The sequence below is a fragment of the Chroicocephalus ridibundus genome, chromosome 2 (assembly GCF_963924245.1).
Source record: "Chroicocephalus ridibundus chromosome 2, bChrRid1.1, whole genome shotgun sequence".
NCBI classification, from domain to species: Eukaryota; Metazoa; Chordata; class Aves; order Charadriiformes; family Laridae; genus Chroicocephalus; species Chroicocephalus ridibundus.
The window spans coordinates 130,425,845-130,497,933 of record NC_086285.1 but is presented as its reverse complement, the minus strand read 5'-3'; positions in this window follow the sequence as shown (position 1 = coordinate 130,497,933).

Below are 72,089 nucleotides of genomic sequence, written 5' to 3'. Positions count from 1 at the left end.
GGCTCTGCCCCTCATACAAAAATTCGTCAAAATGTTTATTCAATTTCAGGCTCATTTGTTTAATCTTTTAGACAACAATAGGAATATAGAAAGCTGATCAACAGGACTTTTGTTTTGACCAAACTCTAACAATATAGATTTTATTTTTTTTTTTTAATCTGGAAGAAGGTTTATTTCTGGTCTGCTCTGACAGAAGGGTGATAGGTTTCTATCTCTTAGTCTAATTAATACCTTTAATCTTTTTTAATGGTTAAACAGCCTCCCTTTGGTTGCAAGGCAGAGAAGAGATAAAGGCACATAAGGCTGGAGGTTAATCCCTGTATTTTATTTCTTAATTTCTGCTATAGGGATTCCCTTTCCATCATTTCTGTTTACTTTTAAGCACTCTTCAGATGCTGGGAGAAAGAGACAACAAGAAGTTTGATTAGGGCTATCACTCAAGATTAGGCAGACATTAAACTTTTTGGAATTTAATAAGAAATAATTGCTAGCTGAACAAATGGACTAATCTGGTTCTACATCCATTTTTTTATTATAATGTCTGAGAAAGAAACAAAAACTAGTACTTTTATGTGGATGGTTTTGTTCAGCTAGTGCTCTCTGCCTTGCGTTATTCCAGAACAGATTGGATGTGAAACGTAGTAACACAAACAATTACAGATAAAAAATAATAGGTGGCTGTATTAAGAAAATACTGTATGCACTTTCACTGATTTCTACCAGTGTCCTAGCTCATTTCTTCATGGACAAAATCTAATGCCAATGTTATGTTAACTTAAGTATGAAATTAAAAAGGCACAGAACATTAATGGCATTTCATTTAATATGCTCTCACCTTAGAAGTATGAGGTGAGACTTTCATTTAAGTAAATTCTGAGGTGGTTTAAAGGACATTCTGAGAAAAAAACCCTCATGTATGTAGAATCATGGGAATCTTTACTACTGATAGTGGTGTGGGTCAGGTTTTTGCCTTGTTGCTTCTGGAAAAAAAAAAAAAAAAAAAAGCCAGCCAAGATATTATGTCTTGATAGCCTACAAAAGTATGTTGGAGATGGATACGTTGTACTTTAAAGGTTGTAAGTACTATTACAGAAAGGGTTTGGTGATAAAAATCACCTTTTCTTGACTTTTCCATTTAGAATTTTAATGTGTTTAACTGAACTGTAGATGTGGGAGTATTCTGCAAATAAGATTAGAAGCTCTGATGTAACCCTTCCAAAGAGATTATAAGATTTAGGATTCGGGCTCAGACATGTACGTGTCCTCAAAAGAGACTTTAAAAAAGTTGGATTTGTTATTTTTATTTTCCTTTGTATACAAAGAATTACTGTCTTCTTCATTAAGCGATGCTTGTATGCAAGAGAAGCTTGAATAAGTGCCTTTCCATTTGCCATTGAACTGATATGGACTGTGTTCTGAAGAGGAATTCTTTAAGTAAACGCACAAATCCAAAGACCACCAGCTAGAGATATAAAAATGAGACAAGAGCAGATAGTACTTGTAGTTTTTATATGAGCTTTTTTTACTTTGGGAAGTTAAAACAGCTTTATAAAGAGTCGTGCTTCTTTGAGCTCAACATACTTGCTCAGTGCCAGCTTACAACAAAAGCAGTAAGTGCCAATATTGCCACGGTCTCTGCAATATTAGTTTTCTGCACTGTGGGATGCAGCCGAGCTCAGCCACGCTCTTGCCTGCTGGGTCCCATGTACCCCCTGTACACCCAGCAGCCGCACGTCACGCAGCCCTGGGGCTTGCAGCGGGCGAGTCCTCCCCTTCACCGCCTCCCCTTCTCCTCCCAGCAAAGACCCCTTCGGGTGATACGACGGTTTCCAGCGGCAATGCTTTGGGAGGCTGACATGACATTGCTCCCGTCTGGGTAGAAGCCATGCAGAATGGTCGGCAGATTAAGAGAGTTGACTGGGAAAGAGGGAATTTTGGGTTCCCCTTGTGAATTGCTATGCGCTGCGTAGATGAAGTAGGCAAACGAATATAAGCGTGTTGTTGTTAGGACATAGGCAAAACAAGGTTTGAAAAGAAAAGTGATGTCTTTTGGTTGACATTTTGGAAAATAATATGCAAGTTCTGAGACACTCAAGTCCTTCTTCATGTCACATGTACAAAATATCTCTGAATGGTTTATATTATGGAGATTAATAAACTAAACACGTGGTTTAAACGTTAGGATTTTAGCAGAATGTCCCATAATACATGCAATACTTCTACAAGTGGTTTATGAAGTTGCTATACTTTGGGCCCCTCAGCTGCTTAAAATTTAAGTACATGCATAATTGCTTTCCTGAAACGGATGCAAAGTGCTCAAATCTGGCACGAACAAACCCTCAATTGTCAATTATTCTTGTTCATCTGATTCACCGTGACTTAAAAAATGGAAAGAGTTATAATTAGTGGTGCCAAAAATTTTGCACTTCCTTTTTTGTTTGTTGATAGGATTACTGCTAGATGGAGGAAAATAGTAGAGTGACTGAAAACGTTCAGGTTTTACCTCTGTTTCATACTATTGATTTTCTTTTTAAATTATTCAAGCTGAACAGCAGTTAAGCCAATGGATAGTATTTCATTCCCATCCGCTCCATTTTTTGGAAGAATTAGCATTTTAGCAGAAAAGAGCTACAGGCCCAAACAGCCCAAGGGTCTCCAGTGTTAAGGGAGACCATGTAGTTCTGGTTAGCCCAGATTTGTGGACCAAGGAATTCTTGAATTCCTGATATAAAACCATGACATAGTAGCTGTGCTAATGCCACAGACTCTGGGATCTCTGGGACCATCAAGTCTGAGAGGATCCTAGGCTGAAAGGGACCTTGGGGGCCAGGTCTTCCCAACAGACACATCCATGGGCTGTAGAAATCAGGAGGACGTGGTTTGGAACCATGTTTGGATCTCAGGTAGCTTTGTCGATGTTGCCTGCCAAAGTGCAATCCTTCAGAAGGTCTGAAATTCCATTAACATGAAATGGATTTTTTGGGTTTTCTAATGTGCTCTTCTTTGTAAAAGCCCATGACACATTTTGTGATGAGGAAGGTGAAAAAGCCTGAGTCAAGAAACTTGTTAATTTGTAAGGCATGATTGTATTTTCCCCTGTGCTCAGTCCACTTCTGTTTGTTGTCATGTCTTATACCTCAGCAATACAATCCCTATAGCAGGGAATGTTGCAATGAGGCACCTACTACAAGAAACAATTTATTATTGGGGCAGCTAGGTACTACAGTAATACAAATAATTAGCATTAAGTGGCCTTTAATGAGGGATTTAAAAGAGAAGAGCGTATTGCCTTTATAGACTAGTTCATTAGACATGAATATATGTTAAAAAGTCCATTTTAATTTAGTGCTTCATAAATAAGAGTTGTCATAGAGGAAAGAGGCAATGACTCTTTTCTCATTTTGGCCTCACCTCACTATCAGGAAGATATTGGCAAATACAGAGAGCAGCAGCAGAAGAGTCATGCGATGATTTTTAAACCTACCGTGTACTCAGAATTGCCTTCCTATATATTTTTTTTTAAGAATGGTTTGTTGATGTTTCAAATCCGTACCTGGACTCTGACTCTCTAGGCAGAATCATGGTTATGAGTTCTTACTTGATTTCTGCAACTGACCCTTTGAAGGAAAAGTTTCTCTTTTTCACCTCCACAATCTTAATAGAAATAAATTAAAAATTCAAAAGGGGACTGGAGAAAGTCTCAGTTACGGTGATAGGTTGGAAGACCTAAAAATGTATAATTTAACTGCAAGATGATACTGGTCTACAATATTCAGAGGGTCAGCCCTTCACAAGAAATTATTTAGTGCATTAGAATTAGGTGTAATGGCTTAAAATATAGTCTGAATATATGTAAAACTTCCTGTCTGGTAAGTCTATTAGTCTTTGGAATAGTCACAAGAGAAGTGTTGAAAACCAAAGACTTGATAATTAAATATTACACTGGAAAATGTTATAGGAATTGGTTCTGCCTTGATTTGGGAATAAACCAGGTTACCTAATAAGACTTCTGTATCTGTAGAATACCTGTTCACAGGTAATTTTCTTTTACAATAAAGGAAATATACTTTCTCCAGGCAGTTTTGAAACAATTGCTGTCTCTCCTTTGGAGATACTCTTGGGACTAAAGGCATCTTACGTGTTACCACAATATTAACATTAGTATTTGTTATTCTTTGTAAGTTATCTGTCAAATGTACAAAAAGACCAAATAAGTATCATCTGCAATTACTTTATTAGGGAAGTGAATTCACGGCCAATTCTGACCTAAATTTGTAAGCTAAAAGTCTAATGTGTTAATTAGGTATGAGGAGAAGAAAGGACCACAATAGAAATTTTTTTGTGTTGACTGGAACAAACATGAAGTATCTCGATGAAAGGAAGGCAGCTAGAGCAAAATTTCCATTCATAAACATGCATCCACTATTTTGCTATCTTCTTTATCTACAGGGTATTTTAAAAATGAATTAGATACTGAAGCAATTAAAGCAAATGCAGCATTTTCTGAACTACTCATTGAGTAAACCCAGTCTTAAACAGATAATTGTCAATAACACAATAAACATTTATAGCCTGTATATGCCCCTTATGAAAAGTGTTTTCCTGTTGGTATGTTGGCTTTCTAGGGAAAGTGTGCTTTGCGCAAATCCTATTGTATAAATTGTCCTTAACTGCAGATGCTTTATGCATAACCCCCCCAGTTTTATCCAGAAGGGCCTTTTAAGTTCTGAAGAAGCACCATTTTTTGATTTTACTCGTATAAACTAATTTCTGTTTTCCCCACAGCTCAGATTCTGCTTGAAAGCTAGAAACATTGTGATCCTCCTTCATTTTTGGAAGTATTTATTCTGAAAAGGAGCATACTGTAAGATAGCTCTGAGTGACACTGTTGTGCTCCCCCTGAGCCAAATTCTCCCAGATAAATATGATTGTCAATTTTGTTATTGTGAGACTCAAGGTTCTGACTGCATCTACTTGTTTGTTACAGAATGTGAACAACAATGTACAGGGATGAAGCTTTATTAAAGGAAGAATTTAAAGTAGACACGGTTTGACAAATGTAGAAAATGTACCTGCTTTTTTAGGAATACTGCCTCAGGGATTTTCTGGCTTTTCTTTCAGCTAATAGCATCAATAATATTTTAGAAAAGACAAGACCTTTACTCAAAGTCACCAGGCCACATCATCATTTTCCACCATTGTTTTCATCTCAGCTTCCTTTCCGAAGAAAACTTCTTTCATTATGGTATCCACCTGTGTGCGTAAGGAAGGCTACAAGGCGAGCTGTAGTTATGAAACATAACAGAGAAAGAAGCGACTATTTTTGGTCAATACCAGAAGTTTTGCTGTCCATCTTTTTTGCCACATCCCCTCCAAACCATTTCTCCAATGTACATACTCTTCAAAATGTCTCATATAGAGAGATGCTCTTTCTTGAAAAGCTAATCCCTTACATCTTCAGAGTGCCAGCATAATTTCTTAAATACCAGATGTGTATTTATCCAACATTCTGAACACGAAAAAATCCCTCAATATATAAATTCTGAACTAATGTAGAGATCTTATAGCCATAAACAACTCATTAGTATTATTAAACAGACTTTCTACACCTAAATTCTTTCTTACTCACCTTATCCCACATATGCCCTGCACAGAGCACTGCCACAAAGGCCAAGGTGTTGGAGGTTTGATGGCTCATGGTCAGGAAGATACTTTGTCTTAGTTCACAGACATCCAGACACTGTCACTATGAGCATTTCAGATCTGATCAGACATGCCAGCAAAATCGGCAGAATGGTCATCTCTTACACGATCATAGCCTGAACCGCTATGGGCACTGTAGACCACGGGTGACATGGTGCAGGTGACATGGACGGAGTGGTTCAGCCCAGGATGGAGGTGTGACATTTCTGAGTGTCTGTCAGAGCATCACAGAGAGGGAACTGCAATAACCCATGTGCGAGACGCTAAAGCACGGCCACGTACAGTAAAGTCCACACTGAAAGGAAAAAAAATGGCCATTATAATTGTCTAAGTATAATTCACACACTGAAGCTTATCAGAAGGCATTTGTGTGTCAGTGATGGGACTACCTCTGCAAAATGTATGTATTTACTTTGCAAATTAACAAGAGAATATGTAATTTATTTCTTTTGCTACTTCTTCATTAAGCCACAGTGTTGAACTGAATTATATTTGCTATAAAGCTCGTTCAGTAATTTATTTCCGAATGTAAGGAATGCATCTCTGTTTCATACTCTAAATGGATTAAGCCTGTTACGACAACGACAGTTGATCAGGAATGCTGTCTGAAAGTCCTAATTTAAAATGGAACTGAATGTACTGTAACTTTAAAAGGTTTGTTACCCTTTTAAAAAAAAAGAAAGTGTCTCTTTAAAATTGATAAGCTCCTTTACCCAGAGCTTATGTGAATATACAAAATGGGAAAAGATGAAGGCTCTGGCTTTATTTACATGTCACTATAGCAGAAAGACAAACTCTAAATCACCGTCAGCCCAGCCACAAAGTGTTCTCATTAGCTTTACCAGGGAGCCAGACCTCTTTACATGTTGGAGAGAAATCACATCAGGAGGGACCGGCTTCTCTCCTGTACTGGAGAGAATCAGAAGCGGAGGTTTTCCCTAACTGCTGACAGCTGTGGCTGTGCCTGTCAAACATCTGTCTGGAGCAGCCTCCTATGGCTGGGTGAAGGTGTCAGCTTCATAAGGTGGTGGGCCTCCCGAGGCCCCCCAAAATTAAAAGGAGACTCTGTGATAGGTTCTCTCTCTCAGCAAGCACACATGCTGCCCCAAGCAGGGCGAGAGCAGCTGCCAGCTGCTCTGGCTACAGGAGCTCATCCTTGTGTAAATACATTCAATATAGGTAGAGCTCGTTTCCCAAATGCATTGTTGGTGAAGTAGCCGTGACGAATTTGGAAACATTACGATTTTCTTGTTCAAAATTGGAAGAGGAAGGCAGTGAATACTTGAGCTTTGTATGTAGGGTGGAAACTGGAAACTGAAACTGGGTGGGGGACTGGGATGGGGCAAACTCCCCCTGCCTCTGCTGGGGCCACATGTGCAACCAGAGGAAATGCACTCCTGCGTCCTCTTCTTCGGTCAAGCCTTCTGGTTTTGGGCCATGCTCTTGGGAAAAGAAAAAAAAAAAAAACAACCCACCAATAACAGTAATGTATTTCCATGAAAACTTCAAGATTTTCAGGTTGTGCTATCTACAGTATTTGACTGAGAATCGTTGGGGTTGTTGCTTAATTTCATCAACAATACCTCTGAACTGATTATTAGTATGTTTCCACTTTTAGCTAATAATTTCCAGTTCTGGAACAAGCCATTTTTCAAAAGTCTAGTATTGTTCAGGAACTACTTTGCAAAAATGAAGCACTTCAAGAACTCACAATTTTCCACTTTTCCCAGGAGTGCTGATAAATGCCTTCTTTTCCTGTGAGAAAGTATTTCTTTCTGAAAAACTTCAACCTAGTTTTTAATTCCCAGCATTGTTATTGAATTGCCATATAGCCTTGGGCAAGTTACTGAACATTTTCTGTATCTTGGTTTATCTATTTAGCGGAGTGCTTACACAGCACAGTGCACACATACTAACACTTCAGAAAAAAGTCAGCCCAGCCAGTGCCATACCTCTCCTCAAGTAAATACTTTTAGGGAGGAGCAGCAGAACTGCTGATTACCATCCTTCTGCTTGAAGAAATGGAGGGTGAGATGTGCTTTCTGTTTCTCCTCAATCAGTATAATGCACTCCTCAGGAGTGTATTCTGGAACAAAAGGGAGAGAAACAAGGGAAAATTGAGAGATGGGCCCCCTCTAATTGGATACTTAATTCCCTTGCACCTCCAGTGGAAGTTGCCTCCTTGTCACAAGTCTCCTACCTCTAGGTGGATGACCACTTTCTGGAGCCATTGTCTAATGCCTGTGGGTATACTCCGAAATGGTAATTGAGTGCAAATCAAGAGGGATCCTTGGTGAACCAAGAAAGCAGGCTGGAATAAAAGAACTCGAAGCTAGGCAGGCAGGTAAGAGAGTTTTAAGAAAATGCATCTTTGGAGGGAACTCTGAGCAAAGAGAGAGGAAGCAATGTCACCTACTCCTTGAGGCAGCAACTGCAGGAGATGCACAGCCACAGATGTTTCCTAAGAAGCCATGTGTCTGGGGGATCGGGAGAATAAAAGGAGGAAAGCGGTGACTTTGGGAAAGATCCCTGAGTTGGACCCAGCTCCACCCTGAAAGGACAGGGCGCTTGTAGCAGCTGGTTGCTTACGACAGCGTTGGCTACCTGACTGCCAGCCTTGCTGTGGTCCGAGTCTTCATCAAATCACAGCACAGTGCATAATCAGTTTTGACTTGCAGGAAGTAAAAGAAGAAATCTCAATGAGATCTGCAAATCAAACAAGACACATAATTAACTTCGGCCCTGCTTATTCACACCGAACATCCCTACTGTCTCTTCTCTCCCTGTTAGGCCAAATTGTAATATTTGCCACTGTCCAAAGTAAGGCTTGAGGTGGTATAGCGCAGTATTTATATTGTACTGTGAAAAAATGTCCAACCATATGTTATTTCTACATTCTCTTTACAGTGTCCTTTGGATGGACAGTACAGGGAAAATTACTGTGGTTCGGTTATGAAGTCCCACATGAACGAAATTCAACAGTGTTTACATTAGTCTTCCTAACATCTGCGAGGGAATATATAGCATTGCACATTTTTTCCCATTTATTCTCTGGTCCTAGGCTAGGTGGTTGTGTCATTCTCTCTTAAATGGCCTGCAGTACCGGTTCCTAATACTAGAACGAGCCGCTCTAGGTGGTGGCTACCCACATGCATACCAAGCAGCAAGTGCTAACTGGGACAGGCCCACAGTGAGCGCCGCTGCCTCGCAAGGAGGGCTGGGAAGGGAAGGCTCAGAGGAAGAGCTTAGGGGTGATTTCTGACACAAAAGAATGTGTAACCAAAGTTCATCTCTCATTTCAAAATTTAAATTCAATATGAAGACGCAGTAGCATCTGCTGTACCGCCTGGCTCTACATGTTGAGGAGCCTTTGATGAAAACAACATCCATTCTTTGTTGGAACTATAAACAAAAATCTGCCAACTTGTTTCAGACAGGAATGCTTTACTGATTATGAATTAATTAAAAAAAATATTGTTATTCTGTTGTGCCATGGGAAAATAAATTCCTTTTCTGGCCACAGAATAGTTTGCATGTTTTAAATAACTAGGTATGCATTTTGTTTAGTTTAAACTTTTTAATTTTGTTTAAAATCATACAGTCGTCAAGGCTGAAAATAAAATGCTTCCTTTCATTTCTAATAATGTTTTGGGGATTGCATTCATGACAGATCTGTTTGAAACCTACAGCCAACTTTGACATAAGAATACAGGTATGGATAAATCCTCTGGATAGTTATGCACTTTTACCTCCTTTTTCCTAGTAGCCCTATGACAAGAATAAAGCCAGCTTTGAAAATACAAGTGTGACATACTGCATTTGAGATACAAAGTAACCGTGTCTAATGATAGGAAGTAATGGCTTTATCTTTAAGCTGTAACTTAACGTATTTCTCTTTATGTACTATTCATTTTAGAACTAGCTGCTTCCAGAATGTATTAAATATTTAATATGACAATGCCCAGATGATATTTATATGTTAAAGATTTAGATCTACTAATCCAAGTCCACATAAAGCTGTTATGCAGAGCTGCAGTTTTCTAATTTATGTACATACATGAACACCTATATGTACAAACAGGCAACTGTTCTTTATATGGAGAGATAGCTCTCAGTTGTGCAAACCAGTAAAATATCCCACACTACTGTTATAAAAAAAGGAATTTAATAGTCAACTATTCTAAGGAAAAAAGCTCTCTAATACAAGAATTCATGCTTTTATTAGAACTGAACTGAGTCCGCTGAAATGAAATAGTAAGGCTGCGAGAACTTAATCTAAATAGTGGGATAAAAATTGGATGTACTTACTTTTTTTTAAATTCCTTCTCCAGCCTTTGGTCAGGTACACGCTCATCAAAGAAAAAGATTAATAAAAACAGTGTAACATCACAAAGACTGCCCATAAAGAAGATAGCTGTCTCAATCTTGCTTTATCTAAGAAATTTTTAGTTTAGTTTTAGAAGCATTTCGTCAAGAAGATTTAAAACTGTTGTGGACCTTCCAACACGGACCACAACTTTGGAGATACAGATTTATATTTAGAATGTCAAGGGCATTCAAAATGTGCCCAATTAACCGTAGACTGCAAGGACAGCCTCCATGGTACATTTTTTTGCCGTACTTTGTGCCCCCAGTTCTTCTGCGCCACCAGCCCAGGAGGAAGCAGCTTCAGGTGGGGACAACCTGTGGGGAGAAGAGTCAAGGGGCAACATGTGTCTGGAGCCTGAGGCTTCTTGCTAGTCCAGGCTGGGAGAAGGTTGGGGGAACTGTGAGTACAAACACCATCGTGCTCTATTAAAGCTCCTCTTGTTCACGAGTGGTATATTTAAACTGCAAGATCTCAGAGCACTTTCGAGTTTGAGTCCAAATCCTGCATCCAAATACATGTTAGAACAAGATTCAGGAATGAAGAGGTCATCTTGCTGTCTTCCCCCAGATCGTGGTTTCCATGGGAAAGTAACACAGACACAAGGACCAGAAAGAAGCCAATGTCATGTTTCTGAGTAGGGTCCTGAATATGGACCAGGACCAGTCAATGGATCGTACCCAGGAGTTGTGCAGAGGAGTGCACCTGCCCTAGGAAGATGCATCCAAACTTACTCTCGGAATATCTAAGAAGAAAAACCTACTATTAGGAGCAGGGGCTTATACAACATTTTCTAGCAAGGCTGTCTTTGGGAATAGGCAAGTGGGCGGCAAAATGTCTCTGCTGCCAGACTCCTGGACAGACGGGTTCACTTCTGTTCCTCCTTCTTCTATCTTGCCCTGATAATTGATCCACCTTATCCACATTTGCATAAAACTTTGGTTTAGTTCTGTTTCATTTTTATTAGTTGAAGAGGAAAAATGTGTTTATATACAGGAAGAGAAAAGCCATTAACAAAAGTGTAATTTAAGGGGAGGTGAGTGAGAAATGTGGAAACTGAGGGTTGTGTTAAGAATATTGGGGTGTTTGTATTTCAGCTCTCACTAATGACTTCTCTTAGTCACTTCTCAGCCTCAGACAATAGGGAGAGCGCCGAACTGGCTCATTTTGGGTAAAGCTCCTTCTCCCTCTGCACTTCAGCTTCTTCACAGGTAAAATGAGGGAACTGAGATTCTTGAAGCACTCTTTAAAATGTGCTGGTGCAAGGAATAAGCAAGCTATTAGTACCGGAAAGTTGGCTAAAGGTTTCCCGTTGTTCATCATCACTCATCACTCATCTCCTCATCCCTCTTTCATCAAGTAGCACTCATCATTCTCACATGACAGCAGTCAGCCTCTTTTGCTGTTTATCTTTCCATCTACATGCATTTAAAAAGTAGTAAATACTGAAATTAAATCCAGTATATTAAAAGAGCTGATGCACGTTGCATACCTAATGGGGGCTCAGTTGCAGCGCCTAGCAGAAGAGGAAAGGTGATGAGACAGGCAGTACTGTCATCATTTTAACTGGAGGAGGGTTCCGTGGGACTACAGCAGCGGCCACTGTGTAAGCAGGCTGGTTGTGACCAGGCAAAAGGTATGGAGGAGCACTCACTGGAAGTGAATGTGCATGCTGAGTACAATAAATCACTTCGTCCCATAGTGGACAGAAATGTATACTGCTACAAGTCCAGCGCTATACAGACATTTAACAGTCGAACGCTATGCAGATGTATGAGACCAGAATCAGTCCTTAGCGAAAGGATAGGAAATTCCACTGAAATCAGGAGGTTGCCATGAGGTGAAGGTGGGATTTGTCCTGGAGGTTAAAGGGTTATATGTGTTTTTAAATGTTATTGTTGTTCCCTCTTGTATGGCTATGCTTCAGCAAGGAAAAGCAGAAGAGGGGCAGAAAGAAACTAGGTCACAACTTTCCTAAACATTACAAGCTATTCCAAATCATCTAACCATGCAGTGGTCCTCAGGGATTATCTAGAGGTTAGTCACTTAGCAGACTAATTAAAAATGTCTGTATGTGCACATGTACATGTATACAGAAATGTTTCTTCTAAGAATGTAAGGCCTCTGTGGGTTGCCTTTTACTGTATTTTCCACCAAGACACTAGGCCAATGCTTTCCAATACAGGTGACAAAATATATTTAGCATTACCTCTTCCATCCAGAAGAGACTCCCGTCCTTACATGGGTGATGCTCATCAGTACCCATGTTTGTGTTTATGTTTGATTTACAAGATTTCAATGTTAACCTATATTTAAGACACATAGCACGAACCACCACCTCCGTACTTCATCTGACTCACTCAACATGCTGAAAGGTCCAGTTCCAGAAAGTTGCTTTAACAACTGCATTAAGAGAATTAAAATATCAGAAATAAAAATAGAAAAACATTCAGTTTCTTATGAGAGGGAAGGCAGCAAAGGTGTGTGTCACACAGCATGACAACAAGACTGAGTTCAGAGTTGGGTTATTTTATTAATTTTATATTCATCTCATGCAAAAGGTATTTAAATATAATGTATCAGATGGTAGTTATTTTGTGACAAGGAGTACTGACAATGCTAGAAGCCAAAGGAAGAACCAGAAAAAAAGAAACCCAGATTCTTCTTTGTATAGTTAGAACAAAGGATTTAGTACTGGTCTCCAAAAAGGGTATTTTTTCAGGTGCCTAAGCCCATCATTCAGTGCACATCCACAAAACTGCCGCTCAAACCTCACCTTTGTTTTTGCCGGTACTTCTGTGCCAAGCAACCTCCATGTTGCCACAGAGAGTGAACTGCTTAGAGCACTTGGCCCTGTGGTCTGAGTCAGTTTTCTCAGATTTACTCTTAATGTGCTGAATTGTGCTTGAGAGGTGTGAAGGTCAAACTGAGTCTGCATCAAAGGTGCAGAAGGCTGGAAATGTTGTGGCTGTGTCTATGTTCCCCATGTCAAAAGACCATCACTGGGAAAGAATTCAGGAACATGACGGATCCATGTGCAAGACCTTGATCTCAAAGAAGTAGAAGGGGAATCCCAAGCCCACATTTTCTTCTGTTGAAATTTGCTGTAACTTGCTGGGTCTTGATGTTTCACTGAAAGCCTTTTTCTCTCTAGCTTTTTGGCAATGGAAAAACCGGGATAAAATAGCTATCTTCAGAAGAGCACGCGCTGCAACAGACTGTGTGCAGAGAGGACGAATTACCCACGAGCAGAGGTAGGCGCCTCAGCTTCCCTCCGTATGATATCTTTTAGTTCTTGCCACCCCCAGTATGGTCTCACTGCAGTGGTTTCCCCAAGGTGTTTAACTTTCCCTCTGCTCTAAATGGGAGCAGAAGCTCCTACTTTGGGGCTGAAGACTTCAGGGGACGAGTGAATATTTTTGAGAATCTGAGGGGTTTTTTTTGCTGACGATTTTGTGTCTCAGGATGTGTCAAAATCTCACTGTGAGGCCCTAAATCATTCAGACAATTTTAAGAATGTTACCTAGAATCACTACAAATGGCTTTGGTTTGACAACGTGTCTGAGGTAAGCAACTGTGCGCATTTGAATAGCCCCACTGAATTCAACAGGACTGTTGACATGCGCCGGGTTAACGTGACTGTGCCTGCTGACCCAGACCTAAGCAAAGATATTCTACCAAGGTTTTCTCTTCTCCTTAAAACAATGGCTGTGCTACAGAATAGCATTCGGACATTTCCATTTCACTTTTGTAAAAGCCCATTGTTGCTTTGTTGTTTCTCAGTCAACAAAGCTTCCTCTGTTATTGTCCACAGCTGGCATGTTTTTTACTATCTTATTTTTCCCTTGCTGTTTATAATTCATTGATATTATATAAATTTGTGAGGTAATTCAATTTAAAAAATAACTAGAATTAAATTGCGGTGTAGTTCTGGGATATTACCATGGTTGTTGACTCAGCAAAAGACTGGATTCCCCAGTGCCATTCTAAAACTTGTGTTAGGAGAGCATTTACGGCTATATATAGGTATTTTTCTGAAACCATATGAAATATGAAAACACACAAAGTAGTACATAAATAGAAATTAGAAAAATATGTGAAATAAGGACTAATCTGTAGATACTCATCTTGCCATACTGTACCATCTTGCTGATAATATTATGATTTCATAGTAGATATGAGAAGAAACAGCTATTTGTTATACCAGAGTATATTTTTTAATACACGGAATACAAGTTGTAAAATAGTTTGCACTAATGGGATCCAGCTATATACTGTGTTTGTCCTAGTAATTAGGAAGAGCTATAGTATATAGCTCTGTTTAAACCTATTTTACCTAAAGAATGACGGAATTGGTTGCTCTGTCTTATACTGTAGCATTATTTTGTTTTATGCTTTAGGGATGGGCACATAAGGTGCCACAGACCAAAGGCAGAACTGGCCTCTGGTGACACTACAGATATGAAACTGAATATCCTCAGCTTGCACAGTAGAGTATTTCTAATGTTTATATTTCTGAATGGGTTTATTGAAAACATAAATAAAAGAAAGGTGAGTCTCACCTTCAATTTCTTCAGGATGGATAGGGCAGAGTGCAGACATGTTTAATTTTATGAAGTGAAATAGGAAGCCAGGGGTTCGTGTCTGTTTATTTCAGGTGACTGGTTAATTTCTAAAAGCAGTTTTCATAAGTTGTAATGAAAGAAACAATTATTATAATTACCACTGAAGGAATTTTGTTTTGTTTCTCGTTATAGAATATCAGTTAGAAGTGTTACTATTGAAAACATGGAGACTATTTCAGGATAGGCTTCAATTTCAGAATTTTGATTTAGAAAACTCATGTTCATAGAATATCCTAAGTTGGAAGGGACCCATGAGGATCATGGTACACATTTATATCCTGTCTGCTGAGGGAGGGAATGCGGCTGAGTGTCTTGTGTGTGATAAGTGTTTTGGAAAGAGCTACACTCAAAGAACATTTCTGAACAAGGTGAAATTTTTAGCCATTCTTGTCATGCAAGGTGGGGTGCCTGTCCTCACAGCTCAGCTTCTGTGAAAGTTTTGTTGCTGGTAAGCATGAGCCTCTTGCACCGATTAGCTGTTGTTGCAGAAAGTGCCCATCATGAGAGATGACAATAATGGGAAGAGGATTCTGAGTAGCAGGGCAGAAGCCTCAGTCCTAACTCTACATGGCAAAGAGCATGGTTAGTTCATTGGGTAGACAAGTACATAAAGTTCTAGATGGAGCTTCTTTTTACTTAACAGTTTGATTCATAGATGTAATGAGGTACAATAATCAAAACTAGGATTCAAAACACAAAAGCAAAACTTGGTTGGAGACTCACAAGTGGATGTTGCAGTTCTATTTCTGTCTTGGTCCTGCAAACATCCTGCAGCAAAATCTGCTCAGGATCTGCTCAGGAAAGATCCTGATCTACCAACTAACTTAGAAGGGCAAAAGGTATCTTTCATCAAGGGAAAGGCTGTAAAGGAAGAAAGTTATTAAAATAAATGTCTCACTTCTTTCCATTGCCTCATACTCATGCCAAAGTTCAGGTTTAGCCTATTGTTCAGGTGGAATATGGATGATACTCGGAGGAAGCCACAGATGTCTGTGTTACAAGAAGTCCCTCTGAGCAGCCCTGACAGCTTAGTCCTGGATTCCTCTCCCAGTGGATGTTGAAGAACATGACCAAGGAGACTGAGTCTTACAGGACTGTATGGGCTTTGGCAAAGAAGACAGCATGCAAACACAAAATACTAATCTTCTACATTTGTCCTGTGATGAAGTTCATCTCAGAGATGAGAAAATGGATGTTTGTGGAGAAGCATGGCACCTGGTGCCGCAGGGAGGTGTAGCTTGGGCGTGGATACAGAGCTCCTGCCTTAGGAGCAGAAAGAGCACCGTGCTGAAACCTGCCAAAGGCACTGAGGGCCGGGGCAGCTGACAGAGAGATTTGATGAATAAGGTGTTTTGCAGTTAAGAACATTAGCAGACCATGAGGTACTTGAATGGTCTGACAATGAAGGCTGCCTAAACACTCCAGCTAAATAGACAGACACAAACTGATATTTTGTGGGGTCTGGTGGAAATTATATCATAGCCTGTCTATGAAATTCAAGAATGTAGGATTTTGTTGCAAATCAGGTCTAGTTTAATTTAATGAACTAGTATTAACAAGCTTCACGTTCTGCATCTTTCACTGACTCTCAGCTGTGTAGTATTCATTAAAAAGTATACATGCAAATTTTAGCAACATAAACAGAATTTAAAATAAGGAATAACACAAAAAACACTTAAGAAAGCATTCTGGTTTTCCTTCAGGATGAGTCATCTGTTTGCTATATCCTATTCTCTTGTTTGCCCTTTAAAATGCTGCCACTGCATCGATTAGAAAGAAAACACCACAACTTCACCACTCCAACAAGGGCACTGGGAAGAACTTTCCGAAGAACTTTCCTAGCATTATCCCATAAAACAGACTTTGGCAAGTGGATCAAATCCTGCCTCTACTGGGGTCAGAAGGAGCTTTGCCTGAAGGGCAAGGCTGCCCTCTCTGTCTGAAGCCACATCTTTTCTCATACATCAAGAACGCTTCATGGTAAAACAGAAAAGCAGATGCCATCCCCTTTCACTGCTTCTCCAGGCAAAGTGTAAACCTCGGTGCACTCAACAGTAAATTCCTTTAAACATTTACGTGAGCTGAAATTGCTTCATCCGTTGACCTTTGCTCAACGTGCAGCACTTCTTCCAACCACAGTTGCACATATCAGATGGACAGCACAGGTGGAGTGCCTGTGTTGTACACCTGAGTTTTGTCTTTTTTTCTGGATGGTGCTCTGCTTCCCCTTTCTTCCCTTATTACCTGGTCAGTTGAGTCTCATCCGTTGTCTCTTCCATGGCCTCCGATAGCTGTTACGGTAATGGATGTCCTTTCTGATGAAAGAATGGTAGTGGTGTTGCATTTGCCTTCTTTTTTGTTGCATTAACAATTTAAGAGTTTACGTACCAGTCCCCACAGCAGTTTGTTATCTACCCTAATCACAAACTGTTGCCCTCTCTGGATAGCGATAAAAACAACTGAGGGAAAAACGCCTTCTGTATTCCAAGTCCTAAAGAAGCCAGATTTGTGGAGGATTTAACAGTGAAAACAATGCTTGGGGAAGATGCCACAGTTGCAGCTCTGGAGGCACTAACCCTCTGATGGCATGCAGGAAAACCACGACCAACAATCTGAAAGCACAATTAGCCTGTTGGCAAGCAGCCATAAATGAACTTGTAGTCCTGACCTTTAGGACCAGAAGGTCTACAGTCCTCTGTGTTTTGGGCCCTAGTCCAAACGAGCTCTGACCCCTTCCTGGACAGAGGGGAGTCAGCAACATTTTGCTGAGACCAAAAGCAGAGTGTTTGAATACATGTCTGGAAGTGCAACATGAAATTTAACTTAATGAGTGGAGGAAGGGGAGGATGGGGATGGGAAAAAGAGCCAGATGTACCGAGTTTATAGACAGATAAAGCGATCCATTGGCCTTGCTTTTTCTCAATTAAAAATATTGTCTGTTTTAAATCTTTCATTTTGTGATTTATTCAGAAAAAAATGACTTAATTATTGCATTTCATTAAATGGTAGATTGTATATAGTTTTATTTTACCAAATGAGAATTGGAGGAAAGTAGAAATTTAAGCTTAAAAACCATTCTTGTTGTTTAGGTGTATAATTCTTTCTCCTGCTTTGCATGCCTGGAACTAATGTGGCATTAAGTATATTCTAATTTTAAAGAATTTAATACATGCATAATCTGCTTTACAAGCAGAGATTAGATTTTTTTCATATTAAAATAAATTGGGACAACTGAGAAGCATAACTTAAGGCATATTCATTTGAAGAAAATAGGCAAAATCTTTCATTTTTTTAGCATTCTTTTCAAAGCATTGATATACTATACTTTAAAGAGTATTGTGTGAAGCTTTCATTGAAAAGGACTCTCATGTTCTGTGACTTGAAAAGAAAAATTAAGGCAATACAATTGAACCTATGGGTAAGCTTTTATTTATTATATGCGTTAGTGGCTTCAATATTTTAAAACACAGAAACAGGTGCTTATATACAGTTCAGAACACCTGCCATTGTAGAATTTTTTGCTAAAAACACGAACGCCCAGCTTTGGGAGATTTTCAGAAATATTCAGCAACTTAAGATGCCTTCATTTTGGGTTTGGGGTTGCAGCTGGATCTGGCTCCCAGCCAGGGGTAGAGCTCTTTTACCTCTGAAAATCAGTTTCCTTAGAAAATTGTACCAAGCTCAGCATCCAAAAAATGGAGGGTGGAAGGGGTGGTGACGTGTCACAAGGCATTTTTAAAAATACTCCACAGCCTCCACTGTCCCCAACACATCCTTTTGTTCTCTCTCTCGGTAACAGAAGTTAGTATTAAAGCTTATGGTCAGAAAATAATATTTCAGACATCAGAATTGACCTGTTCTTTAGTTGCAGAACATGGATAAATCCTACCAGATTCCAGAGAGGTATGACATTTCAAGCTTGAAATAGGAGAGTAGCACCAGGGCATACACTGGGACTTCTTTTTAAACCTCACAAAATTATTGTCAAAATAAAAAACGTGCTCCTTTCTATGAATGATTTTAAAATATTTGGCCTTCAGTGTTTGAGATAGTCTCCGGTTACTACTAAAAGGACTTTCAATCAGCGTGTGAGCCGTTTACAGTGTGTACCATTTTATTTGCACCATATCTCTTTTATCAAATTAACACATAAAAAGCTGTCATAACAATTCCAGAAACTTTTCACCTAAGTGACCTTCTGTAGAGTAGATCTTGGCCAAGGAATAATATTACAGGCCTAATCCTGTTTCCACTGATGTCCTTTACAGACTTGCAAGTAAATACACTTGTTTCTGTCTCTCACAAGTCATAAACAAGAACCTGACCCTACTCTCCCTCACACGCATGCACACAAACGCACCTAAAGACACACCTACATAAAGATTACAAGTGTTTATGTCACAAACAGGGCACTACCTGTCCTCCTAATTTTCTTGCCTACGAAAAGGCTACGAAGTTCATACAAGATTTGTTACGGAAACAACCTCGGCTGCATTTCCTTCCTCGCTGTTTAAGTGCTTTGGTGGCACGCACTTGTACCACCTTGTTTGGGCCTAATATGGGAGAATTTTGGATGCAAAGCAGGTTTCATATCATTTCTTCTTATGATTCCTGATCCCGCTCCACCTTTTTTCCTACCTTTTCACAAAGAAAAGTTTTTTCCTTTTTGTCTCTCTATTTAGAAATTCACGTTGCCAGGCAGGCAGTGCCCTAGATGTGTCTCTCCCTAGTTCGGGCACAACAGGACCTCTGGTGTGATGGCAAGACGCGGTAGCAGGCTGGAGGAGGTGGCGGCGGCTCCTGATCTGTGCGCCCAGCGCTGCAGGGTGACTGGTGACCCTCCGTCCTTCCAGGGGAGCCCCAACCTGCCCCCCCCAAGGCAACAGCGAGGCACCCACCAGACGTTCCCACTGAACTCAAAAGGCAAAGCTTGGGAGTCATTGCCGAGCAGCATCTCTAATAGGGCTCTGCAAGACGTCTTCAGGTAGTTTTCTGTCCTACATGCTGCAGTGTGGTGTACCATGCCAGATCATCACAGTCCAATAAGTTATAAAATATTTTCAAAATGACACGGTGGTGCTTCTATGATAATGACAAACGGGGGAAGTTAGCAGTGTTGAGCAGTCTCCAGGCCATTACTTGCAGGAATTTACTTTTGCTGCACTCAAGGAGGCCATGGAAGTGAAATGAGAGCCAGAAGGAAGCAGAGTTGGTTCTTTAGTACCAGAGCCAGGCTAAATACTTGCTACACAACTCTTCTATATTTGAAGGGTGCTTCAATTCCTACAGTGCATTTATTTTGCCAAATAGTTCAGGAATCACAATTATTTTCCTCTCCACACTGGACCAGTATTTCACTGGGAAAGTACCATTTTCCAAATGTGAGTGTCTCTCTTCGGTGCAGTGATTGGCTTCAAAACTTCTGGCTTTCTGCATGCTTTTCATGTAAGAAGTGCCACATATAATGTATCAAACACCATAATTTGAATGCTTAGAAGAAAATTATCACAGATTATTTTATTTTTGGTCTCGGAACATACACTTAAAAAAGAGGTTGCTGCCACAGGTTACCCTCTGGATCTCGTCTGCCAAGGCGTACAGTAGGTGCTTGTCTACACCACAGAAAAACGGTGCCTGTATCGCCTGCAAGCCTCCCCCTGGGTGTTTTGCTTTGTTCTGGAGAGCATCAGCAATGGTGCGCACCCCTGGCAGCACGGTTTTTTTGGAAGGGGGTAACGTCCTGGCTACATCTGCTGGGGTCTGGGGTCGCTGGTGCAGCCCGTGCGGCCGTGTGTGCAGCACTGCCAGTCTGTCACTCAGACCCGTACCCAACACAGCCATACTTGCCATCCCAGCCTGAGGTAGGAGCAATAGAAAAAGTGCATATACCAAGTCAATATGTTTATAAATATGTTTAGAAAGAGATGTTTTTCTGACCAGAGGTGGGCATAAACCAAGTATAAAGGAAAAAATGGGCTCATGTAAGCTTTCCTGGTCATAACCCTTCTAAAATAGGTATTTATTCCTAATTATACTTTTAATTACACTTAAGCAGAGAAGCACTTTCTCTCCCTTAAATAAAAAAGGGCAATTTGATAGAGAAGTCCAGAGGTGGTATATCCTTTTGATAAAGACTGTTCTGTGTAAATCAGGTGAGAAATTTAGGACATAGATTATTGGATTAGCTTCCATAGGGAAAGCTAACCCTGCTGGTATCTCAGACACATTCTTCATTCCTCCATAAAGCAGTTACCTTTAAAACAAGTTAGTGGAAGTTTATACATAAGTATAGTATCCATATTCCAATTCAATTATATGAGTCATCTCCACAGGTTAAACAGAAGATGCAGGTATTCCAGTCTGTTTTGTAATTCAGATCATTTGTATGCATTGGGTAATGTGATTTATAACCACATTTGCACTTCGAAATAAAAAAGGGACTCAGAAAGGAGATACTAACACCTCTTTAAATATATTGCTTTATTTTTCATGCTGAAACCACTTGACCTGTGCAATACCAGGTTCTTTACCTATACAAATAAATTTAAGGCTTAATCCTTAATAACACATACTGCAAACATTCAAGAGTGGCTGAAGTTATCAAATTAGTATTAGGGGAGGAGAAAAGAATAACCTACTTCAGCAACAACAGCAAAAACAAACTACCTGCTTTAATTTAAAGTATTCTTAGGGAAGGAGGCATTTTATTAAGTGGAAAAAATCAGGAAAAAAAGCTTTTTGAAATAGACCAATACATTGCTTTGAACTATATTTATAAAATATTTAGCTGTCTGCTAGAATCGAAAAAATATAATATTTTTATTAGACATACTTATAAATCATTGTCAAAACATTTACTGAAGCTTGTGGTAAACATTATTTATAGTAACACTGAGCAGACAATTGTTGCTATATTCATTTTTTCCATTAATAGTAAAATGGCTGTTTCCACCAAAATCTTATTTAAATCAGAAATTTATATATTTTCTAGACATATGTATATTGTTCCAAATCCAGAGAGTTGTCCTGTATTTGGTTTTGGGCTTTTTAAAATGGACTTTTTTCTGTCTAGAATTTACTTGTTTGGGGATGCAGCTTTGAAAACACAGCAACACGTTAAGGCTGCTACACGACTGTATGTTGGCAGTCTAGCACCACATTCTGTATTCTTTTAATTAGATTAGCAGATTATTGTCATAGCCGATTAGAATTTAAAATAACTTTATAAAGTAAAATTTAGCCATCACATGATTTGAGGTGCTGGGCAAGAAGTAAAATTTCTGGAGTTTGAATCCATGCAATTACTTCTGAAAAAAGCTTTAAAACACATCCATGCATGTGTGCTTTCTGAACATACATAGATTTTTTCATAATACAACATGGTTATTTCCTTTTAAATATTAAATTTTTATTCTATCACTGGAACTATTTCTTTGAAACTTAACTTTTAAATTAAATAAAAAAATGTTCATAAAAGAAAGCATTGTGTCCACGCCTAGTAAAGATAATGGATTTTTCCAAAATGAGTCCCCTAAATAATGTATTTCAATAATGTTGATACAGCAGTAAGCTATGCAAATATGTATAATAAAAATTATACACATAATGAATACTAGATGAAAAATATGTTTTTGATACGCTTGGTGTATATGAGGTACTTGAGTATAGGACATTACAATGTCTGAGGAGTTTATGAAAGTTTTTCAGATTACTGCTGTGGTTTGATTGCAAATCTGAGAGATGCTAAATCCCTACTGTGAATTGCGCTGAAAATAAATAAAACATAAAACACATAAAAGCTGTTTATAAACAAAAGTACTTTTATTGACAAAAAATCCCCCAAATCTTTTCATTCAGTAATCTGTTTTACATCCCTCTTAGTGAAATATTCTATATAATAAAAATTATTATTTGTGACCAACAGAAACCCCATTCTGTAGCTAAAAATTGAACAATTTTATACGTGATATTTTAGCTTCCAAAAAAATATTTATGAAATATCATAGAGATCAAGTGTTTGTTTTTGAATAACTATGACCTGTTTTGAATACCTGACCTGTTTATTTTTAAACTAACTGCAATGTCTGCTTCATGCTAACGTCCTAATCATTGCTGACCTACATATTTGCTGCACATGCTTCACACTTGCTTTATGAAATAGTTTAAGTTCTAACTCTGTAAAGAGAAAGCAGTATTTTGAATACTAGGGAATGCTTAGGGAAAAAAATCCTGACTTTAGCAGGATTTATAAAGCTATGGATAATTATTTTCAAAACAGTGATTAATAAGTGTCCATTTTCATGTCATCAATGGTAATAGATGCAATCTCAGTCAGGCACCCCGCCATTCTGTTTAATACAAGTGTATCCTAGTGTAAAAAGGAGCTTGTCATACTTATCTCTAATGGTGAATGATTTCTTTCCCTCTTCCTGAAGACACTTTGCACCCAATATTCTCAAATCCTATCGTGCTAGGGGCTGACAAATAAGCTAACAACAAGGTAGGGAGCAGGCTACATTTACGTGTAGGTGTATGTCCTCTAGAAGATATGCAGGAGATAACGGGATCTTTTTTGCTTGTAAATCAGAGAAAATACACATATGAAGAGGTCTGCTTATAGGAACAGACGCACAATTTTTACATTTCAGCAAAAATATCACAATCTGGGAGTGCAATACACTGCAAAGAATCATTGCATTTCAGAAAGTGTGAGGAAAATTAAGCATTGTTTTCTTGTCGTTACTGCGGGAATTCATCAAAATGCAAAAGCAGAAGGGATCTGTCATTATACCAGTGACCAGCGTTGCAATTAATACCTGTAACTTCTGCTGGCTTTCACATATTTCTGTACTTTCTATGTTTAATTCTATTTTCAAGCATTTGTACTGCATGAAGCAGACGACCATTTGTCCTGATTCATGGCTTAGGAGGAGCAGCTGATTAATCCCATGTCAACAGTCTTGACCCTATGCAGAAAATAGAATCATAGAGGGCCTGCTTAATAATATATCAAGGGTATAGTTGCTTATTTTCTCTGGTTTGTAAAATCTATAAATCACCCGTAAATGCAGAGTAAGTTAGGACAGTGTAGTTCAGTAATTATCACTTCTATCCCTTTTTCCTTCTTACACAATAAATGTGGTTTTTTTCTTTCAAACATTTTGGTGGAAAGCGGCCGGCATGTTACCATCGTGTTTTTCTGTATGCTCTCAGCATAGAAAAAGAGCCATATGTATTTATTGGTTGCTTTAGGTCCTTCTTTTCATAAACGGCGAGATCTGTACAACATAGCAGTCCCATAAAGCAAAGACACTTCAATTCCTTCCGCAGAAAGCTTAAACCTCACGGCTCAGTGCTGTACGTGCTGACTCTTGTGAGTAGGCTTTACTTTTCCGAGAAGACCTATTAGCTTCAGTCAGGCCCCTTATCCTAATGAGAGCTTGCAGAATTGGGTCCTTCCAGCAAGGTACACAAAGAATATTTTTAGATTTTTTCAGGGTGTAAGGTTTCCCCGATATCCTTTTAGTTTAACATTGGAAAGGATTCCCATTCTGCCACAAATGTGTATAAAAAAATTGTTCTTCCACTAATGCTTTTCCTTAAGTATGAACATGCGGTATCTGGTTCATATTAGTCTGTCTGAAGTTGCTGGGTAAACCAGAGGAAATAAAACATACATTAACAGCCATTTAAAATGTGGTCATAGGCAAGAGAGAATGGAATGTACACATTTTCATTTTTAGTAGCGAAGCATAGTGACTCGCCCAAGCCAGTTTGGAAATACTTATGAAATTTTAAATTTTAAGGTGTGCAAGTCTATATGGCAGCTCCAGAAAAAAAAATGTGCCCTTCACTATTGTAAGGCATACACCGCTAGCTAAAAAAAAAAAAAACCACAAAAAAACCCCCACCAACAAAAAATGTACATAACTAACCTAACTAAATAAAGCCAAAATCTGTGGAAATCTTCTCATGTAAACTGCATAATAGCACTTCAAATGGCCCCTTTCTGTCATCCACTGTAACCATCACATTCCCATTTCTGCTGCAGTCAGGTGAACTGTCAAAGAGCTATTACGGTTGGCTGCATAGAATTCTGAGGAAAGACAAATCTGTGCAATTTTCTCCTTGGACAATAAATGGTTCTTTTGGTGCCTTTAGGTTTTCCTAAACAATTTTTGGTAAAGGAAAAAATGAGGCTTTAATTTTTTTCCATATTTTCTACATGTATGCGATAATGCAAGGGGCTTTATTTGGGCTGAAACCTTTACTATGAATGTGTAGCTCTTTGATGGATGCACATTAGCATTCCAGTATGTGGGTAAGATTTATATATTTTTTCCTTTTCTGATACGTAATGTAGCTTCAAGTAGATGCTTAAGACGGTATAATGGCATGTTATATTTTAGCGTGGGGTTTTGCACTATTAAAAGAATGGGTACACACCGAGTGGAACAACGAAATGTATATAGAAATGCAAAAATCATCCAATCTATTATTAAAAACTAATAACAACCCTAAAATATTAAATGCATTTAGTCTTTCATGTCTGTTTAAAATACTGCATGCTCAGAAGTGAATACATTATTGTGATGTGTAATACCGCATCTTCTGATAAGCCTTATCTCATAAATAAAAAAGACGTATAAATGACGTGCTTTCTTCGGAGGCAAGTATTTTGTCCATTCTGGTGAGGTATGTTGTATAAGCAAAATGAGAGTTTGATTATGTCTTTCATATAGTTAATAAACACGTGGTTGCCAGAAACCACAACGAGGTTTCTTGCTGGTTGTTTTCGTCTTCTATAAAAAATTAAGGTGTTTCAGAACTGACCTTTGCTCTGTTGAGTCATTTCCCTTTTTTCAGTTCAATTTGCCTTACTGATCAGCAGCATAAGCCGGAATTTTTATGTCCTTAGGAAAAAGGCAAATGACAACTCGTTCCTTTAAATTTTTAAGTTGGATTTTTTTGTTTCTTATGTACATGGCTTTGGGAAAATTTGGGACTTTTAAAATTAAAAAAAAGCAGTCCTGAATTGTAATTATAACTCTATCGCTTCACCACTGAATTTCCTCATAGCAATTGCCTGTTTTGCAGCTATTCTAAGTAGCAATTGTTCAATAAGACAGTCTTTATATTTAATTCAGAGCTATATTAGAGTAGAAATTGAGCTGCTTTCACTGTTTTTACTCTTTTAGAAAATAAGATTTTGATTTGGTCCCTCTTTCTGGAAATAGCTTTGTTTACTTTATTCCACATATGTATAACTGCACCTCCCTACGCAATATTAAGGATGTAGCCCCACAAACAAGTTTAGCACACAGAGGGAATGGTCCCTGCCCCGAAGTGTCTACATTTATGATAGAAACTTCCATTTTGAGGCACTGTCATAGCATTCCTGAAAAATAAACCAACGTGATGCAGATTAGGGGGAGAGAACCCAGCCCTTAGTCGCAGAGCTTGCTTCTGCTGTTTCCAATAGACGGTGTTACAGGAGAAGCGTCTTTCTGTGCATTTGCTAATCTGATGATTCTTCCTGCTTTTATTTCCCCCACGCAGGATGTAGCATCTGTAAAGATACTCGATTTTTTATTTTTTTTTTTTACAGATAGTACAGTTTGGAAAATGCTGTTTGCAAGCTTATTTGCTTCTGCGTGGTGTTCATAAGCAGAATATCATTCATTTCTGCATATCTGCTAGACTGGACAAATCAAGGTGACAATCCATGGTTAACTCTGTCAGGCCCTTTGTCCTGCTGCTTCTGTGGATTGAAATACAATGGAAACAAAGTGGAATATATAACCGTCCAGCTGCCTTGTTGTGACAGCGCGGTCCCGTATTACAGTGTCTCAGCCCCTGCTTGCCTATCGATAGCCAGCCCATGAGATGACAATGCAAATCGTGTGAATTCTCTCCTGCAAAATAATAAAAAAAAAAAAATCATGTCAAGAGGGGGGAAAAATTAATAATCAGACTTGCCGTGAAAAATAGATACTTATAAAAGGCTCTGGTTTTGGTACAGTTGCTACATTCAGATGTAGGGCCTGTTTTTTTAACCATGGCGTGCTTCTAAGGGATGCAGGTAGGCTCGTGCGTTTAAATCTATCACATGGCGTCTGCTTACAGGGTTCTGCATTGATGTTACTTTTAAGGCAGTTTATATTTCATTTAAGCATGCAATTAATCATCTTTACAGTGTTGATGTGACTGGCATCAGCAGTGTTATTTAATTAAATTTGAAATTATTGTACAGTAAATACAGGCTTCCAACTAGCCAGTCCAAATTAAATGCTGAGGTCTATTTCTTACCCATGGTGTTTCCAATTTAAATGTTCATCCAAAAGGTTACACTTCATGGGTTGAAATCATTTTTATGTTCTAACTGTTGCTAAACCCAAAGATCAACTGTACATGAGTCCTGTGCATCTATTAGCTATAGGAATGTGTACACATTATCTATATTTCTCATATTCCATTTCATATTAGTGATTTTATGACTGATGCTCCTTCAGCACCATTTTTTCTCCCAATACGTTGTCTCTTCTGTCACGTCAGCCCTGAGCTGCCTTTGCAAAAAAAAAAAAAAAAAAAGTCTTTCCTCCATTTTGTTTCAGCCTGGTAATCAAGCAATTAGCCCACAAAATGGAGGTACTCCGCTCCTCTTCTCATCCTGCATCTTACTTCGGGTGGGCTTTACCTGCGTGCAAGCAGCAGGCAGAGCACTTTGCTGCCGAGCCTGTGAAATCGGCCCCTGAAGAGCATTCCCACGATGGCCCGTAAGTGGCCACCGCTTAGGGGGACTCTGGGAGGAGGGAGACCTTCCCGGTGGGATCACCGGAGAATTACGTACGGCACGTGCGCTACCTGCAAATTCTGCGCCGGCTACGTGAGAAAGCGTGGGGCTGCGCTCCTTCTCCAGCTGTACTCACTCCCTAATTTTATAACAACCTGAAAACATGAGATGAGCCAAACTTTAAGCGGTAGGAACACTGTTGCCTTTCACCTCATCTTTTCTTTCGAAAAGGAAAGAAAAGAAAAAGAAGAAACCAAACCAAACCAAACCAAACCAACAACATTTGTTTTATGTTACAGCTTTCCACAGACAATTCACAACATGTCTAGCAAGGAATCAGACCAGAAATACCGTCTCACTCCTATCATATATATAATACAGCTTTTGAATACTGGAAAATCTGTCATCCGTTAAGTGCAGCTCAGGTCTTCTGTGTGAAAAGCACAAGCCTTTTTTTTTTTTTTTTTTTTTAATGCAGTGCTGCCTTGTCTGCACTTTTTTGAAATTGCATATTTATCAGGTTATGAATTATTTATGAGTGGGGAAGGGAGGGGGAGGGCTGGAAGGGGAAGGAAGAGTGAGAAAACATATGCTTGGGCAGAGGAATACCTTAAATGAATCCACCACCAAGTCTTTTGAAGGATTACTTGTAATTACTTTTTTTTTTTCCTTCTTTTTGTTTCGTTTCTCTTGTGTTTCTCTTGGTCATCTGCTGTTTCTATTGTGTTGTCGGTTGGGTTTATTTGGCTTTTAGGGAGCACGAAGGGATTGGGGGTAGCGCTTGCTACGAGTTGGAAGATTTTGCGCGGAAATGAATTGAGCATTTCTTTGACTTCTGAAGTACAGGGTGTTTAATAAATATTAATCCTTCAACTGTCAGACTGAATTATTGTCAAAAAGAGGCTGACAGATTGAGGATTAATGACATGTTTCATAAATTAGAAATGAACTATCAGCAGAATGTCCAAAGTAGGGATCAAGAACGGACCTGATTTGTACCTTAGACCAGTTGAACATCCCATCCATGTCAGACCTGAGCTCCGACTCACGCAGAAAACAAAAACAACCCTCCCTCCCTCTTGCAAACACAACTTCTGCTCTTCATGCACCAGGATCTGACATGTAGAGCCTTTCTTCTTTAGGATCTGCGTGTACCGAAATAGCAAGCTTGTCTCAGACACCAGATAATTTGATTAGACAGAGTCAGATCCGTTATTCTTTTTTTACAGTTTTGTTAGAGGAAAATTGGGGGAGGTGGAGTAATTTCTGTTCAAACATCTCGACCTTGTATTTCCCCACTATGAAAAACACGACGTCACAGAAAGCTGAAGACGTGGCATTATAATGGTAAATTGTAAAAATGGTAGCTGCCGCTTCAAAAACACACAGAATTTCCAATATAAATTATGTATTAAAGGAAATATGTTTGCATAAAACAAGTAGCAGTAATTTAATATAAGGTGACAGGAATTTTAGGAGAGGCTAATGTGTGTCAAAAAATATTGTGTATAGTCTTTAATCAAACTCATGATCCTCAGTTGAATGATTGCTTGTAAAGCTGATTTTAGTGTATTTTCTAATTCATTAAAAGCAAATCTCTCTCTCTCTTTCCCCCTCTTTTTTCCTTTTGTGATTATTAGGGGAAAATTAAGTTTAATTTGTGTAAGATCAGATCTTTTTGGGGTGGCTGAATAAAACAAGCAGTCATTTGGGGTGCCATTCTTTCTCTCGGCACAGACGTACACAATATGAAACTGGGCTACCAGAGTGTATAAAAATGTTTAGCTTAATCACTCCCTAATGACAGCGACTTATGTCCTTAGTGCAGTCGATTTGTTTCCTGGGTTTTAAAAGTAGATTATTTCCATGGTGCAGGCTTAGTGTAAGCTGTTGAGAAACCACAAGCACTGCACTTCAGCCTGAGTTTGGGACGTTCGCCAAGGGTAATCTGATTAAAAGGGCATTTTTTACAACATTGTGGTGCTTTGAAAATTCTGTGCAGCCAGATAGAGTAGGGCCAAAAAAAAATTGCTTTTTCAAAGCTAACAGTTTTGCCTGAGCAGAATTAAAAGCGTGATAAGCAGCATCACTGGAATGATTCTCTTCGACAGTCTTGCAACTGGATAAACAAAGCATCCTTAGTAACACATCTGTTACAGAGCCACAAGCAAATTCATGATCTATTTAATGCAAGGTTTTTGCTTGTTTGTTCTGCCTTTAATCACATTTGCTTGCTGCATAGGTGTGAGGTTCTAAGGCCTTGCTTTATCTGTAAGAACGAAAATGTTTCCCTTTTTCTACAGTAGCTTTTCTCTTCCATGACGTGACATTTATGAATGTTCTGCTGTGAAAGTGGTTATTTGTGATGTGCTCTAAGAACCAATGTTGGGTACCATATTCCTGAGAAGTTTAGCAGCTGTATGTTGTTAAAAGATAATTATCCTATCTCGAATCTTGGATTTCTTATAAGAGATAGAATGTAATACTAATTAAATATGTCATGTTTGCACACATCAGAACATACTCAAAAGAACTGTTCTTGGATCATTTGCCTTATTGAACTGCTTTCGTATTCTTCTGCGGCACCTAAATAAGGAAGAAAAGATAAGAGATTTCTCTCCCCTTCTTCACAGCCCGGTATTTCTCTGAATGGCAAGTTCATGCTGGTCTCCACACATGCTGATAGTACAGGACTGCTTACAGCAAGACATTTGTATACACAATATACTTCAAAGTCACTGGGTTCAGTGAGACTATACGGCAGATCAGACTGGCACTAGGTTCCAGTATGACAGGCAAAATGAAATTTGTTTTCTACAAAACAGGCTATTTTAGTTTGCTTAATAAATATTGAATGACAAGACATGGTTTCTTATCTTCTACTACATCACATGGCTCTCTGGAAAGGGAAAAAATTGTATAATGAATTAAACTGAATTAAATTTTCCAACTCTTTGTCTTAATTGTAGCTGCTGACTTGTAAGCAAAGCAAGAGTGCAATGCATCATAAACTACATTTTTTCCCAAAGAGGCCTCAGTGATAAAATTACAATGATATTTCCTTCAAAATGGGGATTTATATTTTGTTTATCTTTTCCCACATAGGTCAGAACATCTGTATCTTCCTCTGTGCATGTGGCAAAGCATGTTTTCCCTGTCTCCAGGAGTACCTTGTCATTTTTTTGCCTATCAGCGTTTTAAAAGTGACAGCCTGATGACTACACGAGCCTTTTAGATGGATCACTCACAGCATTAGTTGCAATGCGAGCTATAGGCAACACTGCGTTTACTCTAACTTTGTTTTACCCGTCGATATATACATCCCACATTCACTCATCCGTACATTCAATACCTACATGTATGAACACATGTAATTATACAAAAGCCATCGCTTTCAGCGGCGATTCTCGTGACGTTCAGCGTTTCTTGCTGTGCCCCTCTCAAACGTACGCGCCTGTATGTTTGCGAGGTGAAAACCCACGGAAACTGATTTTCAGTCTGGTGGATGCGGAGCCACGGAGCAATTCCGCGGCAGCGTTTCCAGCGTGAGGCTGCACGTCCCCGAGCCCTGGTGGGCTGAGAATGGCTTTGTCAGGGCAGCTGGGCTCGGCAGCCTTTGATGCAGCGCTAAGTTCAGTTTAGAGTATTTACTGATACGTGTCTTCAGCAACTGTCAAAACTGCTTGGAGCTATGAGATCCAGGCTTTTCCAATCCCAGTGACCAGCCAGCCTCCTGAGGCACGCAAAACTGCTGCAGGGTAGCTCTAGCCCACAAATTCACTTTGTGCGACCATAAAAAAAGGCGGTGGGGGTGGGGGTGGGGGTGGGGAGGGTGGGTCTGGGGGGGAAGGCAATTTTACTGGGACAAAGACTGAATGAAGGTGTCTTTGTGTCACACTTTATTTGCTGTGTTGCTACCACTGTTCCTTAGGTATGGAAACAGAGCGCAGGCAGAATTAATTGAGAAACATCTGTTTACTATCACTGTTTACCCTGGATAGGTCAGCACAGCCCTGCTTTCTGGCATGCTGCATGTTGCCAAGCGTTTATTTTTTTTCATCTTCAAATTCAACATATACCTTTATTTAAAATTGTCCTTTTAAGACTGAATTTTGTGCCTCTTAAAATGAGATATTCATTCCAGAAAGATGACCTGCTGTTCTCAGGGAGAGAAGGGGAAACGGTTAGAAAAGAAGAAGATTTCTTGATAATCAAGGACACCTGTGATTCTGTGTTGCTTGCGAGAGCACAAAGACCTATAGATCTGCTCTTTCTTCCACAGTAAAATGGCTGTGATCCATAAGAAGCTCCAATCCTTCCTTTTTCTCATACCAAAGAGAAAAAGGGAAAGAAAGAAAATTATGCGCCATCAGATCAGCTGCTCTCTGTTTCTTCTTTAAAAAGCTGAGGATGTTGCTATTTAACATAAAACCTTGTGACCTTACTACCGCGGCTGCTTTGAAACACCAAGCTATTTAATGATGCAAATTGCAAACAGAGGGAAAACATCAGAAGAACCTGTCTGGAAATTAGTGTGTTTGACTGAAAATTAGCTAGCTTAATCGAACTCGCAGGAAGTGGATTTTCTATTCAGAAAGCTGGCTTAGAGCTTTTGTCCATCGGGGTTATTCTCAAAGTGTACGGGACCTTCGGGAGTGCAAGAATTAAGGCTCCCTGTAACACCCACAGTATTGTGCTTGTGTCTGATTTGCTCATATTTTAGACTAAAATCCTTCAACATGAGAATCACGTGTTATGCAATAATAAGCCTTAGTTCAGACAGACCAAGTGGCTGCTGGGGGTTCAGGTCCCTACTCTCTTAAACTAACAAAATGATGATGTTCCGTCGGTGTATCTAAGGGCAGTATGTGTGCTGGGACGATGCTGATGCATTCATCCAAGCATGGAGGGGACCCTCCACAAACAGACTTCTTTCTTTTTGCGAGGAAGAAAGACCTCAGCTGCCCATGTCACACTCCTCTATAGCACCGGGATTTGCATTGAGAGGAGCTCTATGGGCAGGGTGATTAAGATGAAGGAGTGGGAAGGCCAAGCAGCTGCTGGTGGAAGCAAAGTGCCTCTCTCAGCCTATGCCCATCCTCACAACTCTGCAAAAGCATCTTGGCCAGATGATTCACACTGTTTACTATTTCCGAGACCTCGTTGCCAGGTCTTTTCAGGGACAGAGTGGATATAGTCCGTCACCTTTTGCAAGAAAGAGAAAATTGAACCCACTGCTCCAGGTCTTCTTGCAAAGGCATGTTTTTCCGAAGGCATGCATACCTCTCGTTTACCGGAAACACATATTCGGTTAGGAAATTAAAGGCAGAACAAAGTAGATAAGCCACGCCCCGAGTTTTCTTTGATTTGAAAGCTCTCAGTTTGCCATGTGGACAAAAAAAAGACTGTTTCAAATATGTACTTCAGTAGGTCTGTCTGTCTCCCATGTCTACACCAGTTGTGAATGGTTAACTGTAGCTTATTTGGATGAATTTGTGCTGCTGCCCTGGCATTAAGAATGGGGTACTTCAGTATGCTGCCACTGGAAAAATAATTTGCCTAAGTAAAGGCTACATTTTGAGCTGGCAAAGCTCAAAGCTAAGGACGAAAGAAAAATGGTTAACTAGTAAAAAGACGTAAGGAAAGATTCATGCAGAAACTGTTCAAAACATTGAAATGGGAGTGCTTGAAATTAGGACTATAAATTATCTTAAAACATAAACATCTGAAGATTCTGACTTCTGTTTTCCATTGTTATCACTGGGATTTCTGGACAGTCACAGTCAAAAAATCAAGTTGTTTTTGTTAGGTACCCATATTTGGATTTAGTAACATAGATTTCAGCACCTTGGTTTAGATGTTTCGTTTAACAGCAAGTTCTCAATGAAGGCAATCAGAGCTTTGTCTAAGTAAGGTTAGATGAAAATCAGTGTTGTAGTATTTTGCCTAATATTTTTGTGAAAACAGGTAGTTTTAGCAGTGTAGAGAGATTTTCTAAGTCTTACAAGAAACTTCTGCAAAATCAAGGGCTAAACGGTATATTTGTGGAGGTTGAATAAATTGGATAATGTTTTATAACAGATGAAATTTCATGAATATCTCAATTTTTCTAGGTCCAGAGACTTTTACTGTTGTATCACGTAAGTGCCATTGATTTTCAGATGATATATCAATATTTTATTCCTATTTTCATTTGATTCGGGTGCTACATTACCAGCTGTGTCCAAGAACAAATATATCCGTAGAGGCATTCAGAGTTACAATAATGGCTAGAGCCCTGTTGCAGAAGATTCACAATTAGGAAATATAGTGGTGCTAACTTTATCTGTTCTTCTGCACAGAGATATTTCTAACAAAGAAAGTCTAAGGAAAGAGTTGTATTGTTATAATTCTACTGTCATGGTGAACCTGTCTTTCTTGGAGTAAACAGCACAGATAAAATAGATATTTTTCACATTTACTTTTTTAGCACTGAAATTCCTGTGCCTCTAAACTCTGTGAAGACTTAGGGTAAAAATGGCCATTCCTGAAAACATTTCCTGTTCTTCATAATTCTGCTGGCAGTGCTGTAGAATCACATCCTTTATAGGTATCTGTCACAGTGTGATAGTGTGATACCACTACTTTGCTCGCTTTAGTCCAGCATGTCATAAATTTAACTTCTAGGAAATAACTCGTATTGCAAAGTGCTACACTCAGTTACAAGCTTCACATTGAAGGGGGGTGATACTGTTTTCCTTCTTTAAAGGTAAAAAACTTGTGTTTTGTACTAGCAAGGAATGTTTATAGGTGTAGGTGCTCAGGACATTACCTGTACTGAATTTCTCCTGTATTAATACTACACAAGCACCACAAAAACTAGCTCTTAACAATGTATTTTTTAAAAAAAATTAATTCACAGGGCAAATAATTTCCTCGTGTCTGTGATCATACCAGATTAGCCTGTTACAAACACATCAGTTGAAAACAGGAGATCTCTTTTTAAATGGAAAAATAGAAACCCAGTGTTTTCCCTGGAAATGTTTGGAAAAAATTAAGCAGTAGGGAAATAATAAATTAGTATATTTTATAGAGGATATCTAAAGCTGGGGTTAATGTATTTAATTTCTCTTATCTTTTGTGATTGCTCTAGTCTGCAGGTTTCTCAGTAGAGCATCTACGTGCATGACTTAATTCTGAGTGCTATTGTTAGGATAAAACAATAATCAATGTATAATTCCTGTTTATAAAATAAATGCATCTAAGCTGTCCATATGAAGCACTACGCAATTAGTCTTTTGTAAACCAACAAACAGTATCTGTAATACACAGTTATCAAAAATCTCTGGAATAATTTTTGAATCATCTAACATCTAACAGAGAAATAGTGGGAACAAAATGTGTAGAAATTTAAGAAATTGATTACCAGTTGGATCTAAATTTGGAGGAAATAGTGAAAATTTCTTTATGCTGTTTTATCTGCTGCACGCCTTATTTATGTTTTAAAGTGTAATTCACATCACTACAGCGCAGGAGTTAATAATAATCCCTAAACCAATGGGGAATACTATGCTGTTTCCCTTAAGACAAGGAAAGGTTTGTGAAATGTTTGAAAAAATGTGTTATAATTGCTGAAATAAATGGCAAATTTTAGAGGAGAAAACAAAACCAGAATATAGAAGCTGCTGGTCTCCTAGGTAAACTTAAGTATTGACAGGTCTGAATTAATAGAGACTGTTTTTCAAAAGGTTCAATGTCAGCTATATATTGCATTTACTCATTCAGTTCCCACACTACTCTTAAGGGGATTGCTTGATTCCTGACCCTGTGTGACAGAAAGAAACTTTGCTATAGAACAGAGAAAAAATGTCTATTTTGTTCTCTGAAACAGAGTGAAATACCAAAATTCTATTATTTTAACATTTTCAGGGGATAAACACACGGGGCTATATTGGACCCAGTTAAAAAAAAAAAAAAGTTATGGAGTTCTTTATTTGCATCTTCGTTGGGCAGATACTAGTTCCTGCTAACACTGGATTTTAATCCTGAACCCCTTAGTATTCAACAGAGGACAGGTTAAAAAGTGCAAACGAGCACTCACTGTGAGTTACCTCCCGAGGGAGTGCGCTGGAGGAGCGTGCCAAGGAGCCAGAAGACTACAGTAAGAATATATATTTTTTGTCAAAGCAGCACATCCTTTGCAGTGCCCTGCAATAATCCTACCAGGTATTCTCCTGAGGCAGAGCTTAGTCTCTGGACAGACAAGAGGCAGCTGCCAAGACCTAACTCAATGCAGAAATGCTTTACTGTACCCACTCTACTGGAGTTTTATCAGACAAACAATGCAGTGGTATATGCTACATATAGGCTGCTACAATTTCATGATGGTAGCTGGGCATGACATTTATTAACGAAAGTGCCTTTGAAAGCCAAATACTGTGCCCAGGATCCCATACAAAAATTAAGAAAAAACTGACTCTTCAGACACATAGTTACTGCAAACACTATTTGTTGTTCTTTAGGTATAATTCCAGAATTGTTACACGATTTCACAGATTGGTTAATGATTTTGGTGGCAGGACAACTTTAGACACTGTTCAGTTATAATGTGTATAATATTGAGCTTGTTTGAGATGTCATAGGTTTTTTGAAAGGGCATATTGAGCCATATTTTTATCTTCTTGCCTACCTGGGGAGTTTTAACCCATCAGACAATCATTGCATCTTTATACCATGATGAAAACTCAGAGACTGCATTCTTAGTTGGGGTTTGTTTGTTTTGTTTGGTTTGTTTGTTTTGTTTTGTTTGTTTGTTTGTTTTTATTTTGGTTTTGGTTGCTTGGTTGTTTTTTTTTAACTGACACAACTTCTTTCACTATTATATCCCCTTTTTTCCCACTTATATAATTTAAATTGTAATATGACTGTGAACAGTCATGGAATTAATACAGGAAAATTTTCAAAATTACATTCCATATACTGGAATGTGAAAACAAAAATAGTTCTTCATATGTAAGTCTTTAGTATTCTATTTATTTCATTTCAGACTCCATTATCAGTGAAACATCAATTGATAAGATCTTTTTCTTGTCCTTTAAAAACATGTTTTAGACAGAAGCCACTTGCTATTTGTCTCACCCCCTCACAGCTTTAGAAAATGCCTGAGACTAGAGCTACAAAACTGGAGATACTTAAGCATATATCTAACATATACACAGGTAAATGCATTAAAAGTGGATGGTCTGGTCAAATTAGTGAAGTTAAGTGGAGGTGGCATGTGAAACTTTGAAGCAAAACTTCTATATATTTTATATATCCTAAGTAGGAGATTCTAAGTGACAGGAAAAGATGGTTTAAACAAAATAGCCCAAGATAAAAGATCTTCAATTTAGTCATTATTTTTCAGTTTTGTATCCCTCTGGACATTTTTTTTCCCACCTCCAGACTGGTGAAGGTTCCTACGTACAGGCATCATAAGTGGAACAGTTAATCTGTCTCCGCGCAATTATGTCTTACAGTCAGTGGGACTGTTGCCGTGAGTCAGAGTTTACAAGTTTGTTCTCATCATCTTTTTGGCAAGAAATACCAACAATTTCACAAGAAAGTCCAATTTCCCAAATCACGAATCTCAGCCCAATTTTGCTGACAAGTTTGTGCTTTTTTAAAGTATTTGAAAGTTGAAGGTTTGAGTTTTATCACATAAAGAAGCCTGACCCTCTGGGGGTTTCCTTTTACCTGGCTCAAATAGATGAATCAGTGACTTCCAAATTCTTTGGAATATATTACTTCTTCATGAGCCTGTACCTTTGTCACCCGTGCCAGACTGACCCAACACATTAAAAGTGCTACGTCTGCTCTCCCACCTGTAAGTAACATGAATTTTAGCCTTGCCGATGTGCTGTTCTGAAGGATGGAGCGGATGCAGCCGGCTGCGAGCGTCTTCTTACGGGAACAGTTTTGCTGTTTTTGTCACTGGTGTTTCAGGACTGTTCTTACACGCACGCACACACACACGCCAGTTGTTGTTTCCTCACTTTCTCTAACAAAAGGAGAGCTGTTGTCAACATTTTCTTTTTCTGCTCTCTTGGTTGTATTTGTCGGGCAAAGATCATCATGCTCTGATTTAGTGTTTTCAAATAAGTGTGCCCTCTGGTGCAGCGCTCTATTGAGAGACAACACAGCCCAGGCAGGAGAGTTCAGCATGGCCACTAATAAAACACAAGTGCTGCTTTGTCAGGCCACGAGTGATTACTTGAACAAGTGCCAACCAAGAAACCAAACATTAGAGCGCAGCTCTTCAGACCCTCAAGACAAAGGGCCAATTGACTTTCCTCATTAGTTTTTGTGCCAAACATGTAAACACAGTTTCCTCTCTATCTTTGATGCTCAAAACATGCCAGCTTGTTAACATCTTGGGTGGTATGGTGGTTTATGAGCCTGTAAAGACTATTATGTAGTGGTGGGTTTTGTCCTAATTGAAAAGATTGGCTTATCCTAAGGACGCCCGAAACTGGCATCTTTTTGACAATTTAGAAATTCTGTCTTTGTTCTAATAGACTGATGAAACTGCCTAAAAGAAATTTAGCATTCACAGGACCTTCCTCTGACATACATATTAAAGTTTTGTTAGAATTAGGATTGGTCTCCAGCTCACTGAAAAATAAAAACAACAAAAAAAAAACCCCCAACTGATAAGAGCAGCTTTGGCTACATAAACTGCCTGATGAAACCTCATTTGTGTAACTGCTTTGCAGAAAGCTTACTCAGATTTTTTGCTCGATATTCTTTGTTTTACATTGCTTTTATTTTAGAGACCTCTGACATTTTAACTTCCTTTGCATTTTACTCCAGTCTTTCTTGTTTCTAAATGCTGTGACTGTACGAGATAATGGAAATTGGAACAATTTCAAACAACCTGAAATGTTTGTGAAAGGTGTTGAATTTTAGTCAGTGCACAGGGAATGTTTTCTCTCCTGTAAATCCCCTTCACATATGGTGTGAATACTGACATGAAATTTTACCAAAGCAGAACACTGAGGGTGTCTTAAAGTGGTCACTTTATGAATGGCTGCACAAGGTGGTGAGCTCTATGAACTGACTTCTCTTTTCATTTTTGCAAATGATATCCATATTTTTTAGCTGAAAATCTGAGTTTACTTTTTTCACCTGTACAAATATATGAGGTTTAACAAAACGAGGATGATTATTAAGAAAAAAAGCCAAGAAAACCTGCTTAGCTCACATTTCCAACTAAAATTGAAAGAGATTGATTTGCCAGCCTCTGGCAAAAACCATACAACCTCCCATTCATGGGCCTAATGAGAACTTTGTTACTGTCAATGAAGAAACCGTAAAAAATAGGCACAAGTAAATTATTTTGGATTTTCTTTCAAAGTACTAAAAGACAGGAAAGGAAAAGGAGAAGAAAAAAGGTGTCCTGGTATTTTCTTTCACTGTCTCACACACACACACACAGACAGATAAATCCGTTTTTTAAAATAAAGGGTGGAAGGTGTGCGGAGCTATCTGCAGGCAGAGCAGCGAGCACATTGTGCTGGGTGGGAGCCCAGCACTAGCCTCGATGAGGCTGAATGAACAAAAGGGCTAGATTTTTGGTGGAGCGTTGGCAGCCAGCACAGAGGCACAAACGTGGGTCTCCTTTACACTGATATTCTGGGTGGCACTAAAAAGAACGAATATTACTTGAACAGGAAAACGAATGTATGGAATCTAATGGCCTCTGATGTGGTATCTAATAATGAAACTCCAAGGTTTTCCTCCAAGGCTGCCCCACAGCCAGGAGCCCCCAGTGCCCATGTCCCTGGCTGTGCAGCTTCTGCCTTGCAGGGTCTTTCACAGCTGGTTGAGCAGGGTTTGGGCTCCTCACCCCTTCCCCCTTCCCACTGCAGGGGTGGCTGCCGGAGGTTTGGAGGGGCTGTCTCCAGCTTAAGATTTCTGCCTGGGCTCTGCGTGATTTAGGTCTCAGTCTGCAAGCTCTGTCCGTTTGAGGTTTCCCTGCATCATCTTGAATTAACCCTAACCCAAGAGTAACAGCAGAGGGCTGTTAATCATCCTCAAGTGGACTGTTTGTGGACAAACAAATGGTTTCCACCCAGAGCAAGCCGTTTTTCCAAGGCAGGGCTGTACAGGAATGATAAGCAAGCAGGCAATCTCTCAGCTACAGATATGAGACACCTGAGGGGGCTGATGGTGGGAATCCTGCGACAGATTAAGTTTTCAAAGAGCAGTACCTGTGCTGTTCACCTTGAGGAGAAATGAAGCAGAGAGCGTCCCTGCCTTTCTGACAACAAAAACACCTTTGGTATGGCACCAGAGACGGATGAGCAAAGCTGAGGGGAGTTTGGTGTGGGGAAGGTATTAAAAACTGTGCAAAATTGTGTTTTCATGCCCAGAAGCACTGTCAGTTGCCTGCATAGGGTCAGAATGGAGTCTCAGAGGGCTCTCCTGGCCCTGACCTGGGGAAAAGGCAGGGCTAAGCCATAGGAAGGTCCATGGGGTCAGTACACCAGAAACAGGAATTTCATTTCCCAAGAAGGTTTTACTGAATTGCCTCCTCACGCAAAATTGCACTGAGAAACTCCAAGCCAGGGCAGCGTCTGGAGGCTTCTGAGGCTCTTAAGACTTAAATTGCTCTGGGAACAGCTGCAAGTGGGACCAAACACTGCAGCCTTGTGAGTGTCCAGAATGGAAGATCTCAGCTGTTTCTATGAGAGCTGGAGGCCAACTCTCTGAAAAGCCCTCTGAAATTTCTTCAGTGTATCAAAACTATAGCTGTCTTTGGTATTTAAGGGGTTTTCCCAGCCAGTGAAGCTTCTCCTGGACTTCTCAGTAGTACAGGTAAAATTAATTTCCTTGTAGTGCCGAAGCAGATTGTCACCGCAAGGGGCACTGACAGATTTGGAGGCAAAGAGCTGGAAAGGTCCATCTGAGTAGGGTGAAACAAAAGAGTCAGGGAGATTAAAGGTACTTGTGGTGATGATTCAGAGAAATATGGGTGGGGATTGTTCCTTTTGTCTCATCCTTCCTCAAACCCACACTCCATCTCCCTTGCCCGTTGCTTTGGGTTACAGGAGTCTCAGTTTGGCCCATATTCATCCCTTTCCTTCCTCTTCCCAGACCTCTACTTTCTCCTTCAACCTGCTGACCTCCTTCATCTTGAACCTCCCCTAAGAAGCAGTTAATCTCCCACACCAATGTATACAGCATGTGCTGGGAAAGTTCAGTTATTCAAGTTCTGCCACATTCTGGATGGTGCCTTCCCTGTGGGTGTGAGGATGCCATGGCTTACTCAGAAAGGGGTCTTCCAGATATTCCAGATTTTTGAGATAATTTGTGTCTGCTCTCATAATCAGTAAAGCCAGATAATGTCTGAGGCAAGTGATAACAATTTTGGGTCCAGACTGAACTTGTATATATGACGGTCCTGTTTAGAGAGATACAAATATTGCAGGTCTGTGTTATTCTTTATGTTATGTTTTCTTTTTCCTTCTGAATTTGATTGAAAATGTCATTCAAACAACCTTTTCTGTAACGTGGTGGATTTGAACTAGAGCTGAATTTAGCTCAATGCACTCTGTATCAAATGTTGCTTTTGTAGTTTGTTTTAAAACTCTTTGCCTTTTTACCGAGTTTCCCTTAAAGAAATAGTAATTTCAAAAAGTGTTTCCAATAGCCATACCTTTTGATTGCCCGATGTTCAGGGTGAGTACATTAATAACGTTCAAAATGTAGTTTGCAGTTTTTCTGACATCTCAACACTCTGGAATTTCAGCAATCGAATTTGACCTACAGAACCCTGCACGCAAATCCCTTGAATCGATCGCGCCGCACAAAGCAAAGCCTGCTGTAGTGTTGCTGCTAAAGGGAAAATTGAAGAGTATGGTATTGGTGCTCTTTTGTTACCAAGTTCATCAAGGCAAAATCATGAGCTCACGATAGACCACATAAGTATAATGAAACTCTCAGCATTTTGATGTATAAGCCAGGACCAATGCCTTGACCTTTCAGGGCTAGTAAAATGGATACAGGAATTGTGGGAGAGATGTCTGTTCTTATCCTGAGTCAGGCAACGTATATAGAGATAGGGTCATTGTGTGCAAGAAGCACCATTCTAGATGTGTTAAGATGCTTTCCTACTGAGGTTCAACATTGTACTGAAACGGTAAATTTCAGGCAAAAACGGATTTTAGACATCACTGTGACAGAATAAGTGGTGAATGGGGGGTGGGGGAGGAAGTCCGTGAGAGAAGTCACTTTCTGTTAGTTTTGTCACCAGCTAACTCTGCAAAACAAAATGATTGTTAGTAGATCAGGAAGGTGAAGGTTAAAGTTAAAAAAAAGTATAAAAGTATACGTATCTACCTTGCTTCCAGATTTAGTCTCTGTCTGTTACTCATCCGATCAGCTGCAGCAGAGTCTGTTGTTAGAGATTTGTAGGTTCCGAGAAATAGGGAGATTGCTCAAGCTCTCGCAGAAACAACTGGTCAAAGTACACATTAAATCACATTGGAAACAGGTGCAAATTACTTCTTTGATTCTTCAAGTTTTTCTCCTTCTTTGTGTATACAGCAAAGTAGCACGAAATGCCATTTATGAGGTCTACTGGTGAGAAGAAAGTACACGACTGTAGGTGTCAGATTCTTTTCTTGGTAGGGTTCATCCTCTCTTCTTCAAATCCACAGTGATTATGTAGTGAATTATTAATAGCAAGGTAAATGCAGTTATTCTGGTGGAAAAGAAAAAGATGTGTACTGTTATTACGACTGAAAAATTGTTACATGGCAAAAGGATAGGCTGTCATTTACAAACCATTTTTTCTGTTTGAGGTTCTCTCTTGTTCCTCTCTAAGTAGGTCCAGACAAAAATGAGAGACTGGGACAAGGATGATGTTTCTTACCTAAAGGTCACTCAGTGCAGTGGGGAGACTCCAATGGGGCCCATCCTTGCAATTAGTTCTGCACAGGCAAAAGCCTGCACTGGCTCAGAGCAGGATCGTGTCTGATCCTCTCTGGGGCAGGGCAACAGGACTAAGGACTATCCAAAGACATTTGGTCAAGGAGGAAACTTGCATACTTTTTTTTTTTTTGTGTGAAATAAAAAGATGATGACTTTATGGAAAAAACAGTTCCATTAAGCCTAGTCAGAGAGGTGAAAGAGAGTCTAAAGATATGATCCCCAGAAAAACAGTCTATGACTAGTGGTATTTAAATAATGCAGGAAACAAAGAAATACCCTTTCTTCAGTCACCTCCCTAAATTGTGGGGATGTTACAGGCCTTTCATGATACTGACTGAACGATTTATCAGTTTGAGAATATTTTCTGGCTGGCGTAAATAAAACAATTAAAATTCATTTTTCTTTATTACTTAAAAAAAATCTGCAGAAAATGAGTATTTTCCTATTTCTGAATTCTTTGTCACCTGTAGTTTATGTACGTCATATGCTTTCATCCAATCTCCCTCTTTAACAGCCTTTGTATGTCACCTACACTCAATCCAGAACAAATAGAAATATGGTGTGATCTCTTTGTCCGTACGATTACTATTTATACTCTATCACCATGCTTTCTTCTTGTACAGCACCTGGCAAAATGGGATCCCAATCTGCTTTCACGATGTAAAACTCCTTACTACAATGCGGTAGCGACACATTTAGTTTCTAGATGCCTGTGCACATACATAAGGAAGTTTTGTGCGATTCAGAGTAATATGTTACTCTTCTAGAAAAATATTCTTTTTTCGCTGAATCAAAGCCTTTTAAAGTGCTAGAAACATTATCTTTGTTCTGCGTTCTTTGTAACATACAATTTTATTCTACTTATGGAAAATGATCTTTCTGCTTTATTAAACCCATAAAAACTTGAAAGTTACAAAACCTACTGGAAAAGGTTTACACTCAACAATGCCTTTTTCTAAGTAGCAATGAGGGTGGCTGCATAGTTAGAGTTCTGATCTGATCATTTATTTAAACTATTACATGATTGAATTCTGTTCTGGTTTGTATTCAGGCAGCTTCTCCAAATATGTTAGAGATATCATACATTGAAATTCCAAAGTGGGTGCAGGGCTCCCTACTTTTGTTCTTCTGCACTGATAGTTTTTAAAATGAAAGCTTTAATCTGTATTATATAGGATCATTAATTTCTGCATTTTACACTTGAGCAACAGCATTCTGATTATCTGCTGCAATGAAAAATAAGCAGCCCTGCTCCTGCAGACTTAATTACTTACTGCAGGGCCCATCCCTTCCTAGTTATGGCACGCAATCTGCAAATGGGGTCAAAAACATTATTAAAAACCAAATTACCCACTGGATGGAGAAAACAAACATGCAACTGTGACCTAGAGGACCTCACCAACACAGGAGGCAATGCTAGCTGCACACATTACACAGCTCTACAGAATTTGCTAAGGAGCTCTGTTCTCAGTTACACAACAAAATAAGCAGCCAAATGAGCTCATCGCACAAGATAGCCATGCATGCTGTCACGGTATAAAGTGTATTCTGGCGAAGTATTTTATAAATGGGGGGAGGTGACTGACGTAGAAATACACCAACCTGCTTTAGAAAATGTGCCCGCTGATTAGGTGCCTAGATAGCGAGAGGTTTCTAGAAAATCTGGCTTTGGCAGCAAGGACCAGGAATGTGTCCCTAAAATCTGTGTGGTCCTCTCGAAAATTAAGCTCTATATGCCAGATCCTTCTAAAAGTGTGCTTCAGCCTTGAAGAAAACTATAAATAGGCTTTCAATAAAGTAAATATATTGTATCTACCATTCTTTAAAAACAGTGTTGGTTGCACTTAAGAGCAAGCAGTAGGAGTTATGAAGGATTTGGGAGATTTTAAAAGTTAATAAAATGCATTAGTGCTTACAGAAACACATGAAAATGGAACAGTAAACACAACTAAGAATGAGTCCTTTGAAAAAATAATAACCTATTTGTTTAAACATAGCGTAGAAGAACATGGCATAATATTTATACGATTTCCTTAGTTGAATGGATGAAAAAATGGATCTGAGGTAAAATTTTCCATGTCTAAAAGTCTAATGGATGGTAATAGAATTGTAAACTATAAATGAAATGCTGATCTATTTATATTAACAGAGATACAGTATTTACTTGCAATATTTATAGCAATAGTACGCTGATCTAATTTATAAGACAATGGGCCAAGGAATCTATTGTTTTGAAATCACATAAAAGCAATAATAAAACAAAACAATAAAATATTTAAAGTGCATACAAGGAAAATAAGTCCATAAAACACACAGTTAACATTAAAAGATCATTCAGTACCATTTGGAATTTGTCTATTTGAGTATATTGTACTTAATTAATTGTAAGCACTGAAAATTGCTGAAGCTTAAAAATATGATTCAGTCCAGCACATAATAGTATAATATTTTTTTCTATGAAATAAAAACATTATAAATTATAAATAATAAAACTCCAGGAAAATGATCAGGTTACAACAAAACAGTAGTAAGTTATCAACATGCAAAAACAGGAGAGATGCAGACAGTATATAATTATCTAGATATCAAGAGCAATTGCATAGTAAAGTTTGTGCTGTAATTTAAACTTCAAGCAGTATTAAAATAATTTTAAAAATTTGCATTTGCTGAATTCCATCTGCAAGTCCAGAAGAACGAATCTTCATGAGGTAGGATTATTTTTTTTTCCCTTGATCACATACTAATGTTTTTCTATGACCCTGTGCCACTGAGTTGCTGCTCTGCTTTCCTGACAAGTCCATCTGGATAGATACCCATCATCCAGACTTCTCGACCACTGAATTGATATTTCAGCCAGAAGTCACACAGGCATTTTACTGTTGAACACAGAAAGGCTTGTGCTCTTTATGCTTTGGAGCTGTGGGCCTCTTCTTTGCTTCCTGGTGCTTCTTGGCTCTTCCCAAGCTCACTGGTTATGTCAGAAGTGGCGGAGAGCCCCAGAGAGGATGGCGATGGTGAAGGGAAGGATAGGGGTGTGGATGAAGAAATGGGGGAGAGCTGCAGTGCTCCAACAATTCAAGGGGCGGCACAGGGAGGTTAGAGAAGGGAAGATGCTCCTTAAGACAGATTTTGGAAAAAAATGGGGATTTGTTCAAGGGTTGGGAGGACTGGAAGGACTAAGCAGGACTAAGGGTGGCTTGTGGTGGAGGGGTGAGGACAGTCTTGCTGTCTATGGAGACAAGGAGGCCTGACAGCAGGGAGCAGGAGCTGCGCTTGGGCGTGGAGGAAAAGAGCCCAACTGCATGGACGTGCTGACAGCTTCCTCCGCTCTGTGGATCCAGGTGGCAGCTGGTTCCCTCGCAGCTTGGCTCAGAACCGCTTGGCTGCCCCAGCCCTGTGTGCAGAGCATCAAAGTGGGCCCAGCTTGAAAGGCTCAGCTCCCTGAACGGAGGCGTTGGTGGCTGAATATGAGCCAGCAGTGTGCCCAGGTGGCCAAGAAGGCCAACAGCATCCTGGCCTATATCAGGAATAGTGTGGCCAGGAGGACTAGGGAAGTGATTGTCCTCCTGTACCAACACTGGTGAGACCCCACCTTGAATACTGGGTCCAGTTTTGGGCCCATCACTACAAGAACACATCAAGGTGCTGGAGCGGGTCCAGAGAAGGGCAATGGAGCTGGTGAGGGGTCTGGAGAACAAGTCTTATGACGAGCAGCTGAGGGAGCTGGGGTAGTTCAGCCTGGAGAAAAGGAGGCTGGGGGGAGACCTTATCACTCTCTACAACTACCTGAAAGGAGGTTGTAGTGAGATGGGGGTCGGTCTCTTCTCCCAGGTAACAACGGATAGGACAAAATGAAATGGCCTCAAGTTACGCAAGGGGAGGTTTAGATTGGATATTAGGAAAAATTTCTTCATTGAAAGGGTTATCAAACATTGGAACAGGCTGCCCAGGGAATTGGTGGAATCACCGTCCCTGGACGTATTTAAAAGACAGGTAGATGCAGTTGCATAGTGACATGGTTTAGTGGTGGCTTTGGCAGTGTTAGGTTGATGGTTGGACTTGATGATCTTAAAGATCCCTTCCAACCTAGGCAATTCTATGATATGGGGCCTGAGAGACCCCACTCAGGCTGTGGAGAGCGGCGAGCTCCAAACCCCCCACCTCCTCCTGCTGCACATCAATGGCTCCCTGCTGGGACTGCTGCTGGTCGGCCGGAATCAGGCGTCTGCTGCCCAGAGTCTGAGGGCAGAGATGGTGCCCCAGCCAGGGTGTCATCTCCACTGGCCCCCCTGCCCTGGCATGGCTGGGGACGGCACGCCTCGGGCACTGCTGCAGAGCCCCTCCTTGAGTAGCCCCTACATCTCCACCTGCTTCTGCTCATGAATGCCTGACATCAGAATGAAAATGCAATAGCCCTGTCAAGTCGCTGAGTTGGGGATGAGGAGAAATGTTTCAGAAATACAAGATGATCAGTGCAACAACCTGGGTAATTGACAGCGCGCTCTCTATTTTTATTTGCCTGATGTGATTCATTGTTGCAGGAGCAGCCTTTCAAGGAGAAAGCCTGAAGTCCTGTTCTTGATGTTGTTACAAGCGTTACTTGCCTAAATATTTTTTAATATTTAGGCCTGTCAGGTCAGTGCCTGGATTTGCAGGCCAATACCTGATATTCACTTTCGTATTGCTAAGGCCAAGGAAAGTGCAAAGCCACGAGGTAAAAGAAATGAAAGCAACCTATCGCCAATGCCTTGCTGCCTGCTCCAGGAGGAGCATTAAATCAAATCACAACATTTCCTTAACATTTTACACAATGACAGTAGAGGTTTTGTTTACCCCTCCGTCTCAAAACATTCCTGGAGCAAAAAGCATAGCAGTGGTCGCAAAGCTGGGTCCTGCCATAGCAGTGTGAAATGATTGTACTGAGGCCCCAGATTTTTAACTCTTTGAGGGAAGACTGGGAGGAGAAAAATACTTTAGGTTCTTTCACATTCCCCTGGAGGGCTTCTGAACTTACCTCGGCATGGAGGATCAAAGACAGCTTGAACCCTTCTGCACTTTCTGTGGAAGACAATTGTTCCTCTCCTTTTTACTTCTTTCAGCAGAACTGGGGATTTCTCTGCTTTGCTCAATTCCTTCAGCTCTCTCACAGATTCTCTTATTGCCATTCCCTGAGATTTTTCCCTCAGTCTCTAGATCAGTTTAGGTCCATTTCCTTTCTCCTTGCTGTGGCTTCTTTAAATACATAGCAGTTTCTCCCTAAATTCCCAAAGTAGATATTGTTTTCTCAGCCTTTGCTGAAAAAGCTGATTTTTATTGGCCAGTTAGCAATCAGATTTTTGTTTTGAGAATTTTTTTGTGTGTGTCTTACTATCTGTGTGTCATTTCTGCTGTATCATAAATGTTTCAGTATCTTGCAGTTTTAAATTGTGTATTGGACCATTTTTTAAGTGTGTAAAATGCCAGCAGCTCATTTCAGTTATTGGTCACCCCACAGGTGAACCTCTTCAAGAGATACGCTGTTTTGCAGGTAGAACTGAAATTATCTCTAGCAAGCCTCCATTTTTGTGATCACACAGCATCAAGAGACCCAATTTTTGTCACTAATCACATGGATTTTAGCCTTTCTTATGAAACACCAGGTCCTACAAACCTGAGGAGACAAGAATTTGAGCTTTCAGAAACAATTAAAAAATCCAAAACTTTTTTTTTTGTGACACAGAAAGCTAGAAATTGCACTGTAGAGCCTCAAAACTTGAACATTTTAAGAGAAACATCGCAAGGAAGGGGGATGCACAAGTATGGAGGAGAGCGGGTGCTAATCTTGCAGTTTGTAAGAAGTGAGTTATGGCTTGTAAACACGCAGAGTCAATAAGCTCCTCTCATGTATGATGTATGATGCTGAATGCACATAAACAAGGAGGAGCAATGCTGTATGGAAACACTGGCTGTTGTGTTTTACGTAGTGGTGTGCTTTGTGTTTTATTTTACACAGAAATTCTTCTTTTCTCTTTTCCTTTCTCTTTATTCTTCTCAGTCAGCAGTGTATGGCCCAAACTGGACTCATAGGAATTGGCTTCTTGCGCCACTAATAAGATGCTTTGTGGGTACCTTGTGGGTTGTCTCTCAGTCAGGCCACTTCTGGAATGAAAGCTCAGCAAACAACACTGAGGAAGACATATCTAGAGACAGGAGGTCTGCACACAGCTCCAGGGGGAAAGAAGACGTGTTTCATTCACAGCCAGTGCTGGGTCAACGGGTTTTGCAGAAATGAGGATATGGGGATTGCTCCTCTCCCTGGCATGCCTGATACCATTTTCAATGACAAAACAGACATGCCACCCTTTCAATAAATTCCTCACTAAAATAAGACGTCTGTCAGCTGGACTAAGCCAGGCTTGGGTTTAAAACCTGTACAAATAATGCAACAGGGTCATTTTATTCTGATTTACTTTGAATTTTGCATTGAGTGATTTCTCAGCCTCTACAATGTCTACCACTTCTGTTTAAATAATCTTAATTAGAAATTATTTCCTCTACGGTCCATTTTCTTTATCATTCTGTGCTGTGATAACTGATGAAAAATACTTTCAAGATTCTGCAGGAAGACTTTGTTTAATGCTGTGTTTATAAGGGATAGTGTTTATGACAAATCAATTAACTGAGCTGTTTTGAAAGGCTGTAGGAACAATGGCCAAGGACTTAAAAAAAATTGTTTAAGGTTTAGAAGAAAAATTACCCCTTGGAAGGCTAAAATTGCTTCATTGTAGAAATTGAGCAACACTGGTTTGATTTCAGAAACCCATTTAGTATTTGCATTAACATCTTCGAACAAGACAGGTTTTTTCTTTCTTCTTAGGCTGTAAAGTAAAGCCAACTGAAATGAACTTCTAAAGTATATTTGTGAAGTTAAATATTTGTGAGTCATGGTAGACTCAAAATTAAAAAGTAATGTGACCAACTTACATAAAAGATAAATTAGGCCTACTGTAGCAATTAAGAGAATTTCTGTTATGAACATAATGTTTAAAAGTAAAAGCACTGTTAAAAGCAGTGTATGTTTTAAGATAATATTTTCAGAATATTTTCAAATTTTTCAGGCCATTAGATAAATATAATATGTGAAATGAGATGATGAGCCTTGCAAAGTGATTATCTATGTAGTCCCATAAAATGGACCTAAATAAATTGTCAATAGATACAGAATGCAAATGGAAGCAAATTCTGATAAAGACAAAGCCATGCATGTCAACAACACTGTTAAAACCAGGGTACTTAATTAAAAAAGTGAAGTCAATTAAAATCAAAACAACAGTGCTGCATGTACAAATGCTGGAATAATCATTAGGCCTTGCTGAATAATGGAGGAGTATAGAAATTTTTTTTTAAGTGAAACAGCAGGGGTGATACATTACACAAAGCAACAATCTACAACAATATGACAATTGAATTACTTCAGCCCCATTAGGCAGGTGCAGAAGAATAATTAACATGAATTTCTTCAATGGAAAGAAAAAAAAATAAACTTTTGTCTAGTACAAACTGCTATTTTTTCCCTCAAAAATGATGAGAAAATATGACAATGAGCAGGCTGATTAAAATGAAACCTTTATGCTTATCCTCTTTGTAAGACTGGTTAATCATGGGATAAAATATGTACACAGTGAATTTTCTCATAGTTTGACAATGTTAAAACAGACCACCACGGCTCACATCAGCTTTTGATCTTCTGCTGAGGTATAAGCATCGATTGCTCAGATTAAAAATAAAATATAAAAGGCAATAGGTTTTGAATTTTTAAACTCTTTCTGATATAAGAGGTATTCAGTCAAGCCTTGGGTTCCATTCAGTGTCTGTTTTTCCATTTCAGATTCAAAACAAATCTGTGACCTCCAATTTCAATCTAAGCAACAACTGCTCTCTAAAATGACAAGAAGGAGTGAACAAACTTCATAATATCTCATGAACTGTAAGGTGCTTCTTAAACTCCAATTGCTTCTCCAATGTTTTTCCCTTTGGAGTTCTACCAAAATAATTCTATTTCTTTCTTTTGAAAGAGATTGATTTGGAGCCAGATAGCCATGCAGTTTACAGAGAGACATTTGATTTTCTTTCTTTAGAATTAAAGAACTGGGTAAACACTAGCCCTGGTCATGTTAGAAATATATTAATTACAGATATGGACAGAAGATCTCAAGTGATCAAGTTAGCATATCTTAAGAAGCTACTGCTCTGCAGCCAGAGAAACGGCAGAAGGATTAATGCTCGTTTTATGAGCCAAGGTTGCGTGCTCTGGTAGCTTTAACTAAGCCATTTTACCTTGTGTATGTAATAGCCTGTGAGGGGCTGAAGAGCCCCAGGTCTGTCAAAAAATTCATCCTGCCTATGTTGTCACCCAGCCCCCTCTTTCCCTATGGCCTTTGGGCATCTGATGGACTACTAGTCTGCTACTGCCACCCTCCAGCCTGAACTCAGCTACCATCTACTGATGTGTGTCCAGGTGTCTCATGTAACTGCATAGGGCTCACCTAAGGCCATGTACTCTTCCCCTCCTCTAGTACTTGACTAGATATATGACCATAATATAATTTTGCTATATTAGCCTAGAGATAACGTGTGCTTCCATTCAAGTGAGGTGAGTTGCTAGGACCATGTATTGCTATGACCAAATTTCCATTTACTTTGAACTAGGAATAAGTAGTTACCACCTCTCTGTCAAATGGGATTAATTTCCACTTGAGAGCTGGGAGTCCCACAAATATTTGAGACTGCTGTATGGGCTGGTTACACAGATTTTCTCATGTTTATGTTTTGGTAAATTTAAAACTTTCCAAATTCAATCATCTTTTATGTTTTATTTTCCTAAAAAAAGTCTAGAGAGCTTTAGAGAGCTGGAACACTTATTTTGAAAAGGAGTCAGGCTTTGAGATGAACATAATGTTTTAGAAATGGGATCAAAACATAGTAGTTACCAGAATGCAAGGAGATTTTTGGTACTTTTTCCTGATTTGTGCAATTCTCCTTCAGCTATTTGTATCAGGAAGTCTTTAAACCACTGATTTCTGGAACTGAGAATGCCAGTTTTGTAACTGTCCTGCACCTAATACTCTTTCCCTAAATATCCCTGTTGATAGACCTTTGTTCTATCCCTGTGCATTTTATGACAGACTCACATCTGGAGTGATCTGTCTGCTTCAGTGAACCGTAATGTTCTGAGACGCTGCTGATGGCATCTCATTTTCCCATTTAAATGTTGATGCACTTGCAGATACATCCTAGTTTTGATACCATACCTTCAAGTTATAAAAGCTATGTTGACAGCCTGGCAGAAACTATGGAGAAATCACAGACAAAGTATGGACTGATTCTGCTGCAATGACTGACACGGGAATGCCAGCATGGCAGTATCTGCTAAAGCAGGCGATGCAGTGATAAAACTCCCAGAACAATTTCCAATGCTACAAAAAATGGTCCCTCAAAGGATTAGAAGTATTGGAAGTCCTGCTAGTGCTCCACAAGACCCCTGCCTCAACATCGATAGCACTAAAAGCTGTCACTCCAGAGAAGATAAAAGAGCCAAAGGAGGGCTAACATCCCTTTTCTGCACAAACTCTGAAGCAGCCCACAAAGGACAGAAGCTGCAAACCCACGCAGATGCCTAGACTGTAACTGAGATGGAGAAAGAGAGGGAGAGACATGACAGCATTTTGTGCTGCACTACAAACATAGTGGGCTATGAAAATGCAATGCACATTTTGCTCAAGATAACAAATGGCTGTTGGTATTTTGGACCTATATGAGATTCTTAATGTGTCTAAGGCTCCTTGTCTTCTATCACTGCTCCGTCTTCAAAATGGGATCCATGCAGCTAGAAGTCAATTTTACATGGACTTTTTCTGAAATGAAAGTGGTTGAAATTTTTATTCCACAGTCTCTGGCCAAAACAGTTTTTTCTACACTTTTTTCAGGCTGCTGTATGACCATTCCAGCTAACCAACCACACTCACTCACCTTGACAAAAGAATTCAGATGTCCCCTACTCAGGGCTCTTAATGAGCTACAGAGTTTCCTCTTCCTTCCACCACAGGTCTCCAAATCTTCAAGTTGATGGTATTGTGAGAGTCAAGAGGAGCAAACATCCAACCACACTTATTAAAACAGCCGATACAGAATGGAAATGCTCAACATGAAAAATGTTTTGTTTCAGAGATTGAGGAATGCCTCAAGTTCCTATCTACCTTTCTATTTCCAGCTGTTGTGCAGGGTTACAGGATATTTAGCAAGTTTTTACCTCAGCATCATTAGCCTCTTGGGTTTGAGACATTAGTGCCACAGTCGACTTCTTTTGCAGTGCACTGCTTGTGGTCAACAACTCAAGGCAACCGCAGACATCTGCCTGGGCACAAGCATCAGGCAGTAATGCTCATTGCTAAAAAAACCCAGGATGTTTTTCTGGGGGTCACCACAGGGGGAGCTTAAGGGGAAAAACATCTACAAGCTCACACAGGAGTAGGGAGATGTTGTGGGGGTGGTTGCCATGGTGAGTAGACTTACTAAAGTAACCACTTCTTGTATGTCTCAGCTGCACCATCCTGTGCAGATGTCCTGGAGCCAGGAATGTAGTCTGCCTGGAGTAGTCTCTGGGTCAGGAAAAGTAAAAGATAGGAGCAGAGAAGAGATCTCTAGAGGAGAGAAGAAGAGATAGCTAAAAAAAAAAGGGACAGTAACAGAGATATGAAGAAAAAACAAAGAAACTAATGATTGCAGGAGTTGACACGAAATTAGGCTATTATAGAGAGAGATGTGTTATTGAAAGTTCATGCTCTGTACCTCAGTTATAACCTTGTCATTGTCATGCCATGAGACCTACTGAGAAGGATTCAGCCTGGCAGTGTCATTACACTGTTCCAGGTTCCTGGTACAAACTCCTCCCTTTCTGCATCCCAGCCCAGTGGGAGTGTTACTCACCTTCATTTTCCTGAGTGGAAGCAAAAGTTCCTTCTCACAGCATTCTGTCCCTTGAATCATTGACCTACTATAGAAATATGGTGTGTACGCATTTATTAGCAGAACTGAGCAGGAGGATATGCATGCATTTTCTAGGGTTCAGGTGTTGTATTTTTTCCATGCAATTCCAGGAGGAATACATTATCTTATTTTGTTGGTGATGTGCCACAGGAACTGTCTGTCCTGCCTTGTGTTCAGTGGTGACTACAGAGTTAGTTCATGGGCAGTTACAAGCTTCAGACTGAAATCCACAAAAAGCAGCCCATGAGAAGTGTTTTCCTAATCCAGGCTCTGAAATCTTGCCTCTTCAAAGACTTACATGCCTTCCTCAGCACTTTGGAGAGACTTTCAGCTGAACAACAGCACAATGGACCAAGATCACTTTTATTTAAAGCCACTTTCTGAAAGCAGAAGTGGTAGTTAAGGTGTTTTGGTTTGGGGGTTCCTTTCTTTCCTCCCACATCTATAACATATTCCTGGGCAGTAAAAAGAAGAAAGAAAAGAATTCTTTCCAATCCTCTTTGTTTGCAATGTCCATGGAATCACTGAAAATTTATAGGAGCAGAGTAAGAGGCCCATAATACTATAGCCTAAGGAGATGAAGCTGATGAAGGAGAAGACCTGCTAAATGCGCTTTGCCTTATGACCAATTTCACATAGAATATGTGAACCTTTCGGTAAGGCCCTCCCTATTTCATAGATTCTCTTTTCTGAAGTGGCAGTCTTGATCACTAGATTAGAAAGTAATACTTGCTGGCTTACTTTCCAGCTTTATTTATGGCTTTTTAAGGATAAAAATTATGAAAGTACCTCTCCCATGATCCTGCTGTGAGGGTGCAGCTTCTGAGGTGAATGGGTTTGATTCCTATTTAATAAAAAAGGGAATCTAATCCTGGATACACATCTCATTTCCAACCTTTGCTAGACGAACCCTCTGAGATTAGCTTGATTACTGTGATGAAGGAGAATCAGCACCTGAGTGGGAGTTAATGCTTCTCTGTGGTACTATTTTAGTTTCTTTTGGGATGTCTCTGTCTGGAGCTGGAATAAAAAATGGAGGGTCCATATTAAATCAAATGGGCACATCAAGCCTGCTCATGGGTTAATGATCCCTGTGCCAAATATTTGGATACAAATATTAGACTGATACACAAAATCTATATTTGTCTCACCAAAATTCAGTTCTAACTTGTACTAAATGTGCAAACTCACCGCCATAGTAGCCATTTTTTGCCTTCATCATATGAGTGACCACATGGTGTTATTTTTCATGACAACTTAAGTATCATACTTAGGAGATGAACTATATTCATGTTATCTGTGAACACCATGTCCTTCCTTCCTCACTTCCCACCCCCAATTTATTTGGAGAACAATAAAAAGGCTTTTTAAAACTGGTACAGAGTGAATAATCTCCTGAATATTTACTCCTATTAAAAGTAGATGCTTCTTCCTTTCTATGAATATTTTTCAAATAACAATGCTTTCAGACAGTTTGATTATAAAAAAGGCTGCAAACATTACTAAAGGAATTGGCAGCTTTTATTCACAAGAGTTTTCTCTGGAAAAGATGGGAAGTGTTTGGTGAATCCTCTTTCTTGCCTCCCCTCAGCAGTTATCACTGCATATAAAGAGGCTGGATAAGCCCTGAAGGTAGTAGGAATGTTTGTCCGTATATGAGCATGTTAGAAATGCCAAGTCAGTGTGACTAATGGATAAGACAGAAAGCAAAGCTGGTGATCTAAGATGAATAGAAGCATTAGAGGAAAAACAGGAATGCAAATCTCACATTGTTAGAAACACAGACCTTACGTCTTCTCCAGAGTTTTGTTTCATCAGCTCTTAGAGCTCGTGGGCTTCTTCCCTGTACAGAATAATTGTAAAATCTGCAAAAACTGGGAGAGGTAGAGCCTGTAGAAGCTGATGTTTGTATTCAAAGTTGCTTGATGGAAGCTGCTAAGCAATACTGAAAATGCTGGCAGGAATCCCAGAGTTCGGAGGGAATTTCCATGTGCTGACTCAGACACGAATTTTAGCTCACTGGAGTCCTACACCTGATCCTACTGAGGTTACGAAACCTGGAAGCAAGACAGAATTGAAGGTGAACTTCTGAAATTCTTAACAGCACACATGGAAGTCACAACAAGGAGGAGTGATCGATGTAAACACATAGTATATAGCTCACTATCATATAGAATGCTGCTCTGAGGAAAAATTATAGAGACTTTCAGCTGAACACGAAGTCAAGCAACATCCTCTGGGAACGAGGGCAGCAAAATCCTTGCCTTCCCAAATTGACAAAACAGATTAACAGGTGCTTAGTCAGCCTCAGAGATCCAGCTACGATCAAAATATGCTACTGATAGAAATACTTTAAATACAGAAGAGAGTACTGATGGCTTTTAAAGGCTTGCCATTTACTGGACTTTCTTACTTCTTTACATGCTGCTTTTAGCAAAGCAAACTTCTATACTTACATTTCAGTATGGAAGTTAAATCTCTTAATAAGGTTTTTATATACATTGGGGAACAAGTCCAGAATTACTAATGAGAAATCATTTCCCCAACAATTCTAGTAAAAATGGAAACTCTGGGTTCCAGTGTAGATGCAGAAGATGATTTTTCTGAAAGAGAAGGCCATGCAGAGCCTATCCCAGCCCCTGTGAGAGCAATTTAATTGAGCTGCAGGGCAATAACGGGAAGAGGCCCTTCTTTAACTAACATTTATGTATTCCTATGGGAAACTTGCAGACAAATTCTCACAATCCTGCTTTTTCTATTTCCCTTTTCATTGTCAAGACAAGTTCTGAAGACCTGCTTGCCAGTTATATTTTTATTATCCAGTAATACCTTAAAATACTTTAACATCTCTATTTGTATGGGAAACATCATCTGCTCCCTTCCAAAATCTTTGAAAACTTATCATCAACCACAACATCTACTATCCAGACTGTGGTGGGTACTGTTTGTGTCTAGAGCTAATAACACAATTCAAGAAAATTCATTTGATAAAATAAGCCTCTGTCCACTGTGGCTCATCAAACACATCATGATTTTCTCAAATTTCTCGTTGATTTTAAAGTTTTGTGAAAAACACCCTACACAGAGTTCTGAGTCTTTCAATCATTTCTCGGCAATCTCTTGCAAGCACTCAGTATTTCAACATCAAGCTTATAATTGGATGTAAACCAGGAAGATTGCTGAGGCTGATTACAACCTCTTCCCGGGGCTAACACTTGCAATTACAAATTGGAAATGTTTGTGCTCTGTAAATTTTTTTTTCCTTTTTCTGCTATTAAAAAAATTCAAATAAGACCTAGGAAGTTTAATAAGCCGTTGATTATGGCCATGGTGTGATAAAATGATTTTGCTGTTATGGGCAAGATTTTCAGAAGCAAAAGAAAGTTTTTATCCGTGGAGGTCAATGACAAAATTCTGGTTGGACTCATTTCAACACTGCCAAGTACATTCCGGAATCAATGAATTTCTTTAGAAAGAGGAAGAAAGATTTAACAAGTGGCAACTTTCAAAAAATTCTTAGGAAAGTGCTATTGTATGCTCTATTTTGCACAGTGAGAAAGGCAAATATTTATTTTCTTTTCTGAAATTGCACTTATCTTACACATAATAATAGCTAGTTTAAAAAAAAACCCAAAACTGTATTGAAATGTATAGCCTTTATTTTCATTTGTTTATTTCAACTTCCATGCTCTTTAGCTTCAACGTCACTTTCTTTTCATTGAGCTACTTGAATTTTATTAAGGTTTCTTTTTACTTGGTGCTAAAATATTTGTGTTGACATAATTAGATCTTATGGTCATGGAATAACACTTATTCAGCTGAATATTCAGCATTTATTCAGTACATGTCCTGTTTCATTAACAAACTCTAACCTACAGCTCTTCCTCTCCAGTGACAGAAAGCAGAGTTCATGAAATTTGCAGTAAATTTTCTGTGAATGAAATCCACTGAAAACATTATGGTTTTTGATAGCAACCGTGTTCCCTGAAGGGAAAGGAATTTTCTGCCCAATTTTGGGTGCTAGCTTTGTTGTTTAGCTTATAAGCAAAAAAAATTATTTTTTTTTTAAGTTAAAATTCACATCAGACTTTCTTCCTAGAAATAGAGATTACATTATTTTCACACGAGGCTGGGGTTATGTACCAGCAGATTCATGCAATTTCTAGCGAATACTTAAATGACGTCAGGTTTGTGTTTTAAACACAGCGCTCTGAGGAATAAGTAGTTCTGCGTGGACATGGCACTGGTGTGAGCCATGAGGAGCTGCCCCTCCATGAGCAGAATGCCAGAAAACATTTCTGCAAAACACTTTTAAGAGTTACTCCTGTATGAAGCAGTTGCTTACTCATGAGTCACCTCCTCATGTGGTGTAGGCCACCTACTGTAACAAGCTAGCTGGTGCCCAGACACTTTTTTAGTTCTCTCACCTCCTTTCCATCTGCTTGCCAGCTTCCAAGAGCTAGACATTCCCTGTGCATGTGAGGAAGCGAAAGCTACGGTTCATATCAGCTGGGTGGGTATTTGTGGATTTTGGGAGACGGAGACAATATTTGCATGGATGTAAATGCAGGAAGAGTTCAGTCTTCGGCGGGCAACATGTTTAAGTTCTGATGAAGGTTTGTTCAAATTAACAGGGTACTTTGTGATTTTTGGCTCTGGGAGTTGTCTTCCTAAAGGAAGAAAGAGAAACTATGATATGGAATAAGCTTCTGGTTTACAGGAGTACAATTCTCAGTGTGAAAACTCACTTTGTTCCTCTAAGATAAGCAAAAACTTACAATTAATTGGGAAGGAAAAAATAGTATGTGCAGCATAGCTTAACTTAGCTGTGAGATTGTGCTAGGGTACATCTACAGAGCATTTTTTCAGGCAGATTTGATCTCTCCCTACTCGTTCCCTGAGCCAACTGCAAAACCCAAATCTCTGTATTGGCAGACATGTAGCTGTAGTCCTCACAGCACTCATTCTAAACTAATAAGTCTGGCAGAGGGAGAGAGTATATTAGCTCATTCTTAGTTCCAGCAGCTACCCAGAAGGCATTACAACACACCTGAGATATATCTCATACAAACTACTGATATGCCCGCACTGCACAGAAGCGACTGCAGTGTGCTGTAGGGACAGCTCAGGCACCAGGAGCTGTGACAGCTCAAAGTGAGGTATTATACCTTACATCCCAGGCAGACTATTACTGAGTTAAAGCTGGTTTAGCTGTAACTCCTGTGGTCCAAACCTATGAAAAGAGCTCAGTTTCTTCCCCCCAAGATAATCAGTAATCCCATGGCAGCACGCATGTTTTCTATTCCTGAGCTCAACAAGTCCTATTTTAGCCTCAGGTACCTCTGAACATTTCCTGGGTGTAGAGTTCATGTGATATAACTTCTAAAGAGTGCCTTGCTTACAGTCCCCCAGGTTCGAAAAAAACCCAAACCTGTAGGAATGGGATGAGCTAGGATAAGTATAACATATGGTCAGGGGAAAGAAAGTGGCGCTTTGCTGTCCCTAGCATTAAATTTAAGAAGACTGCACACTTCAGAAGCTGATAAGCGTAGTTTTTTTCAGCCACCAGGTAGCATGTCTGGAGCTGTCAGCTGAGCTCAGGATTCCTGATTCACAAGCAGGGTCACCAGTACTACAGCGAGGCTCTTTGTTTACTCCATGCAGAGATAGAGGCTGCGGATGCTGGGGCAGAGAACATCTCTGCTGCGAGCCTGCTGTGTGCCTGTGCAGCCAAAAAGGCCAATGGCATCCTGGGCTGTATCAAGAACAGCATGGCCACTATAGCAAGGGGAATGATCCTTCCCATTTTCTCAGGACTCCTTAGCACCTAGAATACTGTGTCCAGTTTAGGGCCATCTGGTATACATGAAAGACATTGATCAAGTTGAGTGGAGACCCACCAAAGTGGTCAGGGTCTGGAGCACTTGTCCTGTGGAGTGGAGGCCAAGACCCACCAAAGTGGTCAGGGGCTGGAGCACTTGTCCTGTGGAGTAGAGGCCAAGGGACCTGGACTTGTTTGTCCTGGAGAAGGGAAAGCTCTGGGGGACTTAAGCAGGGCCTTCTAGTACCCACGGGGAGGTCACCAGGAAGACAGAGCTAAGCTGCTCACAGCAGCATGTGTCAGGAGGAAAAATGGCAGTGAGCATACATTTAAATAAGAGAGGTTTAAATTAGATATAAGGAAAGGACAGCCCAGCAGTGGAAGAGGCAGTCTAGGGGCTCATGCAACCTCCACGCTTGGAGGTTTGCAACAGCCAACTGGATAAAGCCCTGAGCCATGTTGTCTGATCTCATAGCTGAGCCTTCTCTGAGCAGAAGGTTGGACTAAAGACCTCCAGAGATGCCTTCCAATCCCAATTACTCTGCGATCTATTTCTTCAACATTTTTTTTAGGAAGATTAAAGGCTACTTCACCATAGCACTCACATGGCTCGGGCTGCTCCTAAAGGCTCTCCTAAAGGCAGCAACTGTAAACAGACATATTTTGATCAAAGTGTTAGCCAAAAAACCTGACTGTTTCATTCAGGATTTATTGTGAACTCCAGATCTTTGCATGAGTTTCATTCTTCCTTCCATGGCAGATGTCTTTTTTCTTAGGCTTTGTCCCTGCTTAGTTCCCCAAATGCATTTTTCTTCTCTTCCCAGATTCTTCCTTTGTGCCCAAGCTCCCATTACATGAAGAAATAACTTCTTTAACTGAAATTCTTTATAGTAGACTCTAATTCAAAAATACACGCAAGGGGGCAGGAATTTGGTGGATTACCAAACACCAGCTGATCTGCAGCAAGTGATTACACACTCTTAGCCCATTGCAAACTTTGTAAGAAACGTATTAACTTATGTTTCTTACATTTGTGTGTAAACTGAAGTCTTGCTTCACCCTTTTCATGAACAAGAGAGTGAGCACTGGTGTTCAGAATATAAGCATTAACACTTTAGGGCAAAACTACTTGCTTTGTATTTCTGGGCTCTTTTTCTCTCGGGTTACTGTAGAACACCTCAAAACAGGCCAATATGGTATATATTCAACTGGGAATCAAGGAAGACACTTCCTCCTGACCTTAGTTTCTTCCTGAGAATAAAACACAGTTGGTAGAATGAGCCTTATTAATTGGGATATTTATATACTTACAATGTATCTAACTTCATTTATCGTGGCATGCTACTTTCATGCATAATACTCTCATGTGTATTGTACAACATCAGAATAAACTGTGTGTCAAATCTTTGAGTATTCCGTGCACAAGTTATTTTGAACATTCAACTGTGTTAAAACTGTGAATAATTAAAGAAAGAAAAAGACAGTTTGACCTGGGGTGGGGAGGGGGAATTGACTTAAGAAATGCTAGGAGAAGCTGACCTTAAAATGGTGCCCTATTTTAAAAAATACAAGTCACTCTTTCAATGTAACACTGGAAAAAAAATTATAGATTCCTCACATGGTCATCCTTCTTTTTTCCTTAAGTCTAGTCTAAAATTTTTTCTTATGCTGTCTAAAATATATCTAAGTACCTCCCCAGCACAGTTCTGGTCACCTGCAGTTGGCTACAAACAGAACTTGATCACACCACTTTTATTCAGTCTGAATCAAAACCATCTCTAGACCTTGAAATTGGTATTTTCAAAGGAACTCAAAGGATTTAGGCATCTACAGACCTTGGACTTTTATTGGCAATAACAGCATTGGGTTTGGGGGGTGGTTTCTTTTGAGAATTCCAGCCTGGAATTCTTCAGCTTCCATATCATAGCTATGCTCAAAACTAAGACACCTGTTTTGTTTTGGGTTTTTTTTGTTACATAAAAATGAGTCATCATTACATTTAATTCCTAAGAAATGGACATATACCATGAAATGAACTTTTCCTTTATTCTCAATTAGACCGACAGGTACAGCCAAGATCCATTTGTCTTTAGGCTGAGGTGTTGGTGTATATTATTTTGCCTGCACAATTATATTTAGTTACTTCTCATTCATCTTCCTTATTGGTCACTCCGATGGCTTTAGTTAACTCGCTAAACGTAGTTGAAGTCAAATTGTCAGTTGGCTGTGTATCTTGATCTAGTATATAGGCGTAACTGAAAGTCCACGTAATGCTAACTGTTTAGTCAGCTTGCCAATAAGAGGTATCCTCTGTTATTTCTTGTGCATTGATTTGAATGCAATGAACTGAATTTTATAAGCAGGAAATTAACTACGAAGAGTATTCACAGGTGACTTGTAGAAAAGCTTAGCATAGGGAGGTCACCTGGGCTGCAACTTAATACTTGATAACATTGCTTGTGTTATACTGCATGTAATTGTCTGAATAGCTTGAAAGTGCAGCTATAAGGTTGGAGGTGCACAGTGATACTACTTCTGGATCACATCTTCAGTCCTTGGTTGAGCAATGGTGGTATATGGCACTCAAGAAAGCAACTAAACAGGTGAGCATTTCCCTAAAGAAAAGGGACTACCTTAAAAAGAGTTAAAGCAATCAACAATAACTTACTTTTACTCTTAACCACTGATAAATTTAGCCATTGCCAGCTGTTGGGAGAGTTTCCTAACGGCTCACTTTTATAGGTCACAATTTAGAGCAACCCCTCAGCTGTTCTAACCTGTGCCAGCCTGACTCTCTTTGGCTTCTGCTCAGCACTCCCCACTAATTAGCTTAGGCAGATCCTCACTTGCCTCACAGGCTTGCACAGATCCTATTGTGAAAACCCAAATTATTCGTACCTATAAAGGGCTATGGTGTCTAACTTGAGGCTGTCGTTGTCAAGATGCTGGTAAAGATGCATGAAACCTAAAACACTTCCTCAGCCTGCAACTGAAAGTCCTGTGATGCGTCCAGCTGAAATAGTCTGGCCACTCTGTTTTCAGCTGCAGGCTGTGACTCTATGGCAGGGTCTGTCTCAGTGGGTCAGTTCACAGCCAGGTGGACTCCAACATGCTTTAACTACACCCTTCAGTAGCGCAGTGCTTTGCAAATCTCTATCTTACCCACTTTGTCTACACTAAGTCAGGGTTTAGTTTAGTCTAAGGCTCTAATCATGAGTTCTGAGGCTTTGCATGGACAAGCCAAGAGGCAGAGATAGCAAAGGAATGGTCGACTGTCTTCTGTGGTGGAGCTCTGCAAAATAGGCACAGCAAAAGTAATTCAGCCTTATGGAAAACAGTGAGTGAGGAGGACAGGAAGACCCTTCCTGTCAGCAGACTAAAACTTGTTTGTTAGGGGATTTAAAATTTGACAAACTCAGTCAAACTGAGACTTACCTCACATGAATATTCAAAGTGAGAAACAAGATGTTGTGTTGTGCTGCCTCCAGACTGATGAAGCAATAAGGTATTCAGTGAGGTAAGTCTTAGAGTATGAAACAAACAAGAAGGTACCTGAGAAAGCCACGGATCAGAGGTTTGATTGTTGTCAGAGAATCTGTCTTTCAAGCTGCTTATCTGTGCTAAAAATTGGATTGAGCACTTCGAATTGCAAGTGCCCAATCTGCATAAAGTGGAAGTAATATGCTGACAAAGTCCCATACAGGTAGCAATCAGTATCATCCTGGATGAGCTACAATATTGCTAAGATGTTTTAAGGAGGACCTGCCAGAGAAGCATTACAGTAATTAACCCTGATTGTCAGAATGCTGGGCAGGCCTGAGTCTCAGGAGCTGAAGCATTCAAATAAATAAATAAAAGATTACTTGATGTACATCACTGCTTAGGGACTGTGAGTCTGAAACCAGCATCCTGAGTCCATAAAGATAATAGCTTGCTCACAATTGATGTGAATGGATGACAACAGGAACCTTTAAAGGTGATCTGCAAAGGCGGAAAAAGAAGGGAGTTGTACCATTTTCACTTCTTTGTAATGACTAAAGAAGGCTTGAAAGCTTTCTTCACACCCCCCACACACCCCCCCAGTTTCACATCTTGTCTGTTCTGCTTTCCTGGATGATTCTACAACAGACTAGAGGGAAAGTAGAATTATGAACCCAAATTATACCATGGAAGTAATACTGAGTTAGGAAAGAAAAGGGCTTTGTTTTTTTTAATTAAAACCACTGAACTCTTTGAGGGCTTTTAATGCATATTGTTGTTAGCAGCTAGTTAATTCCAGACTTCTTTCTTAGAGGTTTTACTTCCATCTCTTTCAAGATTCAATACTTTCAGTTCTGCAATCAAATGCAGAAAAAAATGCTAAATCCATTTCTGTGGGTACTCCACAGACACCTCCCAGAAAATAATACTAAATCTGATATTACCAGAATGTTTAGTCAAAAAAAGAGAATAAAATAAGTGTAAAGCTGCCACTCTGTGTTGTCACACAGCAAAACAAGGAATGGTGGTACGTGACATAATGGCATTCTCTCTGCCATCTTTGCATCTGTAAATGCTGCAACATTAAAAGATGTGTGTTTAAGCTCTTAAATGAGATCTCATGTAAATAGCATCAATATCTGACACATTAGCATGCGAAAGTTGCTGCAGCAGCCTATTTAGCATGAGTAACTCAACAGAATTGAAAGAAACTTGGAGATCAAAAACGTGCTGCAGAAAAAAAGTACACTGCACAAAAATGTATAGAAACCAAAGATCTGTTTTTTTCTGGCAAATTACACTCTAACTGGTATCTCACAAATCAAGATTGGTTTGGGGGAGCTCTTTTGTTACTAATGTTATTGCTCAGCAACAGTGTTTACTGCCTGAGAAGGAGAGGGAATAATCAAAGCTGACCCAAACAGTATAAGCAGATAGTCCACATGGGGGAAAAATTTGAATCATTTATGATAGCCAAAGCATTCCTTAAATCTTTCTCAAAATAAGCATAGATAGGGAAACCAGTCACAGATGGCCAAAAGATCAATCAGAAAATAACCCACAGGAAGCTTAGCACCAAAAGTAATTGACATAGTCGTCAAATCAATTTCTGGTGGTACAGACACTTTTGCATTCAGTTTGCTTCTCCATGCTGTAGATTATTTGGCATGTCATTCAAATCACTGTTGCCCAATACAGTCTTGTAGCAGTTCAGAGAGGTTCAGGTACTTTCTGGAGCTTACTTTCCACACACTCACAAAGACGCCAGGTGAGGACCAAGTTATTGTTTCTGGTAACTGAGCATTTATATGATATTTACTTTTGAGATGTCGTATTTTCCCCAGATATTTTCCATTTTGCATAGAGGAATAAAAAGCCCTGGGACACCGTGGACCTTTGCACAAGACGTTCCTTCACAATGATTACAGGAAGAGAAGAAGGGCACAAACCTGGTTGCCAGTGTGCTTTTCAGGCTAAGCCTTTAGGTCATTAGTCAGAGCAATAACAGTGACTTTTTCGTCTACAGTTCAAAGATTACTGCACAAAGTAGAAAAAAAAATCTATTTTCACAAAGAAAAAAGATCTATTCTTTTAGCATAACTAAAGCACTTTTCAGATCTTAAGAGTTTTAAAAGTAAAAAAGGAGTATATTGCCATATCTGGCAGGATAAAGGAGAGAGAAGGGAATTCCACATGGAGATACACCCACTGAGGAACTGAATCAGAAACTGAGTTTAATGCTTTTTTCAGGCAGTAGATTGCCAGCTGAGTAGGAGAATATTTTGTTTGCTGGTGTGATCAGTAGAAATCACACATTAGCAATTTTCAGCTGCCTCCCTGTCTATAAAGTGCCTATCTGTGCACTATCCAGAAGTTTAAAGTTGTTCAGAAGCATAATAGTCGAAAAGTGTTTGAGATATTGGTGGATATTTATGTCTGTTCATCTGAGGAAATGAATCCTCTGCTTATTTCTGTAGGCCTGAGCACAAAGCTATAAGGTTTTTGGTGTGCTTTTGCAATATAAGAAACATGCTGAGTGCTCTAACATGCGGTACGTCATTCGGAAAGATCTTGGTGATATGGGAATCTGATATGTTTTGCATGTAGTAGAAATTTCTGTCACTTTGGAGTGAAATTGGAGTTTTTGGACCGAAGAGTCATTCCTGAGTGTCATGAATGCTTGATGCTTGTTCTGGGAATGAACGGCATGGAAGGTACAGGAAGATGCTTCTTCCAGAGGCATGACGGGATGGGGAGAGACCTTCTGCATGGAAGAAAATAGGAGGCAACATTACTGACAACCAAGTACATAGAGGGCATACATTGAGTGTAATACATAGAGGGCAGATTGTCCTAACCAAGATGGTATTGTTCATCCCAATACATTTACAAAGACAGTGCAGACGGTTGAGGTCCTGGGGTCCCACCGCAGGCCTGAGTGCACTCGCTACACTTAATAAATCTGTGACCTCAAACCGGGGTCTGTACAGCTGCTGAACAGTCACCTATATCTGGCCCAAGGGACAGGCCCAAGTATTTCCAGCCCTACAAGTGTAGGTTCCTGAACCTGGAGCTAAAGGAAAAATGTTGTGTGATGTAACACTGAGGTTTACAATTCCCCGAGTTCCTTCCATACATACATATGTATATATGTGCATATATACATATACATATATACATACATATATATATTGGGTGCTACGGTCTTGGCATTCAAATCCCCACACTTCCCTTCATAATAGTAAATGACACTCTTTCACAAGCCATTTAGGAAAGCAAAAGTCAGTTCTAACGCTAGAACCAAAAATGGGCCACGACTGTTAGCCGACCTCCAGATATATCAGTTTGCAATCAGGTAGCACAAGTAAACAATTCCAAATTTTGTAATCAAAAGAAGAAAAATGAAACTTTTCCAAAAAAGAAAAAGAGTGACATTGCATTTCAAAGTGGATTTTAAAAATAATCATTTCTTCTTAACCTGCTAATAATACAGAACATTGAAAAACTAACAGAAAATATGATCAAGATCCAGAATGTCTGCTCCAAGGAAATCATAATTGTACTAGATAAGCCTCAAGTTGTTAGGTGATAAAATGGAGCATATTGATCCATGTAGAGACATGAGGTGGAAAGGGCTTTGCTACAGAGTGAATGGTGATGGATTCATAGAAAAAAATAGACTTTCATAGAAAATAGAGTATCATTTGGGAATGCCTAAAGGAATAAAGTAAGAAGTATCTGAAAGGGCTTTTTTTTTTTTTTTCCCCCCCAAAATTCAGATCCATTATCAGAATAAAGAAATACACAATGGATATGATGCATGCAGGCCAAGCAATAATTCAGTAAATAATATATAATTCTGGTCTAGACTGTGTTTTTGTGTTTTCACTTATGTTTTAAGTCCAGGATGTTCAATGATGAGTACTGATTTTGGATGTACAGGATGAAATACTGTAATTATTCAGTGTCCAGAAATGCTGTGTTGATACCCTTCCCCTCACCCTCAATGCTCCAGACGCTTTTCAGATTTCTTTTTTGAACAAAATAGTTTCTTCTCACACCTCTCTCACTGCCTATAAAGGCCTCCCCTTACATCCACCTGTAGCTGAGGAGACACTTCAGTTCACAGACTCCTGGTGCAACAGCCTAAAACAGTTCCCACTGAACTACTATTATTATGTCTTACAGTTACCCTGATGCAATAAATAAAATTTTAAAAAATTCTCATAAAGAATTAGACTGTATGGTTTCTTTGCTAGGTTTAGTGAATGAACTCCCTCCTCTATAACTTGTAATAAATAGTAATAAAACCTTTTGCTGTCACTTTAAAGAATAGAACAAAATGCAGGTAAAAAACTGAAGAAATGATTTTTTCACTTATCAAACACAAGAAATGTAACTATATGTAACTCTGGGGAGTATTTTCTTTTATTTAGCCCCTTTTCTTCAAAAAACAGAAGAATTCAGCGGTCTAACATGGACTGCAGCAGGATTCAACAATCCACTGCAATTTATGGATTTTTTCATGGATTTTTTTTATAGCTTATTGCTCCTTAGCAATAAGCAATTTAAGCAATGGTTGGACCACTGTGCTTCTCTACTTGTCCCCTGTTATTTCAGGAAAAATCCAACTGGACCCATCCCCGGAGGTGTTCAAGGCCAGGCTGGATGGGGCTTTGAGTAACCTGGTCTATTGGAAGGTGTCCCTGCCCATGGCAGGGGGGGTGGAAGTAGATGATCTTTAAGGTCCCTTCCAACCTGAACCATTATGTGATTCTGTAATTCTGTGATTTTTTCTGTGGAAGTATGGCCTCTAAAGTGAAGGTAGCTTCTGTGTTTCCCTTAGAGCTCCTTTTACAGCCTGCTGCTTTGCCGGGCCTTGGGTCACTCTGCTAGGACAGGACTAAGAAAATTTCCTGTCATTCAGCTCTTGCCACTGATCAAGTAAGCCCCTTTGCTATGTTTTGGACTGGATGCATACAGGAATAGACCTGTGTTTTGCGTTCCTGTAGAAGATAATTTTGATCTTATTCATTTTTTTAGCTGCATATTCTTCTTGGGGTGAAGGGGGACATCCCTTCCCCCTGCTGCCCTTGATACAAGGTAATAAAAGAACAACAGAAAAAATTTCAGTTCCTATTGCTTCACGTAATTTCTTTGTTCTGCTGAATTCTGGCCCTGTCATGCTGTCAGTAGATGGTGGTTAGCAAGGCATCTTGAAGTTCAAAGAAGAGGTCTGTGACTTTGAAATGATGTGGGAATAGAAAGCCAAAAAATTCTGTCTCTAAATAATGGTGAGGAGTGCTGACCTGTTGAAAATAAAGAAGTATGACTTCTAAAACTACGTGGAATTATATCCATTGACCTCAGTGTGTGCTTGCTCTGGCCTGAGGCATATCCAGGTAAGTTTTGATGCTATCACGCTTTAAAGAAAAAAACTCAAATGTCAACCAATCCATGATTTCAAAGTATGCAAACTATTGGACCCCAGGTGTCCCTTTTAGCACTACTTGGCAGCTTCTGCATTATCACAGAGATGGTCCAGTGAGTGGAGTTTGAAAATAATAGATAATTTTAAAGGTCTTTAAAAAAAATCATTTAATTAGTTTTCATTTCTCCTACTTGCACCTGATAAATGAAGATATTAAACTGTGAAGACTCAGGAGCCTCCAAAAGCCTTTGATGTGTATTAGAATAATCTAATAATTAACCTCAGGATTCACCAGCACGATGCATTGAGGTGAAGTGAAACAGTGCTTATGATGAAGGGCATCTGCCAGCCCCGAGGTACCAAGCTGGCTTCATTCTCCTCTTTGCCATGGAGAGCTCTGAGCTATCCTTGATCTACCTTTTGCTGCCTTTTATTCTTGGTGAGAAGTTCTTTTTTTCAGTGCAGATTTTTTTAAACAGCTGGGCGCGTCATGCATTGCAAAAGGCAATATTGAGAAATAACGTTTGGTTTATATGATAAGTAGGTAAAAGGAAGGTATATTTTCTCTCTGGACTATGTTTTTCAGTATCTGATATTAAAGAGCATTGTTCAGCCCAGAGTAGCTATTAAATGCTTTGTATTGATGTGGTTACCTGATCTAAGTGTAAGCTCCCTCTCTAAAGTGAGAAAGCATATGCTCACTACTTACCCTGCTGCTTAGGCTAATATGGCATGGATACAAGTCTCACCTCTGTTCTAGAGAGGACAGTACTTCAGCTCCTACAAGTGCCTCTGAGGAAGTGCCTGTTTTGTGTTAATAAATTGCTCCCCTTGCCTTTAACTGCAAGCATAACAGTTCATAATAATACAACTCCGTATTTGTATCAGGGCCAGAAGTGATCACTGATTTTATGTACTCAGATTAAGTAAGTACTTTCATCCTGATTTTGTAATGTACTGAAAAGTTTCAATGCCAATTGGACCGAATGGTAACTGAGGGCATCATCAGCTCCCTGAAAATGAACACTCAAAACCTGGAATTGATTAAGGAGTGAACATTTAAAAACCTGGGCAGCAGTTTCTGGTGTCCGTGACTCTGAGTGGTTTTATAATACGCTGTGGGACCCAAGGTAGTTTCAGACTCACTGAAGAGGGCCACAACGATGATTGACCAGCCAGGGCCACTGTATCTCTTTTATTCATAATTTGATTCAGAAGGTAGGAGTAGTTGACAAAAACGTCTACAAGTTTGTGCAGCAGCAATACTAAGAACAAAATGACACAGGCAATGCTTTAATCTGCTGTATAAGGACTACCGCTCTGTAAGCATATCCTTGCATAGACATTTCCAGAGCCCTCTCCAGAGTAAACCAACACACACTAGAACAAGAAGCAGCGATACCACTAACTGTATTTCCACTTTCACAGATTGCAACTAAGTCTTTAGAGGGATGTCTAGGAAGAACCAGGGCTGGGAAGAATTGCTCTTGCTGAACCAAGGAATGATCGACCAAGGAGAGAAAAACTTTTTGAGGTGTCCTAATGCTGCCCCTTACCTCTGAACACTAAGTACTAATTGCTTAATGTTAGCAGAGGTTGTGTTCAACCCATAGTTATGATGTTGTATGAGAAAAGGAGCAATATAAGTAGCAGTATGTCATACTCTGATCATTTCTTCTTAGTCAAGGATTCACCAACAGTAACCAATTTTTTAATTTGCAAAAAACTAATGAATTTCATTGTGCCTTGAACAAGAAGCCTCACAGAATCTCTAGAAAGTGCTTCTCAAGAAAGAGGAAAGCTGCTCTCTGTCTCTCGGATAGACTACATTAGATATATCTCCATTGTACACGCACTGCCTCTCAGTGCACTTCTAGATCCAGATCTTCAAGATCACTGACACACCAAATTCATCCATAGGTCTTTCAACACTTTTTCAGAGCATTTACGTGTTTTGAAAGCAATGCAGTTTATCCAGGTCAAAGGTAATACGTAATATTGTAATATGTAATAAATGCCTGGGTGAAATTTTCTTTCATCTTTAAGGGTGCCAAACTGAGTCATATTGAAACTGAAGTTATAATTTATTTTTTCCTGTCAAAGGAGCCCCCTTTCCTTTTAGTACTTGAATGCAGTGAAAAGCCTCAGATGAACCGTAGTTAATAATGGTCTGTGGTCAACCTAGGAGTGCACTTCAAGCAGGGATATCTGCTTTTGACCATGTTTTCTGTTCAGTACTGTCACTGATTATGTGATTGATGGAGCAGGGAAAGCATCTGTATTACTTAAGAAGAGGTGCAGCATTTGGAGGACTACGTAGGATTCCAAAGTAAGGTGAGCATCTTCAGTTTGAAAGCAGCAAAATGGAGACTGGCAAAGGACAAGTGGAGCCTGGGAACTTGGGACTGAAGATTTAAAGTGGGCCATGTAGCAATAGCGCAGAAAAAGTATCTAAAGTTTATAACGTGCTGCAAATGCGTATGAGGCTGCTGCAAAAGAACAAGTCTCATTCTGGGATGTTTTTAAGAGCACTGTTGGATGTAAGACAGAGGAATGGAATTATTCTGCTCTACTTGCCACTGGAGAAGCCTCAGTGGAAGTACTGTATCCAATTTGGGGCATTGCACTTAAAGACAGATGTGTACCAACTGGAGATAGTCCAGAAGACAGCATCAGGGATGATCAGTTTCTAACAAATGTGGCCAAGGAGGAAAGGCTGAATGAACCAGCCTTTATACATTTAGTAAAAAGGAAAGGAAGAAATAAGGGTGATAATGACCTTCCAGTTTGTAAAAGTTTGCTATAAAAAGAAGATGGTCTGTTATGCCCTGAGTCCAAGAGAGGAAGGGCCAGAAGTGATCAGCTTGCTTGGCAACAAATGAGATTTAAATCATATGTAAGGGAGAAAAATCTAGTCACAAGATTTATGAAAGTGTTAAAGCAAGACAACAAAGTGCAAGTCAAATTAAAATTAGTGAAGACTTTTACATTTAGGCTTAGGTGTGCTGGCTTAGGTATAACTGATCCTTGGTCTCTGAAGGGGTGTGAAGAAGATGAGGTCCCTTCCAACACTGGGAAATTTCAAAAGGGTGAATTCCACCTCCCCCTCTGTAGAGTGGGGATCCAGAGATGGTGTGGGATGGCAAGTAAAGACAGTCCTTTAACCTTATAACTAATTATCTTCTGCCATGTGTGCTCCAAACATGCTGTCCCATATCATGTCATAATAGAGGTTGGCAAGAAATATGGACCCAGGACAGCAAATGCTGCAAGGTTAGGAGTTGGAAGAGGTTTATAATCCATATACTTTGAATTTGAGAGTTTGAATTTCCTCCTAGTTGCCTAACGTCCATCTGAAACACTATTTAGACACATATCCTGATGCTATTATGTTTCCTTTACTGTTCTCATGGAAAAAAAATAGTGTTAATTCTCTGTGAGATGAAGAGGGCAGATTGCCTGCATAAATTGCACTAACTTTCAGACTATGGGCTGAGACTGATTTTTTTTTTTCTTTCCAAAAAGTCCTAATGGGTTTATTGGATTTGAAAATTTTGCCTTGAGATGAAAACATGTAGTCATGCAAAGATATATCTAATCAGACCAAAACAGCCAGCTAAAATTTGCAGGATGACTTTCTACAGCAGGGATCTTCCACGAGAACACTTTTGCCTTTCTTAGGCCACAGGACCTAGTTAATATGAAAAGACAAACTTGAAAATGTTTCCCCTCTAGTTATTCAGCAAACAAACATGGAATCTCTGAATCAGCACATTAAAGCCCTTTTCCAATCAACACATACTAATGATTAGGAAGGCCTGGAAAGTGTTATGTAGGATTATTCTGGAAATTGCTGTCTGAGGCTGCCTTAATCTGGATATGACTGGTTT